This window comes from Ylistrum balloti, unplaced genomic scaffold (assembly GCF_031769215.1).
Source record: "Ylistrum balloti isolate Yb309-2 unplaced genomic scaffold, AGI_CSIRO_Ybal_v1 Utg369876, whole genome shotgun sequence".
NCBI lineage: Eukaryota > Metazoa > Mollusca > Bivalvia > Pectinida > Pectinidae > Ylistrum > Ylistrum balloti.
The window spans coordinates 1,220,495-1,281,442 of NW_026782016.1; the positions used below are offsets into that span (position 1 = coordinate 1,220,495).

The window sequence follows — 60,948 nt, forward strand, 5'->3', positions numbered from 1 at the left end:
GATGTCTGAACTGTTTACTCATAAAAGCACATTTGTTCTCTACAATCGGCATTTCGATAGTGGTCAGAAACGACATAATACAAAGACAAGCATGGGATATAAATGGTAACTTTGTACCCATAGTACTTTGCGGCAATATTAACTGTCCGAAGGTGTCGTATGGGACTCACCAAAACTGTAAGTTATTATATTCCAGAATTGCTTAAAAACTAGAATACCAGATGTTTTTAAATGATTAAAAATTGTGAAATATTGCAGAAATATCTGTGAAATAACGCATGACTAATCATAGTATTCAATGTCTGTATATTGTTGTATGTAGGTATTTTTAGATGTACTTCAGTTGTGGGTCGCACAACGTTACATGGTGTGCGCACGAGGTCTGCACGATGTGTGCACGACGTACTCGCGATGTCCGCACGACATGAAAAATAAGCTATCGCACATTTGTACGCACATTGTGCGGTTCTATCGCACAGATGTGCTATTATATATCGTGGTTGGTATAAATTTAGAAATGACTGATAGATAAATGTGGAATAGGGTATATTTATTTTCTAAATACATAAATGTACAACTAAGTACATTTCCTAATTACGCTATAAATATATACGTTGGACACGTGTGTAGATCTATCATATACAGACTAAAAAATCTCGTAATTCAAGGCGTTTTGTTTACAAAATGCAACACGTTTTATATACCTTAGATATGTAAAAATTAAATGGGCGTCTCTTTTTGTCTCGGCACTGAAACATTTAAAATTTCATACCATCAGAAAGTATAATGTATTTCAAATCAAATTTCCTTTCTGCCGGTATATAGTCATCACTTCCGTGTTACTCTCATTTTCTATCGTTTTATCAGAGACATGTATAACATGTATATACGTCTCTGGTTTCATAAACAAAAATATATACTCAGTTGCATCTTCAGTACTGTGTTTGTTACACGGGCGACCTAGCTGAGTACGGATCCTGTCACTTATATACCCGTATACAGGTAATGTTTTAGGCTAGGCCTGCTCCGACTTCAATGATATACCAGAGACGTATATAACATATATGTATATGTGTTATATACGTCCCTGGATATGCAAAATATGTTAGTATGATGCAATGGTATTCTTTTAAAAAGAGCGCCTGAAGGTGTGTCTCGATCAACCAATGCAATAACGTTTCCGGGAAGACAACTCTTGCCCAAGGTCATTGAATCTAATGAAAACACAACGTGTTTATTTCACATAGAGTTCTTCTTTCCAATCAGCCGGCTGTATACTGTGACAAGGTAGGTATTTCAGCAACAGATAGTACATGAGTGTATTGACATACGAGGCTGGTACTTTTGTTATTGCTACATTCACTCCATACCTCGTCTATGTAGTTAATTATTTCTTTTTGAAGTACTACATGTTTCAAAATATTGATGTAATTATCGGACATTTAGTACAAATATCTTATCTATTACATACATATATATAGGTCTGTCGATACACGTATATGCGGTACGTACATGGTTGTTTTGACCTACGAGGCTAGCTCCTTAATGAATGACATCCTATGACTATTGTTTTAATATATATTTTTCTGATGAAATACTGATCCCTGTCGACCACTACAAAATTGACTAGAATTGAAATACAAATATTTTGGTTTTTAAATGACATTTTAACTGGTTATCGAATTTCCTGAAATTTTCACAAAATGTTCTTGACATAAAGAGCCAAATAATATATTTTTTGTGCACTCCAACTGAAGGTACATGCTTCAGTTCTTTGAAAAATTGTCATAGCTGAAAAAATGTTTTTAAAAAATCTTATTTTTTTTTCTTTTTGAAAAATTTCGATACATTTTTAATGAGACATATATAACACGTGTTATATACGTCTCTGATTTTAACCAACATATTGTCAAACTGATCCTTGATAATCAAACAGAATATCATTTTTGTAATGTATGCTGTGGTTTTAATACCTTAAATTTTCAAATGAAAAACTGACTCCTTTCATACTGCTATTGTTACAACACTGAATAGGTCATAGCACATGCCCTATGGACCTTCTGGATTTTTTAAATCCTATTTCAAGGGTAGTCACCCAAGGTGCTTAAAATATCACACCTATTTAATTTGGTGCATATTCAGAATTCTATTGTTCCTGAAAGAGATCCTTTAATTAAATAAGATTAATTTGATTTGATTTGATTAAGTTTAATATGATTTGTGGCATTTTGTCATGCATATCTGCTATGCATACATAGTACAATAATTTGCTGTACATGTGTAAAATGAGTAGGTCGGTGTAGCTTTACATATTGTTAAATACGATCTCTATCACTCAGCTGATTGAGCATGCTTCTTTGGCTAAGTTGGTAAATACTGGAGATCTACTATCACTCATGTGTGATTTCCTGTCCTTTCACATTGGTGTCAAACATACACCAGCCAACCATTGTAATATGATGTTATGCAGTAATTTATAACATGCAGTTGGAATTTTTATGATACGTGTATGTTTATAGGAAATGGAGCATCAACACCAGGGATCCCTGGAATCTGTTAATTTTATTTGTTGACATGTTGTGTTATGCTGGGGAGGTCACGTGGTTAAGGTGGGTGACCAGCTTAATCACTAGCTCTCCACCTTTGTGTTCCAGGTTCGAGACCTATGTGTGGCAGTCGCTAGTTACTGAAACCTGGCATGTCCCTGGCTGTTTATAGGATATGAAGTAAAAATAATAATTTGATAGGCTAAGCCTACTGTCATCAGAATAATTTTACAATGGCATATGTAGAGCTTAGATGCGAAATATGGTTCACAATACAATGACATCATGATAACAGATATAGAGAATACATGGTCAGTGTCTTGAAATCTAAGTCGTATTTTGGTGAGGGTGAAGAAAGACAAAAGTTGTGAGCCACTTTTGTCTTTTTGTCCCGAGTCAAAATGCAGCTTATATTTTAAGGTACTGACTATGTGTTTATTTATATGACAACAGTTATTGAAAATTCAGGCTATCAAAACTTCAACAGTTTCTGAAGCCTAATCAATCTTTGTTTCCTTGACATGGACGTTACCCTGAATTCTGCTTAAAATAATTGCTCTAAGTGGATAAAGAGTTTCACACTCCAATGGATGTTAAAAGCAATTTCATGAATTTTTTTGTGAATGAATTTAGTTATTAATATTTTTAAATGAAATATTTAAGTAAGCCATAATGTAATTCTATTGAATCAATGCACATGTTAAAATACAGCTTTTTTCTGGCATTCACGAATACAGCAAAAATATGTGTAGAAAGTGTATTTTGACATTGCCAACACCATTTGCAGGATGAAATTTAGTAAATCATCAAATGACGCTTGTATCAATATTGTCAAGAAATGTTTTCTTATAATGTTGCTCTATCATTGAGATGTCAACTAATAATCTCCACTAATTCACAGATCCTGGTGTTGATGTTTATCTCCTATGTAACTTTTTTAATCTATTGTCTACGGAGTATACTCAGGTATCCATCTACAATTCCACAGAGACACAAACCAAGGTTTGACTCCTCTACCTCTTTGTGTTATTTTTCAATTGTTGTACATATCTAAGATGTTTGGTCATAAATATTTCTCTGTATGTGATGGTCATGTTCAGATGGAACCCCGAAATCAGTTCTCAAATGTGGTTTACCCCTTTGATAAACATATCACATCATACAAATTATATATACATGTGTACATTTGTATCTATTTTTTTTCTGGTAGAGAACCATTGCTGGAAGGACAAAATGCCTACTGATGAAATGGGTGCCATAGATGGACAAGTAGGAGTTGTCTCCCCTCTACGACAGACAGTAGATGCCAGTATTGATTTTATAGGAGGTGTCAATGGTAATATATGATATACATATCTGTGGACACATATGCCATAGGTCCGGGGTTTCATCCCCACTGGATGCATAATAATTAATTTCATTTGGTGTAGTGGACCACTTCAAGTAAAAGTTATAAGGAGTCTAAGAGGCTTCATGGAAGCTAGAAAACCTGGGTTGATGTGGTGTTCAAAGAAATATAGATGTCAGAAATAGTGCTTGTGTAAAAATATACATATTGAGATACTGCCATGTACTCCTTCATCCAAAGGGAGTTTATCTTGACTGGTAGGAGTTGTGGACTAGTAAAATGGAGTTGTGGGTTTGAGCCCTGGCAAAGTCACACATCTTACTTTCTGGTCACACTTTTTATATTCTCATTATTTGGGAATGGTTTGTAAATCTGAGTTTTCTTTAGGAAGGGATGGATGGGGGATGGGAGGAGACATAGATCAGGATTTTATATGACAATTTGAAGTTGTTTTAATTTTTATTTTTAATCATTTGAAAAAAATTGTAGAATGAAATGAGCCAAAATTTTAGTATTTAATCTCTGGATATCATCTTTCATGAGAACTTCTTGTACTGTAGAAAAAAAAGTGCTAGAATTCTGTGATATAGAACTAGTATTACACAACTTTTCAAGCCTCAAAATCAGAGCATATGCAAATGTAAGCTTCCTAGATATTGCTACTAGCTAACAATTGTTTTACTGTTAATGTATATAGATAAAGAAAAATGTTCTTACAGATATATAAATGTACTTACAAATACTAAAAATGTACTTATATGTTTATAAAATGTACTTACTGGTATATAAATTATATTTACAGGTGGAATAGCCAATGTCATAGTTGGACAGTCCCTGGACACAGTTAAGGTGAAGATGCAGACTTTTCCAGGAATATATAAAAATGCATTTGATTGTTTTATGAAAACTTACAGACAGGATGGTATAAGGGGACTATATGCTGGCACCATTCCAGCCATGACGGCCAATATTGCTGAGAACTCTGTCCTTTTCATGTTCTATGGTCTCTGTCAGAAGCTTGTCATGAACGTTTCTAAAAAGAAAAGTGTAGCAGACCTGAATCCAGTGGAGAATGCTTTATCAGGGAGTGGAGCGGCTTTCTTCTGCTCATTCACACTTTGTCCAACAGAGCTCATCAAATGTCGTCTACAGGCCATGAGAGAAATGGCAACACATGGAAAATTGGAAGGAGGCATGGAAAAAATGAAAATGTAAGTATGTATCGTTCAGTAAGTACTATAGACTCAAAGTAAAAGTACTATTAAACAAGTTATTTGAAGATTTGTCAAAGCAATGTGTCCCTTATGCAATATCTATTTCAGTCAATGGGAATAACAAAAGAGTTACAAACGGTTGAGAAACAGTATCTTCTATAAGCTACATGTCAAGCTGTGTGTAAAATTCACGATCAAGAACTAACAAGGATACTGTTGATTAGTTTAAACTATGAATATATAACTAAAGTTCTGCAATGAATATTGTGTATGAAATTGTAACATTGTTTTTTGGTTGTTAGTGGTCCCTGGGGACTGACAAAAGATATCCTGCGACAGGAAGGAATTGGGGGCATGTTTAAAGGCCTCACCAGTACCATGGCTAGGGAGATGCCTGGCTACTTCTTCTTCTTCGGAGGCTATGAAATCTCACGTCACTACCTCACACCTCCAGGCAAAACAAAAGATGAAATTGGTGTGTACAATTATACCAAGTGATTTCCAAATTGAAATACAAAAAGCTATTTGTAGATACTTTTGAATATTGTGATAGAAAACAGTAACAATTTGATGTTTGATATGTGCATGTGTGAAAATTTTCATTCCTAATCTTGTAAGCTTACAGATATTTTAAAAGCTGCACAGGAACTTATATTGATAACAGACATCTGATATCATGTTAGGGAGCATAAGTGAAATGAAAGATAGCATGTGAAAAAATAAGTAGTAGATATCAGAACCTGTTAAAAGCCATCACCAGTGACATGTGGTCTTTCACTTAATTACATTTTGACATGGCCTGTCACCAACAGACTTCATAGAGCTGCATCTCATTAAGGTCATACAATATCTTTATTCTGGGTTGGAAGACTGAAGTGTCATTGTCAAGTGAAATCTGATCTTCAGGTGACATCACGAGTGAAAAACACTTGACATCATGAGTAGGAGACATTAAAATCTTGACATGGGGATGTCAGGCATTAGCGTTACACGACATCAACATCTCGGTTGGGAGATGACAGACATTATGGTTAGCAGACTTTTACATTCTGGACAGAAGACTTGTAGGTCAAGGTTTAGAAGACATCATCATCTTGACCAAGAGACCTTTGAAACTAGGGTTAAGACATCTTGGCCAAGAGACATTTGTAACTAGGGTTAACAGATATCAACATTTTGGCCTAGAGACATTTGAAACTAGGGTTAACAGACATCAACGTCTTGGCCAAGAGACATTTGAAACTAGGGTTAACAGACATCAACGTCTTGGCGAAGAGACATCTGAAACTAGGGTTAACAGACATCAACGTCTTGGCGAAGAGACATCTGAAACTAGGGTTAACAGACATCAATATTTTGGTTAGACATTATCTGTCATCAAAGCTAGAAAATCCTATACATGTATCTTTATCATATGAACTTTTCAATCAATGAGATTTCTGATTAAATTTGTTTGCCTCTGATTGTAGGTGTGTGGCGAACAGTAGTGTCGGGAGGTATAGGAGGTGTTTGTTTATGGACTGCCATCTTCCCTACTGATGTCGTCAAGTCCAGAATACAAGTCGAGAGTACAGTGGGCACCAAGGCTCCATCCTTTTACAAAACTCTCACACACATCGGGAAGACAGAAGGTACACTATATCCTTGGGCAAAAGAAACAATCTCCATTTGTTTTTCATTATAAATCACAATTTATGCTTTGCAATATGATAAAGAGTGAAGTTAATTTTTTGTCTATTTCAATATCTTTTACAACATTGTTGTGCCACCCGGGATTCGATTGTTGTAAAATAAATAAAGATTATTTTTTAACATTGTTGTGTGTTGCCTTTGGGCAAACATTGAACAGATTTTTCTTTGTTTTACAAAAATACAGTCTTTGACCTAATGTTTAAATTGTAACAGGTATCAGAGCACTATATAATGGACTAGGGCCAACCATCGTTAGGACCTTTCCTTCTACGGGTGCCTTGTTTCTCACCTATGAAACAACGAAGAAAGTGCTGACGGACTTCGCTGACAGAAATATGTGATACATGACCATGATGTAGATCTTCATTCGTATAGTTATGTCAGTTCAAAAAAAAGTTGGATATGTTTATGTGAGACATTGATTTGAAGTATGTATGATATTAATCTTTGTTTTGCCGTTGTTTTAGATAGCAATCCAATGTGTAGGGACTATTTTCACTGCAGTGCAATGCTCTGATCCTGATAAATTCATGAGGTGAACATTTGTGATCAAACAATACTCAGGAGCTAGCACTAGCTAGAAATACAGACTGGAAACTAATTTTACATTGTCATGGTTTCAGTAAACACTAATTTATAGCAGTGTTGCCAACTCACCTGATGTCATCTGGTCATTCTGGTTTTGGCCATATCATGACCTGCTCAGATCATGAAAAATGCTAAAAACACCTGGTATCTCTTTAATTTTGATCAGTATCTAAAATTTCAAAACAAATTTTGGGACGTGATATTGGTAAAACTAATGTTCAATCAAACCACAGAACCTTTTGACACATTGTGTGATCCTTGATTTGGAAGGTATGATAAGATGATAGTGGTTGGCAACACTGTCTAAAGCAAAGCTGTATACACAAAGCGGTAAATTTTTCTGTGAGATTTTTTCCAAAATGAGATTCCCTTAGTTAAAATGAAGCATTGTAAAACTGAGAGATATCATTATTTATTACACAAAAGTGTTGATACCAATTTATTTAGAAACTTTTTGATGATAGAATTATTAAAGATATTTGCTATTTTTGTAAAGGTTTCAATACGTTTTGAAGTGGTCACTGGTTTACTCAATACTTCTTTGCAATTAATTTTGAAACAATCTCCAACATAATGTTTGTGCCAAATATGTTAGATTAGATATAAAACATAATTTCAGCTTATATCATTTCACAGAAAATTAATGTGTAGGTATATGTATGTACATGAGTGTGTAGTAAGGTAGGGCTGCAGTGGATTACAATGTTATGGTATGAAAAAATGTTATGCAGAGACCAAATTACTGAATGTCGGCTTGATGCTAAGTACTTGAAAATACGAACATGTTTGAGTGAAGTGTCTGAATGTGGATATTTTCAATGTATGTTTGAAACTCTAAAAACAGACATGAATTTATCTTTATATTAAACGAAGTCTGAGAATGTCTCTGCCACAATGATGTGGATTTTCTGTGATATTAATAGTGACATCATTATGTTAATTTTTGTGGGTATTTTTCTTCCGAAAATCATAAAATAATTCTTCAGACCACATTGTTGTACAACTTTTACACATCCCAGAAACTTGGTCTGATTTTTAAGCATTGCATAGCTAGAAAAAATTTTGTGGATCAAATTTTTCCCAATTTTCTTTAAAACACTAAAATTAATATTTTAACGAACTAAAAATTAGCACTCTGGATGTGAAAAAGAATTTCTTATTCTCAAATGCACATTTCTAATTATTTCACAGACTAAATTGTCACATTCAATTTAATGTACTGGGGAAAAAAATATGATTCATTTGAAAATATACAGATATAGGGTATTTTGTTTCAATTGTATATGACTAGCACTTGATGTGAACACTACTACTTGTGTCTTTCATTGGTCCAGTCTAATCATGTAATGACAGTCCAGTTTACTCATTGGTCAATAATGACATTGATACATGTATTGTACCTTGTAACATATTAACTTAGTATTCAGTTGAAACAGCCAGACTCACAGACTTGATGTGATACAGATATTGCATGTGTCAGATACCATCCATGCAGCAGAAAGCCCATCACTTAGGAATGGCGAAACACATAATGCACTGTATTACATGTATCTTGACAATGGTGTAAACCTGTTTAAATTGTGTGTAGTGATTTACATTTACAATTTAGAATTGGTGTGTGGTCTGTCATGGAGGTGCTATCATTGACTTGGTAATTAAGGAGATAAGATCATACAGTTTATATTGGTCAGGTGTTCAGCTTTAATCTGAACACCATACTGTCAGTTATGATGTTTTTCCTATTTTTGTTGATTGTGAAATTGAGGTGATGTTTTGCTCTAAAGATATTCGTTTGAGATGATACAGTAAAAAAAGAATCATTGTTGGTCAGTTTACAAATAGTGGTTAAATTGTGATATCATATGATAAATGAAAAGAATGTTGTATATTTTATCAAATACCCATTTCTTCATTAAGATATGAATAGTTGTACCAAAAATGATTATCTTGTACAGTCTTTCAGTATAATTTTAGAGTCCATAGTAGAACATCTCTAAATATCTACATGCAGCAATATAAAGACACTGAATAATATGATTAAATATGTTAGATTTTAGGGATATTTCTGCAATATTTCACTATTTTAACTAATACATTTTTCTGATAGTGTTTATACAGAAATTCCTAAACAGTATTTCTAAGTTTTGATGAGTCACATATGGCATAATGAGAGTTACACAACAAAGTTCTAATACAAAACTCTGGGTTGAAAAATCCTTTATTGAAAACTATTTTTCTAGTACACATAGTGTATCAACAAACATACTTTGTACAAATTATCTTTAATAAATCTTAAACACTAGGTTAAGAATAACTGACATTGTTTTGTGCCTGTGATATGTAGATTTAAGGTATTAAGGTGTCTGGTGTTCTACTCGTGATGGGACCTGGCACCCTTCTTTTTGAGATTGCTTCATATTCAACTGCATATATCTACTATATAGGATGTCTACTCAGTGTTATAAATCAGAAAGTATGTTGCATTTTTTCAGATTGATTTGAGTCCACCTTCTAAAAAAACCAAACAAAATATATCCTTTGTTGAACGTTCCATCAGACAAGTGTGTTTATAGATACAATGGGTGTGAATTATGTCCCCATGACCACGTTCACATTTTGGAAATATTGTGAAAACTGAAGTCGTGAACAGTTTGCTCATGAACTGTGTGGCTGAAAAAATAACGGATAGTGATTTTCTAGGATATACATGGAATTTCAATATTTCTGTTAAGCATTCAACTTAACTATTTTTTTGAGACAATGTCTGGTGGATACCTGGCGATGGTGAAATGAAAACATTACCTCAGTATCATCACGGATACTAAGGGCACATGTCCTACTTTACAGTGTATTTCTACTCTGACAAATCAAGGGTGTATTAATATATTAAACTCGACTTTTTAAGTGTGATACTTTTTCTGATGTCCATAATTGGGTACAATGGGTGATTTTGTTTACATCTTACATGTACATCTTCGTGAAATGCTCGTTTACCTTGTGTTAGTTCCTGACGCTAAATCATCCTTTAATCTGTCAGTATGGCTCCTGGAAGATATACTACCGGGTAATGGAGGTGAGATAGGGGATCTCAACTCTAGGGGAAAGAAGTGTTTGCAAATTCATCTTTTTTTTTCCAGAGTGTTAAGATCCCTCATCTCACCAACAAGGAGCTGACTGGTTATATCTCTCTTACCCTGATGGTTTCATTGGGTGCTAGTATGTGTTTTGTTGTCCCAGTGCTTCACGTCATTGACGTGATTGAATTGTTGACATGACGTCATTGAATTGTTACTGTGACGTCATATCATTGTCCTAACTCTCAACTGAAGGGTGAGATGAGGAAATCTCGCTTCGGTAAAAAGTTTGGATATACCTGTCCAGGTTAAGAGAAAAGAAAAGCCGGGATATACCTTTCCAGGGTAAAAGAACATCTTCCTCCCTTATATCATGGACACGTTCTAACGGTCCAACTGGATCGTATGTTCTTGCTTGATGTACTACTCTGGTCGTTTAAAGTGATTCCATTTTAAGAGGCTAGGAGCCACGCAAATGCTTCTAATATACATTTACCAAATCATGTGGTGGTTAATACTTATAGTTGTTGTTTTGTTGTATTTTATAATATGTACAGTATATACGGACGTGTATTTTACCGATTTGTTTTTAATATCATATAATAATGTGTTTGTGGGTGGATGTTTTTACTCTTTTAAACATATAAATATGTATGTGCTATGCAGGCAAATTTTTATTTTGCACTTTTTTTCATTTGTTTTAAATATTTTCATTGAAAAAATAGTCTTCGCCATACGTACAGTACAATTATACTTAACTTACCTACCAGTGCAGTCCTTGTTAGTTCAATACAGTCGCGGAAATCAAACAAAAATATTTACAGATGATCTAGTCTACTTATTGTCTTTTGACGCCTAAAGAAAACGAAGTAATTTTTTATTAAAGTAAATCGCCAAGCCGTCTTTGTCGTCCTTACAAAAGCAAACCTTTTCATTGGCTCTAAGAATATTAAAAAATAACCAATACTTTGTTCCAACCTAGACATTTTATCGATTACAGGTAGTCGGGCTCTACGATTGACCTAGATGAGTAACCATTCCATTTTTGGTCATTTTAGATGGATAAGCAAACTTTGTTTGAATTAGTGAAACATTTTTTTTTGTATGGCATTTTCACATTGTAATTCTGATCTCTATAAGATCTCACCATTACTGCTGAAATGTTACTAGGTTTTTTTACAATCAGCTGATACAGGGTGAAGTAATTATTATGTTTTACTGTTTTTATATTCCGAGAATTATCATTGTTGTTAGCTAAAAGTAGTTTTGAGGACGAATAGAAAAGTGCCTGTGTTTACCTCAGAGTGAAAAAGTTATGGGGAAACGTAATGCAGAAAAAATGAGTGTTATGAAGAAATACCAAGATTAAATGTTTGAGAGAAACAACCAATCAAAGATGCTATGTCCTCTAGTTTTGACATTAAGTTTGAGAATTAATTTTAACGGCACATTCATCGATGACATTTTTAAATTCTTTAAGGTCATGTTTGTCATCTATGATATATGTTAAATGTATCTAAAGAATAAAACACCATTGTTATACCTGGGTTGATTTGGCCTACAGGTTCCATCCCACGGACATTCAAATGACATTGCTTTTAGTCTAAAGCGTCTTATTTGACCTTGTGTTAGACTCTGTTTCCTTTTTTATCAGGCATATTTATATCAGAGTTGACTTCATTAAAAAATGAAAAACTGTTATCTGATCTGAAACGTTGTGGTGATTAATGAATCTAGTTGATAATGTTACAGACCTGCTCACTACAAAGTTGTTGTGATTAATGAATCTAGTTTGTAATGTTATATACCTGCTCACTACTACTGCACATGGTTTGTTTTATCTGAAAGGTAATTAAGCCATATGTTTTGCTCATTTTATGTTCGGTCTTTGTATTCAGTCTGCGCTGTATTGTTTGTGTTTTATATTTCTTTCTTGGTTATTTTGGATTATAATAAAGAACGAGTACACCTCTTTTATAACAAATGTGAAAAAAAACTGAGGTTCTTTATTGATGACTTTTTTGTATGACTGAAATATTTTTATTCACCATTTCCTTCTACGAATTAAACTTTATTTATTTTCCAACTTATATTAATCACTCTTGTTGGCTCGGATGGAAGCATGCGAGGGGTCTTAGTGTGGGAGGAAACCGGAGTACCCGGGGAAAACCCACATGGTCGGGCAGTTGACCCCATACCTTTTCACGTCCATTCCGGGAATCGAACCTCGGACGTGTAGGTGAAAGGCGAGTGCGTTACCACTGCGCCACCCGACCACCACCTTCTACGAATTACTACAATGCTGGCACGTTTTTTATGTCAGTTTACCACTGAAAATGCCTAAATCTCGGGAACTTAAGTTAAGAGTAAAACTGCAACATAATAGTAATTGCTTGAAGTATATATCTATATGTTTACAAAATTTTATGAAAAATGTTGACATATAAATCACTGCACTTAATATAACATGATGATTTTACATATTTTATGCTATTCTGGGATTCTAAGTATAAACAGGGGACGTTGTATTACTTCCCCGTTTCTCTTTTGTGCTGATAATTGTTTCGGTAGCAGGGCTTTAATCTGCATAATCTGCAGGAAAACAGTATTCCGGAATTTTAATAGTAAGGCGCATTAAACGTATTGGAAAATATAGATGTTTACAAATACAGTATTCCTTACTTGTGGTCATGTTTTGTCCTAAAGTTGTCTGCTCCATTGTGGTGGATTCCGTTGTTCCTACTTGGTCCTCGTAAACTGCAATAATATTTCTCTATTTTATATTGTAAGTCTTATATATCATCCAGGGCAATACTTTATAAATTGGTTGATAAATTAAGGAATTTATTCAAAAAATATGGTATATCAGGTATATTTACAATGTCAACTACAACGTAAATAAAAAAATGATTCAACTGGTGGTATCACATCTCATTAAAAAAACCAGATCATAAATCAGTGGGCAAAGATAATGAAGACGGAAGTTAAAATAGTAAACTAATGGCAAGCCCATACATATTAGGTACATCGTATTAGGTAATGCATATTTAATGATAAGTGAATTCGAGATCGATGAAAAATGGTAAATGTTCGGTTTTTTGTTTTTGTTTTTTGGTTGGTTTTTTTTTTCAATTATTCGTTTACTTATCTGGTTATTATTATCACATATTAAATACTTATGTTTATACACTTTGTGTATATTAAAATATACTCTATCTAAGAAAGTTTTCTTTTTTCTTATTGCATTTATATTAGGTCATACCGTGGTTTCCTCGCCCTTAATATAATCCTGAGTTATTGTTCTAACTGACCAGAGTGAACTCCAAAGGAAGGTCATGCATTAGTCTGTAGTACCGTTAACATATTTTAGTGTTTATATTAAAAACAAGATGAAAACATGTGGAATGCCTCATACAAAGTCCAAGACAGCCTGGTAATGTCGTGTTCGTTATACTGGCTTCGTCGATCAGGAAATCCCACTCCCGTATCACCATTCCGCGGTACTCACGGATCTTAAAATCAAAGGTCATTCAGCATTCTGGATTGTATCATTGCGTTTTCATTTTAAAACAAATATATAATGATTTCACAAATTTACTTGATAAGCATTGATACATTACAGGAAATGAGACAACTGAAAAAAGACGAATCCACAATACTTACCTGCTCCAATTCCAAACGCAAATGAAAGTCGTTGGTTGCATGACGCGCCAAATCAACTATGTGTGATCACCCGGGGAAGACTGACATCTGTCAATGGATCTGAGCACTTCCCCAATCTGTGCCACAGTCCTAAAACCTAAATCAGAGTGGATAGCCAGCCAAACTATAAAACCACACCGACTTTTCAATTATTTTAGCTCAAAATCTCTGAGTTTCAAGATTATTTAGAAATAAAATTAGCAATATTTGTTTTATTTTGTCTACTGAATCTAAAACAGCAGAACACATGCTATGCGAAAAGCATTTTATCTAGTCAATCTGGTAAGTTCAATCGGACAAGGAGTTCCTTCGTTGATCATGTAATTCTATATTTTTAAAACATAGTGAATTATATTATTCAACAAGGAATATAAAAGAACTTAAATTTGTTCTTTGTTCCATTCTTAAGGAAAACCTTCCGATAATGTTTGCTTATTATTCTGATTAGTATAAGATTCAAATGTTCACGGTCATGTTAGAGCCCCGCGAAAATATTACTCCCAAGAAAATTACTCGCTGTACGGTATTTAACTGGTCTTAACTTTAACTCAATCTTCTATAAAACGCTCTAATACATGAAATATACATAAAGTTGTAATATTAACTTCCTGAAAAGAACAAGCAGAATACCAACATGAGCCAATGAGGAATAGCCATACCCAACATATAAATGATGATGATAAAAGATGATAAAAAGACCTGTGACATTTCGATCTCTTCCTTTCTCATACAGTCTACTCCTGCAAGATACAAAACATGTTCTTTTGTTTGTACAGGTGTGTCATAGTCTTATACACTTAGACAAGATTATATACCAGCATCACATCATCAAAAGGCCCATTGGAAAGAAAATAAAAGCGGCAACAAACGTTATATATGAAAGACATGCGTCAACATATCGGAAAAATTGATAAACAAAACAAAGCATTAGCAAGCAGAACGCGTTTATGTCCCTTACTGCTAAGATATGCATTTGCCCCATGTTTTAGCTTCAGTATTTCTCCACATCTAGACATTTCTACCGACCATTCCCTAGTGCTATATTTCAGATTTCTGTGAAATAGAAAGGACAATTAAATATATAGTAAAATGTAAAACTGTCGCAACACAGAGGTGGATATACATCTCTATATGTTTCTATAGATGGCATGTGTAAGTTGTATGATTTATTTAATCGACGTTATAACACGACTATCATAGAAGTAAACAATTATCATACATCAAAATATGATGGTTTGACTTGAAAGGTGTAGTTTACATGTAAAACGGGACATGTTATATTCATACAAATCATGGACTTGCCAAACGTACATTTAAAGTAATGAAGATGTGTTCTGGTGACTGTTGTTATACTGTACGTATGGTTGATTGCTGATGAGTCTGGTCACATGTGTCTTCTCACTGATACACAGGAAGTAACTTTCGAAATCGATACATTTTAGTCAAATTTTCATCAACAAGACAATGTCATTCCGGCTATAGCCATACAGAAAAGGACCAAAAGAGCTTTTCAATGTAGTATGTGTTTTAATCGTAAGTGCACCACTGAAAATGTTGAAAGCATTGATGGCTAGAACGAGATGTTCTCAACATTACAGACGGCCTGGCGCTTGGACCGTTGCAAAAAGAACATGTTTCATTATATATAGTCATAGACGCCAATGGTAATACGTGATACGTAAATTGAATTAAAAATTAAAACTGTGCATATTGATATCCGAAAGTTATTGATGTAAGTTTGGCTTCAAACTTTCAATGATGGTTGATTTTGAACCTGTCGAGTCTTTTATTCCAAACCGCTATGACCATAACTGAAATTACTCGACGAGTTTGCTTGAACATTTCATCTTGGTCTAAGTATGTGCTCTAGGGTTGTCAATCTCAGTTTACGGAGTCTTTTGAGAAAATGAAGCATCCGTTCTACTTTAGCTCATCAGATATACTCAATGGAATGTTGAGATAAATTGCCTTAATACTAGTATATGATATAATGACAGAAAGCATGGATAATGTTTTCTTTCCCGACAAACGATAATTGCATTTGTTTGTCCAAAGCCTCTGCCACCATGGTAATTAAATACAATTTACACCAGGACCTCGATTTTTTTTTCACTTAATGATGAAAACAACATAATTTCTTGAATCGAGTTCAACATTTTAATGTTTGAAGTTAAAAAATTGAATATGCCAATTTGTGTGTTTAATATAATACATCCATATTAATATTTTACTTTGAACAAGCTGTGATAATATCTTCTCATGTGGTGCCGGATGGCGGTTTAATGTTTGATTAAACAATGCTTTTACACAGATACATTATTATGATGTGTAAATGACACTCAGGTGACAGACGCAAATGTTCCTTTAAACAATTTTGCTAATTGTTCTATTCCAATAACCGTAATGTTTGTTTTCTAATTTCCCGAATGCTTGCTTTTATGTTGTACCGGCTTTTTAATGTAGTCGTTTGTTAAAAGATCATTATGACTGCTCTACACGTATTGATGGAGATTGTTGATTGTCTGGACGGAAACAACATAAACATGGATACATGATATAGATTTCTGCACCATCAATAAACAACTTTTCTGTCGTGTAATCTATCGTATGCAGAAGATTGATTTCATTAAAACGATCGAATAACCCATCCTTTATTTATATCGGTTTAATGTTGAAAGATAATCATTGTTATCGATGTATTATCTAACATGTCGTGTAAGCTGCAAATAAAATCATTTTTAAGCATTTAAATTCATTTCCAAGATATCAAATGTATTTGATTAATTATGTTTCAATCTATTCATCATTCTGACCTAAACAACGTTAGTAAAGGGTGTGTTAAAATTAGAATGTTAAGAAACCAAATTCATGTGTATCTTAACACAACAAAAGCAAAAATGAACAGTTTCTATTTTGTATTATTTGAACATTGATGACTGATGTAGATCGATCAAATTAAAGCCATTTTATCCAAAATTAGACAAAGACTGAGCTTATAAAGTCGCATCAGTTCCTATCTATCTACTGAAAGTAAATAGCTTTTTTTTAATTTATAGGGTGGTCGGGTGGCGCAGTGGTAACGCACTCGCCTTTCACATAGCCATCCCGGGTTCTATTCCTGGAATGGATGTGAAAAGGTACTCCGGTTTCCTCCCACAGGAAGACCCCTTGCGCGCTTCTATCTGTTCAACATTGTTGAGTGATTAATATAAGTTGGAAAAACTTGCTTCGCAATTGTTATAGAATAAATAAAGTACATGTATATTCTTTATTATTTGAACTTTTCCATTTTATATATTGCAGCACTGTGTGTTCAGGATGTATCTCTTATTGGATGGATTAACTACTTAAAGTTCAGAAACAAACAGCTTTCCTCAATACTGTATATCAATGTCTTAGTATTCTAGTGATGTTTCCCCTGTTACCTCTTCATCAACAAAGAAATATATCTAATAGCCTACGATAGATTATGCTATATTTGTGTATAATCATGTCACGTGTCATCCTTTGCTATAATAGCATGTATGTATATGAGGCTCGTGCCTTTTAAATGATGAAATACTTTTGTTGAAGAATTGTTGCATTCACTGATAATTTAATTTCAAGATAGCAGTGATTTAACTCTATTTTATATCAAAGTATGTGGAGTTGCTTAAACATGTGTTCAACTACCAAGAGGATCATGTGGAAGAGTTATCTAACTTACATATAAATAATCCAGTATGTAACTTGTTACATAAGGAGAACAGATACGTTTCTGATGTTTGAAATAGTGAATCTGTGAAACGCGCATATGACAATATGGCGGGGAAGACTTTGAGAAGACAACCTGGATAGGAGTTTGATAACGTATATTTTGGTAATAAAACTTCATACAACGTTGCTATGTGGCCAGATCATCGCATTCAGCCAGGATGTACTTGATATATAAATACGTTATCAATTATCATCATTCAAGATATTATCTTCCTATGTTGCTTTTACGTTAAATCATTCTATTTTATATCATATCGCACATCTAATGTGTCCTACTTATGTTTCGTGACGCTTATTTTTGTATAATTTAGTAAAATGAAGAATCGAGCTTGAGAGGGAACACAGTTCGTTGTTACTAACCCAGGCAGCTGTCTGAAATCTAAATGGGAATCGATGTCTTTCTTGCTTATTTGTTTTTAATCTTTGATAGGATTTGTTTTTTTAGTTTTATGCTGGTATAAAAGAATACCATTTTTGCTAACTGAATGACTTCGTTTTAGGTTGCAAAGAGTCTTTTTGCAATGGAAAGATTAGTGATATAATTGCACTACATCAACAATTTGATCTGAACGCACTTCATTTATCTATCGATGGGTGCAGAGAGGACATTGGTTCAAACTCTAAACCGATGTAACAAATCACTATAAATTTATAACATCATAGCTTAGCCGCCTAGGGTATGACCGGAAGCTACCTAAACATCTATATTTATTCAGCGATCACTACTACTATGAACATTACAATATAACAATTGCAAAATTAGGTGACCAATAAACGTTCTATATCGAAGAACATTTGTTTGCACTTTTTATGATTTGAAATAGAAATTCGATATGACGTTAAATACCCTTAAAGTAACATGTACGATTTTGGATAACCCTTTGGTATCGGGCGACTGGAAACAGGTAAACTATCTCTTCATACACATGCATGTTGTTTTCGTAATGCACTAGCAATTAATTGTTTTTGCTTTTTTTTTTCTTCCTGAATACAGTTTCAAAGGCTTAGTGTGGAAAGTGATTCGAAACGAATGTTAAGTAACATCCTTTCTCGGCTTTATAGCTTAATTACTATGATTCTGAATTATTTATGGCTGTTGTTCTGCAAAGATTATCAAGTAACCGTAAAAACACCTTTATTTGCTGTAATACGACTTGATGAGTAAAATGGTAATTGCAGAGAACTCATGTCTTTTTGGTTACACAATTCTTGTATCAACACTAAACTTAAATATTTTCTTGTGATTATGTGTTATTTACAGAGCGAATATGAATTTACTGCACTCGGATGTTTTTCTTCGTCTTCTACTTTTGGCGTTTACAAGTAAGTTATTGCCTTAAATTGTCGGTATGCTACATTGTTAAGATTTATTGCTGTGTCGTTTTAAAGGTAGTTAGGCAATAACAATAGATGCTATTTTTTAGGTTGGTGAAGCCGATTCATGAATATATAGTAATATTTTTATGATACATTGTCACTTTCTGTTTCACCCATATAGTCTACAGTTCAAGATATACTTAAACTTGTACATCTTTGGCGGTATAAATTAACGCACATTTTTTTCGAAATATCTATTTACAGAAATGTTTGCGATAGGGAATGGGCAGGTGTCCAATTCAACGCTTGGTGTAGTAGGTACGCGATATTAGAGGCAATTTAATTAACGTTAGTACAAGAATGGAACTGTATACTTTAGTTTTTATATATGTCCAAACATACTAAAGAACATCACGATTCTAGAAGTGACATATTTATCTAATAAACCATAGCATGTTTTACAGTAAAAATTATTTGATGTAAATTGCTTTTTATCTACATTTGCTGCAATATATAGATATAGTTTTATATACAAACTATTAACATATTAATATTCACTAAGTGAAAGTTATATGTTTAAAATTCATATCCTTATGTAATGCCGAGTTTACCTTGATTTGTTAACGCTATACAGTCGCATACAGTATCAGTAAGAAATAATCAGAAAGATAGACAAATTTGTGAATAAATTTTAGATAGTGTATATTATATACTCAGTCAATGAGGAATGTCATTCAATTTCCATTCATGTTTTCCCCAGGTTACTTTGGAGGAGCGAAATTGGCTTCCTTGGCAGTGGTCAATTCGAATGCCTCGTGGTTTGACGCGTTTAAGGAGTGTAAATCTCTTGGCTATTCCATTGCTATAGCAACATCAACTGGATATTTGTTTCTTCATATCCGGAATTACCTTTTCCAGAATCATCCTGAGTAAGTATGACATTAAAAGGAGTTGTTCGTTAGTATTTTGTCACAACTAAAGAAAATTTTGTATAGAGTTAGCCTTCCACTGTTAATACAGATGGAATAGAGCGATTATAAATGGTATTAGCACATTCAACGTATCAGGAGATGTTTAAATACTGATAATCATGGTGCATTTATATTTTCAAGGCAGATGTTTTTCGCAATTACCTTCGATCATCTTGGTTTTTTTATATAACACCTGTATTTACATTGAAAATGTAAAACCTAAGCATAATTTTCTACTTTAGATTACTCGTCAATGTAACCCCCGCTTTATTGTTTTTACAACACAGACCAGGTATGGAGTTGAAAATGAGTGGAAAATTGTTTATTCATATTTTTTCATGAAATGTTATCTATCATTCTCACAAAGACATTAATATACTGCTATTTCTTGTATGACTTCTATTTTAAAATATATATATAACTTTTTAACATTTCAAAACACAAAAACTTCAATTTTTCATCGTGATGTTAATTTCTATATAACATGTGTATTTATTGTATGAACAGATTCCTAGACGTCCCGCTGTGGACGGGACTATTGAAACCTAATTTAAACGACGTTTGGTATCTACGGGATGACTGTCACAGAACAATAAATGAGAATATGAAAAAATCATTTGTAAACAACACTGCTGGTGAACGTCAATGCCTGCTACTCAACATGTCAGTGAATGCCGCAAATATGGCTAACAGCTGGTATGCAACGTCCTGTTACGAGCGACATCCGTTCATTTGTGAACAGGTCATAGGTAAGTTGAAAAAATATTATGTACCTTTGTTTTAAAATACAATAACAAACAAATCAAAGCGATGATAATTCGGCTTATATAAGATTTTGATGCTTTGATCTTTCATTAATCCAACCACGGACAGTCGGTATTTCCATCACTGGATCATTTCTACAAGTAGTTTGTGTTCAGTGGTGTCCAAATTAACAATTCAAATGATTTACCATTTAGAACGAAGCTTTGAGACTTGTTCTGTAAATTGTCAGATCTAGAACCTATATCCTGTACTCTATATCCCTACAAGCGTCTATTTATGATGTTTAAACAGTTAATCAGCAAGTTATACACTGGGTCTGGTCATGAATTAATAACAATGTCGCACACTAGTTTGGTTCTCATTTAAGATCATCAAATTCTAATGGTACAGTACAAAAGCTTCTTTTCTCTAAGGGCCTCGACCTGTGGTACGATATGATGGCATGCAGCCACAAAATGTCCTCAGCGGCGATACATCTAAGAAAACTTATTTCAACACGACTTCTGAAAACTGCAAGAGGCAAGTGAGAGCGAATAAGGTGTTTACTACGAAATACGACTCTCCATCACGAACCTGTACCTTGTATAGTAGGTCTGCATTGAATCTACCGTTCAAATTTTATCTTATCAGCGAAGATAACACTACTATTACCTTCGTGAAGAGCAAGGAAAACATTGGTATGTATTGAGTTCCCCAGCTGCTGTATCAGCGATGAGCAAAAATTATTTATAATGATTCAAATTGATATGTACATGTTTTATCCAGAAAATCTTTATAGAATCGTTATATTGATGTGACCATGGTGTTAAAAGTTGTGACAGACTAAAAGAGCCATTGGAACTCAAAGTTTCATATCATAACAAACGTTTAAGTTAGTCAAGCTCAGTATTGAAAACAGTAAAAATATGTTTTCCATGCCGTTTGAATTGATAAAGAATTATCGATACATATTCGGAGGTAATTTGATCGCGTGTAACAACCAGACTGGTATTTGCCCTGCGTTCACATGTGAAATACTTTGATCGATTGCAATTGTACGATAGCATTAGGAAATACATTAAAAGGCTAGTGTTAATTTGATGCTGATTTGACATGCTACATTATGTGAAATGTTGCTGCTTCTACATGTAATCCTACTTTAGTTTCAGTGACACAGCTATCAAGCGCTGTTTATAACGAAAGTTATCAAGTTACAGATTTACCATGTAAGTCATCAAGTTCTTTGATTCCGTGTTCACACACAGACAAGGGTGAAATGATAAGATAGTTTGTCTATTAAAAGGGTCAGCTCTTCATTACTGGTTGTAGGTGTCAATAAATTATCGCACCTAAGCTCTCGTACATACATTTGTATTTGAGGTGATGGTTGTCTAAGTATGTATAACTGAGCAGATAAGGGTGAAGAACAGATACTACCCTCAGACCGACCCAGTTTTCACGTCCATATTTTTAAGGAAAAATATCTCTTGTATATTTTTTATCAAAAATCATTTGTTCAATCTTTTTTCTGGTACTTCTCTCTCTCCCTCTCTCTCTCTCTCTCTCTCTCTCTCTCTCTCTCTCTCTCTCTCTCTCTCTCTCTCTCTCTCTCTCTCTCTCTCTCTCTCTCTCTCTCTCTCTCTCTCTCTCTCCGTTGCTGTTTTGTATATCAATTAATAATTTGTGCTTGAGCAGGTTACATTAGCGATATAACGGAAACCACCATTGCTCCGACTCCAACTGCAAGTAAGTATGGCGGCATAAAATTTGTTTTCCTGTCAGACATGCTAACAATATGATTATCATTAAACAGTTCTGTCCCTACCAAGTCCATCGGTTATTACCGGTCAATTAATATTCCCTTTAGTCTTCATTTTGTATATCTCCGCAATGATTCTTCAGTTTGATTTCCCTCTTTCAGTGTATTTGCTTAGATAATTTACCGTGATTATGGATTATGGAAAATATCTTTGAATCGCTCCAGGAATGCTAACCTTAATAGCGCGGTTTGGTTGGTTATAATTCTTCCTGGTTGGATAACACTCGGAAGTGAAATTATTTGTGTTATATAAAGTGTTAGAGTTAATTCATGTCTAGGACATTTTTCTCAATCTAGTGAAAATACTGATTGCTACGGATTTCTTGGGGAAACGTGACTAGTCGACAATAAGTGAAAGACCTGATTGACACGGGAAACTGTATTGATCGAGTTTATGGGAAACTGATGTACTGTTTGCTGAATCATGTGACTTCGAGGCTACCGTGGAAGTCATTAGACAGTTATTACATACAATAAAATATTCAGATGCACTTTTGACCTTCAACACTAAATTCTCACAGCTCTGGACGCTTGAAGGGCCAGCTGAGTGGAGTGAGTACAAGATGATCATGTGTCCGTTAGAGTTTGCATATACCTTTCACGTGTCCATTTTTCTCTAAGAAAATTTAATGACAATTAATTTTTACTTTTTGATTTTATGATGGAATCATCGTGGTCTACAATATCCTGAAATTATATCGTTGGTTATCAAGACAGCTTACTTGTGTGTTAATCATCAGACATATAAAAACATTTTAATTTTTTGCATTTTTCATTTTGTTCACTTTTCATTTGTATCATTTGATGTAAGCAGAAGACGCTTACTCTTCCGCAACACCTGATCTTTTTTACCATATACTTTTTCAGGAGTCTGCTTATAAATCTTTCTTTTGTTCATAGTTTGCCCTCGGTTTATTGAATATATGTTTGGGTTATGAATATATTGACATGTTGGTATTTGCTTGATGTTTTTAAGACAATTATTTGTACTTGAACAGGTTATGGTCATGGTCAAACAACAGAAACACTTGCTCCGACTGCATCAACCGGTAAATACAATTATAGGAAAGCATTCATTCTTATTTTTAATATTTTCTTTAATTCATTTTTTTTTTTTTTTTTTTATTTAATTTTCATATCATTTTGTATTCCGACAACTGAAACTGCAATAAAAATATTAAAACTTATTTTCCTGGACAGATTATAGCACTGATGATAAAACTGAACCTTTACTAATTGCGACCCCAGTTGTATGTAAGTATAAAGTAGTAGATATGGTAATATCTGAAAAGAGACAACATCTATTAAATCAGTAGCATTCCAAAATTAACCACAATAATGTATTCTTTTTTTCTGATCAGCAATTTATATACAGCAATATATTATGTCAGAAAAGCACTGTTGAAATTGACCTTTAGTTATTATTATTGTATTTTTACAATGCTTTCCGAGAATCAAGTTCTTTCTAGACTGTCTTGGAAGTCATCGTATCTTTATTTTCCATCTTATGTACTGTTGCACAATAGACTCTTAACACTTCGTCCTAAAAACTTAACCAAACGCCTGATGTATCATAGTCATTTTAGACTGTGTATACATTTTCTCTACAACAGTGTGCGATGTGTAAACGTCTACTTAATTTGCACTAGATGTTCAATGTAAAATATAACATTAAAACATTGCAGTCTACACTTGATCCCTCAAGATAATTAATTCTTCGCATTTAATAACATGATATCTCAATGAATCTTCTAAATCTTTTAAAAGTTTTGTGTTTTTGTTGGTGTATATTTCATAATGCTTTGATGGCCTATTATTAGATTTGGCCAAGGTCTGTCGTAGATGTAAATCCAGTTTTAAAATAATCATATTTCCTTTCAGCTGTCCTCTTTGTAACGGCCACTACCATGGCGAGGGAGGACTCTAGTTTACTTGATCAATGGATAGCTTTAGCAAAAGAGGAAAACGTCGTCGACGAAAAGACTCTGTCATCGTATCGAAATAAACGTATGAGTGCGCCTGACAACCGACCCTCCTCTAGGGCTATGGGATTCCTGGGCGCTGTATTTATGGCTTCTGTTCTGATTCTCATCATCATGTCTGATATACCTCATATTATTCGAGACCTCCGTCATGATGTACATCAATGGAACATTATCGACAGTCGTAAAGCATTGCAAGCAGATGTTTCATTTTTCAAAAATACATCTACTCGTCGTAATTCTGTGTAATAAATTTACATCGTTGCGAAAATGACATTTCCTATTCAAATTGATCTATATATATATATGACACCAAAATGATTTTAACAATTAACATTCGTATATGATGAAAATTATCGTTGAACTTTGGATAATCCATGATTTTAACAAATGAATTTGCTGCATTACACATGTAGTTGTTGCGTTACTTTATTTCACTCTGTCGAGATATCGATACATGTAAGTAAACTCAGAGATAGTAAACAAAAAGAACATATCGACATGTCAGCAGAATTTTAATTCTATAAATCTTCCTCCGCAATCAAAACCCAGTGTTGCGAGTTAATTTCTGAGATGACATCTTGCATGAAAATTGTCATATTGGAAACATATAACCATAAAAATTTCGAATCAACTGAGAGCGTGAAGATCATAGGTTGTGGATGCAGTGGTTTTGTTATCCAGAAACGGAAAAATCACAATAAGGGAAATAAATTCATCCCGCATGTCATACAGCTTGTCTGAAAGCTATACCTGTTGGTTCCTGGTTGGAAAGGGTCGAGGTAAGGTAAGCCGCTGATCCAGCCGAATTTGTGATGTTCTTGATTTCCAATTCTAGTGCGTATAGTCGACGGACATGGTCACTAAATTTCTTATTATTTGAAGACGTTACCTCATCGCTCCCTTTGGAAAAGAGACTGAAGTGCTTAGCATGGTTGTGTGACCTGCTTCGACGAAGTCTTCATTATATTAAAGCAAAAAGGGAAGATGACGCTGCTCACTCAATAAATTTCTTTTTTGTGGACGTGTTTTCATGAAATATGTTTCAGAATAGTTCACAAATGTACCGCCAATCACATTTATTTCAAACGAAACTCTTGTAACAAGAGAACGAATGCGTTCATTGGATGAGATATGGTAGTGTACAAAGTGGATAAAATAAATGTTCTTATAGGAGAGTTTTAGAGTAGCGGGTTTGGGACCTTTCAAATTCATGAAAAATCAATTCCATTAATGTCCGTATCCTTATCAATAACAGGAAATATGAATAATAGCTATACTGAAGCATGATTAGCTAGCATTTCTTCTTTGAACGTATTAGATAAAGTACACGTAATGCTTCCTTTGTTATCGAACATGGCTACTTCCCTTTATATACCGGAAATATAATAATGGCTGCAGACAATGGTCAACGAACCATCCATGAAATTGCGTGTCGATCGTGTGTTGAATCATCATCAGAAATGTTACCTTTTGTTTTCTTTTTTAGATTTCAAAACGCTAGTTATTTGAAAAATGACAGGCCGCACAGATTTGATGCATTCTGAAAGATAATCGAACGCAGCGTGCTTTCGTTTCATCCACTCTCTAAATCTATAATTATGTTGAATATCACATTCCAATCAATGGAAGGGGGTTCGGAATATCTCGTGTTCTTCATACAAACTCTCGTAGCTTAACATTTGGATAAATCGCCAGTTAATATGCGCCTACGTGGACCATAGGTTCAGGGCAAAACGTCCTCGAAATAATAGAATTTGGGTCATCTACATTTTGCTGTTGCAGCGTTCCTTTGTGGTTAAAAGGTTTGAACACAACTGGCCTGCCTAGGAAACCACAGATGTATTTACATACTTAACTTCCTGTAGTTTTCCACCTTCCCTAACTGAAGATAATCTTGAGCGAAATGTTCTCTCAAGGAGATATCATTGGTAATGTAACCAAGGTAGCCATTCTTTATCGTATAGACCGAGGTTCTCGCAAAAGGTGTCTTTTCTTCTCAAATTGTAAACCCTTGATCAGGTAAGGCAATCAAGAATAGGATTTCGTCTTCGATGAGTGTTCTCGGGGATTTGGTGTTTTTTTCATTTGGTAAATCAGGTATTGGAAGGAGATATATATATATATATATATTATGAGAGAGTTATTAGCATAATACATAACTGGCAATTCATTACGTTACGCACCCTGATCTATTCTTAAACTGATGTTACATTTGAAATATTTTCATTTTATCACATAAGCATGATCTCTGCTAAGGGGATGAATGTAAAATATACATTTTAAACTGGATTTAACATTCTTACATCAGACAGTGTACTTTGAGGATGGGTGTCAAAAGGACGCCAAGAGTGGATGATAAAGCACAGAGAAAGCCGAAAGGGAGGAATCGAAAGGAGCAATATCCCAAATGTTAAAATGGCGACAGCAAATCTGTTTTGATTCCATTTATGTAGCCCTTAAGTACAGCTATTGCTCTCTGTGTACATTTGTCAAGGTATCGTATCCTTGTGTCATCGATTTTGACTTTAAATCAATATTTGTTTACATGTTGGCATTGTTGCTTGTTATTTGTTTTACAATGAGTGGTGTGTCAATGTTCGTCAACAGTTTAAGTCATTTGAAGACTAAAGTGAAGGGCACAGAACAGACAAAGGACCTTTGTCGAATTGAAGGGTAAGTAAACAGCACACAATGCAGGCATTACGCGCCTCAATAATTCCCCATTAACAGCTTACTGATCTTCCCGTTTTACATTATTCTTGAACAAAAGATATATCTATTCCGTTGTTATTACTGTTTAAATTGTAACAATAAATATCATGAAGTGGTGGAGCAAAATAAAAGTGTTTTCACAAGTATTCGTTACCATGGATAGAGGCATTACCATAAATGTATCGGATGCAAAGTCTTCAGATATTAACTTCACAGATAAAGAGTACATCATATTAAAAAATATTGTATCCATTTCTTTCAAGTTGATTCAGCTAATACTGATCATGCCGACCGTTGAAACCTTTTTGCTAAACAGTAACATATCTATATTTTACACAAAGAATTCAAAAAAGAATTCCAAAGATATCTTAACATTTCTTCTTTCAAGTCGTTTTATTTCATATAACTCATTCCAAACGCATATTTCCAGTATCTCGATTTCGTGTAAGATGTCGGCGGACAATAAAAAAAACACGTTTTCGAGAAAAGCAGGTTAAAGAAAATTATGGTGAAGTTTAACGTTCGTTATAGTGGACACATTGTGAACTATTCTATTTCCTAATGCGATATGAAGCAAATATTACTTGAATTGCTGTTGCTTCTGTTCATTTGGAAGGTGACATTACTTGGGTTAAACAAGAGTAACATGGCAGGTATCACCATGAAAACACTAAATGCTCACTCGTGCTTCTTTCTTTTGTTCACATTTTTCCTTTGCTTCATCGAATTTGAATTTGAGGCTATTTGAGGGATAATATAACTGTGTTATTCGCAAATCGTATTTTGCTCTTCATTTTCAAGGACACTGAGGTTTGGTTCCGTTGTTGTATACTTTGATCTCGTTTTGAGAGCGTGGTATTGCTTACTTGGATTAACCATAATTGGATGTCGTCGATGAAGCAGAAGACGTTTACCCTTTTAGAACACCCATCTGGTTTAATATACTTTTTCATGAGCCACAGTGTTGATCTTTGTTTTGTTCATATTTGTCCTAGTTTTATTTAATGTGAGTTTGGATTATGATCTTCAATCATTGATTTATCCTAGAAGCAATGCCGATTATTTTAATCTTTTTTTAATCTTTATCATATACATGCAGTTTATTTTTTGTTATATAATATCTTATCATTATCCTTGTGATAAAAACAACAATGTGAAAATATCGTCATGGCAACTTGGGCAAGATATCAACAGAAGAAAGTTACATGAAAATACATGAAAAGAACAACCGCAATAAGTCTTGGGGTTCCGAAACGGCAGGCGCCTTCTGCTTCATCGACTCCTCGCGCCATGTAAATCAAGGCCAATCCATGCTTGTAATGCTACGAAATGGAACATGAATAAACAACAGCACCAACAGGAATACAGATGATACCTAAACACGTTTAATTACATATTCCACAAAGAACTATATTCCCAGTAAAGTCATTATAACAACCGTAAAACAATTCTCCCCTGCTTTATTATTATGAGAGAATAACAGTCTTTCATTACTTTCACAAACCTGTGGTATTGACATGTGTGGTGGTCATTAGTGGACGCCGTTAACATAAGAATGCACACATACAATAAGCTTTGTATTCTTCTTTCGATATCCATTGATCGTTATCTCTTCCAACAATACGTGTCATTCGTACACAGTCTTTCTCATGGATTTAACTGGTGTTGATGGAAAACCTTTTCAAATTATCATAGAGTTATACTTCCTGTATAATAATATATGCGCTAGGCAATTAAGCTTATGACGATACTTCAACAAAAAACCGAGAATCCGATAATAGCTTTTAGCTGAGGCGAGACCAATTATGGACCGATCGTTTAACTGGGAAATAGTCGTATAGGAAAAATATATATCTATGTCTTACAACGATACCGACTGATGGATGTGTATAGCAATGTAAATTACTTCATCATTCATTAAAACGATATAATTGCAATTCAGTGAAGACTACTGTAAATTTTGGGTGAGTTGGAAATGGTTGTGACTCTATGGCGCCAGTACATACTTTGTATGTCAATCATGGCAGGTAAGTGTCACATTTTATTAAATGAAGTACCAATTTTGCATTACGCCATTACATCAGCTTTTGTACAAATATTAAAAATCTCTTTTCAAAGGCAAGATAACCGGTTTTTGACATTGATACACCTTGGATTTCACACTCCACAATAATTCATAAAATCACATATATGTCGTCCAAAACTAAGCTTCCTATTACCAACCGTAGTTCTTTCAAATCATTAATATTGTCCAATTGTGATAAGTATGCGCCTGATGTTGATTTTGTTTAACGAAGAAGAGAGTTTTTGTTACTGAAGTTCTGGCATTCAAGTTCAAACTGGCAATGTCCTTCTGAACAATTTGTTATTTTGGTTTGCACATTCGGTCATGAATAGTCATATGAAAACCACAATAATCTCCTTCCTATCATAAAAGTGTTTACCTCATTTTAACGTGATTGTACGATTCAAAGCATGATGTCCAAAACCACTAAAAATGTATTTTCTATAACATAAACTATTATTGAGGTAAAAATTTAGGATTTGTGTTGTAGAAGAAACTGAGGATGAAACGGTGAAGCTTGATGATATGATGATATGAAAACAACCTTTTCACATAAATTTATATATGTGTATATATGTTGTTATTTCAGGTCAGCATGTAGGTGCGAATCCGGTACCAATCAATACAACTATTAACGTCACAGGTAGTATGTCAGTGATGATCTTTTGTCTGCCTCAAGGCTCTTTTTCTATCTCCATTATAAGCTATATACCCACCAAACATTTCGATTTAGAGATGAGTTCCGCTTAATATTGGACAGGGAAAAAAATATATAGAGATTTGCCTAAAAAAAATTCGAGTTAGGTGTAGTTAATAAAGACTCGATTATATATTTCAACAAGAAAGTACGTAAAAGGGAAACTGGAATGTCATTTTTCTCGTCTGAAAGTTGAAGTCAATAGATATTATTATTCTCTTTGAATAGTTGTTACAGGGTTTTGTTTTAAAATTTTTATACAAAAAGTGTGTGCTTTTCACAAGAGTGATAAAATCAACATTTTCAAGATCATCTATGTATCTATACATCATGACTCTAATTTTCGCGATTTAATTCGATCGACGAAATAAATGAAGAAATGAATCTTCTAAAATAACAGTATTTACAGTAGTTCACATCACAGCCTCGAAAACAAAATCCAGGAATATATTAATTACAGTAGTCTATAACACGGACGCGAACATAACAGTCTTTACAGTAGTCTACAACACAGCTTTGACAATGACAGTAGAACTTTCAGTAGTCCACATCATACCCTCGAAAATGGCAGTGCCTTGAAAATGAAAGTAAATCATACATTGGTCAACATCATAGTCTCGAAAATGACGGTAGCACTTACAGAAGTCCACGTCACAGCCTCAAAATGACAGTAGTGCTTACAGTAGTCCACAGTCTAGGCTCGAAAATGACAGTAGTGCTTACAGTAGTCCAGAGTATAACCTAGAAAATGACAGTAGAATTTACAGCAGTCCACAGTATAGCCTCGAAAATGACAGTAGTGCTTACAGTAGTCAATATCATGGCATACATTCGATAGTTTGTGAGTACGTAGATCACATCCGATAAAACTTGTCATTTCATCATAACATTTAGATCTATTAGTAAAGCAATAGATTTTTTTATTTTATATAATCAACAGATAAGAATAGTAAGAAGGAAACTGAGGAAATGTAAACAACTTATAATATCATTTTCTGTTGATAATATCATATCAAATGTAAGCGAATTCGAAGCGATTTTCTTTAATACAGATCTTATTCCAAATAACTTAAGATACGTTCATATCTGAAGGTTGCTGTACATTATCAGCAGTTTAAGCATTTTAAGAAAGGTCGCTTCATTCTTATTTGAATATGGAGTGCTTTGATCTCGTATGATTACTTCTTTGTGGAGTTGTGAATGCGTTGTATCTACGATAAAAGCCATTCTGTGATTTACTAACGTTTAGAAATTCTTTATCAAAATATTGCGTAATACTGATTTTTCTGACCAATTCATTACTGGTGTTAAGTTTTACTCATGCCAGACGTCTCTTTCAGCATACCCTGCCTGGGGAGAGAATTTGGATGAAACTCTTCTTGTGGTCTCAAATGCTTCTTGGTTTGATGCATTAGAAGAATGCTCAACTCTGAAGAGTTATATTGCTCATTCCGGATCAAAAGGAGTGCCTTTTATTTATATCAGACAAGAAATGATTCTTCGTTTTCCAGAGTAAGTACAGTTGGGTATAGCTATCTGTGTGTATGATTTCTCTTGTATGTAATAGAACCAATAACAATACCACTGTTGTCCCATTCCCCTGGGGGTCCCAAATGATCAGTTCTGGGTTCAAACTTCTTTCTTCAAATTTTTGTTCTTTGCGGACGACAACAGTTATCTTCCTCAAATATATTATAAAAATAATTGATTGCCCCTCTGAACACAATTGATTTGAAATAAACTGATGTTCAGAAGGCACTTGCATAAATAGATGTAAAATAAAAGCTTGAGGCTACGACAGCATTCCTTGAGTAGTATTTAAAAAGTGTGCTGATGTGTTATATGTACCACTGTGCAACATTTTCAACATTCATTGAACGATTATATATTTCCATGTATTTTCAAAATGGCTAATGCTATTTTTATCTAAAATCAGGTAAATGTAATCAAGTCTCTAATCAGTATCTCTACTTCCTCTTTTATTTTATTTTATTTTATTTATTTCTTGTATATATCACCAATCTCATCTCCACGTATTGAAGAATTAGATGCGGTATATACTGACTTTTCAAAGGCTTTTGACAAAGTTAATCACAGATTATTATTACACAAGTTTAAATCGTATGTTGTGGAAGGTATCTTGTAATATCGGTTTACTACTTACTCCAGCGTGTAACTGTCCATGGTGCAACATCCGGTTGGTGTGAGGTACCTTCCGGTGTACCAAAAGTTCGATAATTGAGCCGAAACATTTCCTTATTTTTATCCATGAACAGTCCACTGTAGTAAAATTTTCTAAAAACCGACGACAGTCATTTTTATAAGTGCGTAAATGCGCTGTCAGGGTGCGAGAAGCTGCAGAATATGCTATTGGTGTTCTGTGTGGAATATGAAAGCAAAAAAACAGTATGAACGGCGATAACCTGAAGAATTAAACGTGTGTGAGAGATATGGCTTCTTTTTAGTACTTTAAGTACCCGCATTAGTTTCTAAAGCAATGCGCTTGTTCGGTTGGCTTATTTTTTTGCGAAATGTGTCGGCACCCCTTATTTTACAGATCACAATTCATTTTCTTGAAAAACAATGTCAATTAGTTTCTAAAGCAATGCGCTTGTTCGGTTTTATAAAACCTACATGTTCAAGTTACACACAAATATCTGTTTTAAGGTCATTATTGATAAGTCTCTTAGGAGTTAGAATATTATGATCAGGTATTATCTCCTTACCAAACTTTAATTTATTATATTGATATTTTACAGCGCAATTTTGTCAAAAAATTGTTTATATTTCAAAGAACAAGTCGATTGCAATTGCATGTCTTACGCTGACATTGTTGACATTTTAGTCTTTTCAAATGCGTAAAAAGTTTTTTTGACTGTCCATGTTAAATCAATCTAATACGTTTTGAAATCCCTAATCGTAATCTACGGTCAATTCGTTTTAATCAGTTTTATATCCAGAAAAGCCGAATAAACGTCAGAAAGTGTTTTAAACGGGCCTTAATGCACTTGTATCTCTCTTGCTTTTGCATCAGACAGTGATATGTTTTGTTTATCTCTGGCAAAGTTCGTTTAAAGAATATTGTATCACTAGTTCCTTTTGTATTATCCAAATGTATATTTTAGTCTGAGTTACATGCATAACGGACTGTGATATTTTAAATTTGTATTGAATTGTTGTTATCCATTCTCTGAGTGGACCATTAGGTCTGTAGAATTAGAAATAGATAAATAGATGCCCAACACCAGTTAATATAACATTATGTCAGCCAAGAAATTCTATAAGTAACTTAAACTCTAATTTACTTTATTCCCTCATAATAAATAGACCTGTCTGTACCTGTGGTCATCAGGTTGAAATTTGTTTTCATTTCTCTCTTCATTGTCCTTTCTTTTCTAACCAGACATAGCATTTTTACTTCTCTGTCTGACCTGAGCGATCGTACTCCTTTAAACATTCAAACATTTCTAAATAATTTCTATTTGCTAAATGAAGTTATGAATAATTTCATTCTGATACCAGACATCTTTGTAAGTAAATATTCACGCTGACTTTCGAACTGATTCTTGACTGATATTATGACCAATAAAACTGTTACTATTTTGTATTTATCACTGTATTCAGTCGTTATTTGTTTGATGTTTGTATCTGTTTATAATAGCGAAGAGAGGGCTGTCATGGGCTATGTCTGTTGCCAAATTACTTTTGCCAGTCAAATCATGACAATAAGACATCATGTGGTCATGTGATGTCATTACATTCACGCTTATATTTCCGTGCAATAACCTGTATGCTGTGTGGAGGGGCCGTTTGAGCTTCCTCCGTATGTCAAAGATCATGTCGAATCATTTTTTTCAGTCAAAAACTAATCCTGTTCTGTACATATGTTTGGTATGTGTGATCCGAGTTATTTCCATAGCAACCAATGGAAATAATACACCTATGGAATTTAAAGACTAGGAACTCAACTGTGTAAGATTTACAGTTATTTTATAAACTGGGATATATGGTTGGTTGAAACAGCTGACTATAGTTTATTGAAAATCACAATATCTACTGTTTTATTGCCTTCAGGTTGGTTGGACAACCGCTATGGATAGGCTTTCATAAACCAAACCTGGATGGTAAATGGTATTTAGGTACCAAATGCCATAATCCCTTGACATATGAAACCACCTTTGCCAATGACAACGTTGCCGAGCGACAGTGTGCTTTACTTAACACAACAACCAATCCTCGTCCAATAGATTACACTTGGTACGCAGCATCGTGTTTCGAACGTCATTCATTCATTTGCAGCAAAACTATAGGTAAGTCCCCTTAATTCTAATAAAAATATACTTTTTAAATTTTGGAACTATGATTCTTTTTCATTTTGCAATATTTTGATACATATTTACCATCATATTCTCAAACTGATCCCTGATTATCAAATGGTGTATCATTTGGTAATGTCCGCTGTGGTCTTAATACTTTTTCAGATAAAAAAAGTAAACCCTGTCATACTCCTATGGTTACGACACTAAATGGGTTGCAGCACAGGCCCTATGGACCTTTCGAAATTTATAATCCTATTTCATGTGTAGTCACTCAAGGTGCTGCAACTACCACCTACTTTTAATTAACTTGGTGCATTGGCAGAATTCCATTGCTCCTGAAAGAGATTCTTTTAAATACAACATTAAAGGTAACAGCTAATATCTCCGGTATTAACAGTATTATACTATAAATACAACTTTTTTTAATTCATGTACAATAATCATCTATAACTATAACTACATGAGCGGTATAACGTTTTAACAAGAGTAAAAACCTTAATTGTTTTGAAAGGGACTCTTTAACATGTAATCGTACCGTCCTACAAAGTATGTTTGTCGTGGTGAATGTTTATTTCTGCCGCTTGTAACACAATGAAAACGTTGTATCATTTAAGTCTACTTTGTCTTTTATTACGATAGGCACTGGATACTTGAAGGAGTATATAGGTATGGCGAAACTTTCCAAGGATGAATTGACGTATATCGTAGTCAAAGATAATTCGACACTGGAAGACTGTAAATCCTATTGCTATTCCCATCATCGGTTCTATTGCGAGCACAACTCTACCGCTTCTACTTGCGCCATATCGGAACGTGATATATCTCTTTATCCCATCGAATTCACTCTTACCTACGTTGGCAATGATACCATTTCATACGTGAAAACCCAAAATGAGCAAAGTTAGTATATTTACAGAAATTTAGGCCTATAATGAGGAAATCGTTAAGATACCAGACATTGATAAAAACATAATGATATAGTTTTTGAAATTTATTGTAGAATCTATCATGTGTTTGTTAAATACAAAAAAAAACTATCACAGTTTAAGTTTCAATATAAAGAAATGTTTCTTTTTTACAGTTGATGTCACGACGAGTCCCGTCCAAAATATTACTTATAATTTTACAGATTTACCATGTAAGTACAATATATTTTGTTGATTGTGATAATCGTGTGTTAGTTTGCCACTTGAAAATTCTCTGATCTGTAATCATAGATTGATAATGACCGTACTTCGTTGGGGCATTTGATTTTAATATATAAGATCTATTTGAAAGCTTTGATTATTTCATTTAACTAATTTTAACGTTGAAATATGGAACCGATACTGAGATAATATTTTAAAATTTAGTTTTAAACAATCAATATATCCTCGTACTTAGGTTACCAGGAACCTGCTCCGCCAACAACGACTATCATCTCAACACAGTCTGCTGAGGGTAATGTTCAAGATAGTTTACATATTTGATTATACTGAATACTCATTTCATATGAAAAGCAAGTAAACGATTGTTTTATTCTAGCAACTAAAGCAAACAAAACAGGTTTCGAAATTCAAATCGTTATTAAGTGTAAACCATCTGAAGATTTCTTCGTCATTTTAATCAAATGATTTTTAAATTCTGAATAAAAGACTGTTTCTGTGTCGTTCTTTCAGCTACTAGAATACATTTTCCCAAGAGTGACGTCATCGTATACCAAGTTATCTGCTGATGTGTGAAGTTGTTTGTTTATCATAATTATGATATAAAATAACTGTTTCACTTTGTAACGTTTTATTTCTAACAAGTACTCGTCATTAGAATCGCTGATAAAACAAATATTTTGTGCATTGAGACAACCTACATTTGTAATACTTGTGAGGTGTGTCTTTTGCCATCATTCACAGATTTGTCTCCAATTTTACCTTTTCACGATTTCTCTGTCTCTTCCTCCGGTATGATGAATTGCACGTGCTGTGACGTTACTCATAATCGAGTAGCGTCATCATTTTACGTAGCCTAACCATCTCACAAATCAGGGGAATAGGTTTCCTATGAAGATGACGTGATAAATAAGTTTCAAAACAACTTAAAATTTCTGACTTTTTAGTATTGAAGAAAATTATTCAAATGACGTGGGTTTTTTTTCCGCGGACAGGGTTATCTCGACGTGTAATAATTTGATAAACCTCGTGATAACCAACAAAACTCGTACGTTCCGGTTGGGATACCCTTGTCCAAGAAACAGACCCATGTAAGATTCTGTTGGTATGTGAAATGTATTTACGGGATCTTTATTGATATTATTGTATTTATTCTTCCATTACAGGAGACGTGACGTCATCTGTCTCTAACGACGTTAACACTGCTGTATATATCAGCCCTGAATACATTGAACAACTAGTTGTCGAGATAAAAGAGGAGAATACGGTTGATGTTAAAACCCTGACGTCATACCGGAATAAATTTATCAGCGCCAACGATAATCGACCTTCATCAAAAACAATTGGCAGTATCGGATTAATATTCATCGCTCTACTGTTGGGTCTGATTTTGGTGTCCGACGTGCCTAAATTCATACAAGACGTCAAAACACTTCATGGAAAGCCAGCCAAGCACACTGAAACATGTGATAACACATTTATCTTTACAAAATCAAAATTCAGTATGAAACGAAGGGTGTCCTTCCGTCGTAATTCCATGTAGTTGTGTCGTCAAAAAAGTATAAATGTCTATGCGTACTTTTATTTCCACTGAATGATGTTTATGTATGAAAACGATTCAACATGTGTACAGCAATACATTCTATAATAATTATTGAATCATATTGTCTGTCCTGTCCATACATTGCCGTTAAATATGTTTGAATATTGTTATATTGTTATATACAGTTATAAGATTCGTGCTTTGCTGCGTTTTGTTAGTGAAATGATTCATTTTCTATTGGTTACGTAATTCTGCATCGTGTTTGGTTTTCGAAGTAAGATCAAGAACAAGACCAATAAATGTACAATATATGATGAAAATGTCGACATTGTAATAAAAAGCGTTCCTTGGTCTCGTCCTTTTGATTACAAAGAGAACAGTGGATTGTTAAAAGTTTTCTACGATATAGATAAAACCTTAGTGAACTGCGCTTCATCCTCAGTCTTGCATGGTGAATCTGACCTCGTCTTCTACGGCTATGGAAATAAGATGGTACTTTTTGCATTTAAATGATTTGCAATTTGGTTATTAAAGAATTCCAGATACTTAAGAATGACAGAAAAAATTCATGCAAGGACTTGTTCGACAAGCAAGAGGACGAAAGTGTTTACCAACACGAATATTGTAATCATGGTTGTTACGCTGAGGAAGAATTGTTCGAGATACTGAAGGAGAAGACCAGATGTCATTTTACGGAAATGCGTAATTTTAGTATGTTGCGTATTTGCTCTAAAGGAAGTCCGCCTGTCTCAAAAACAAGTTTCACTCTACCAGTCAGCAAAGTTCCGCCAATAAAATACACACATCCTCTATTCTAAAATGCCAAATTGCGTATTTATAAAGAAATCCCCTATCATATCACCGTAGATGAATAAAGATAAAATAGATAAAATAAAATACAAAATTCAACGAGGAATGCAATACACACTGAACTTAATTTTGCATGGAAATTTTTTTGGCTTTTGTGAAATCTTCGATTTAATAAAGTTAATATTACCAAGCCAAGTAAAGTATTGTTAATGGTTACGGGAGGATGAATTTTAAGAAATATTAGTTTTCTTAGATATCAATTAGGTTTTAGATTTGGTAGGTTTAAAATTTACTAAACATTCATCAATTTTACTGAGATCGTAAATTTTCCGTTGATAACAACTCCTTTTTATTTTAGCGATAATAGAGATAGTTTTGGACCATTTTAGGCTTGAGCTCCGAATTTCAAAGCAAGAAAACTTGGAAAGCACTTATGCTAAACGCGATCAAATGCTTTACCAATTGAATATGAAATCTTACTTCCTGAGTGAGAGCAAGAAGTAGATTAATGGGTGAATCGCCATGTCTAAATCCTAATTGTTGATAAGATACAATACAGTAAGCAAGGAACCTGGAAAATATTTTGACATATACACTGATATACAAAGATGCATCTATCCAGCAGTTTTCACACAATAAATTGTACACTAGCAGTTTTTGTGGAAAAAGACAAGATGTAAGAAATTTGTTTGAAAAGAGTGCTCGGGGGATTCATGAAATTTGACAGATCGATTCTCTATGTATTCGAGGATTCTCAAGATCTTGACCATTTGGTTTTGAACCAGTTTTTAAGAAATTTGACATTTGCGATCTTTTGAAGCAATATTGTGTATTCAATTTCTTTATTTTTCCTAAAACTTTAAAATGTGTATACAGACTACATCTCTGTTTTCACGAAGTTATCCTGTTCTTAAACTTTTCTGAACATTTTTTACTTAAAATGGCCCTAAAACCAAAAATCCAAGATCACAGCCAGCCGGTTTTCTTCTACTTATCAAGTTGTAATGGAATAGAAGTTCTTATACCATAACCAGTAGAAGATAATAGTATGACGTTTCGATGACTACAAGGTCACCTTCATCAGACAAATGACCAATGAGTAGCGTACTAGCACTTACATACGTAGTGTAGGAAATGGTCAAGAATCTTTTTCTGTTGATTTACAATCCTATATACACCAAGGTTGTTACAATATAATAACAATGTACATGGTCTTGGTCATAGATGTGCGAAAGTCCGTGCCTCTACCCAAGAAACCCAATTACATGTAAAACGTTTTGAAGACGTGATGTAAACACGTTTTTTGTATTCTATATATACAACAGGACAAATCTTAATTGCGGTGTTTCAAAACCATTCATTTCAAAATACACTAACTTAACAATATCAATGAAATCTGACGGTGAACTAATGTCGGGCATTGCATTTTATAAATTGTGGTATTAAATTTCGGCTTCGACCTTCGTTCAACTAATTTTATTTAATTATTTTTACATTGTATCAATATGTATCACGGGATAGGTACCGTATATTGAACGGTATGTGAAACAGATCCGCTACGCCAGAACCCAATATCTTCAAAATCTCACCATATTTTAGCCTTTCCGTGAAAATATTGCTACGTAGTTGATTATTATAACATGAATACCTCTTCACAGGCTGGTTTTATTCGTTGTATTGAATTTTAAGTGAAACAGCACCATGCATGCAAATGACTCTACATCCACATAGACAACTCACGACACACATATAAGAAATACACCAAAGGGGGATGTTGGGCGTGTCTTTGCTTTTAAAAAGTGAGCCTTTAAACGTCACTATGTCCAAATTTAATAACATATTTAAATGATTTTTTTTAAATATGCAAATTGGATTTTCCAGATATTTTCAATTTACGCTTGATCAAGAACTACAAGAATTAACATGGACTACATAAATCAGTTTTAAAACGATCAGGTGACTGAAACATCTACAAATGCAAATTTACTTATTTCCTTTTCACATTTTTTAAAGGTTTTATCATAGCAACCTGTAAAATGTTACAGAGAACTTGTTTATTTTTCATAATTTTTATTGGGGTCAAAATTGTCTGAGATGAAGTTTTCACTTCGGGTAGGACATTTGGCGAATCAGTACTGTTTAGCCGTTTGTATTGCTATACAATGCATTCAATATAGATACATCTTTCGCTAGCGTCCCACAAAAAAATAAATATCTTACTTCCAATGGAGGCAGATATGTGCTTATTTATTTATTTATGTATTTTATTTTATTCGTTTATTTATCTAACATGTAGAATGCCAAATCATATTTTCCCAAAACTATTTCCATGAGATTTTTCCTGTTATAAAAACTTATATTAACGATTTATAAAGATAAAGCCAGCTGGATTTAGTTTGAGGTCAGTGCTATTTTTAATATGACCTAGGTACCTAGTAATATAACATTTACTTACTTACTGAATCAATTTAGATACTAATATGTTTGTATATTATTCATGTGGCGTATATTTTATAAAAATGATTTCTTATTTCGTTGGACAAAACTTTTATTATTATTATTAATTATTTACGAATAAAACTGATGAATATTGTGTTTCAGCGTTGTACATTGTAGATATATGCGTAATAGTGGTGTGTAACCTTAAATATTGCGTACAAGAGTTAGGTCCCCTGAAAGACACCCTTCGTTTTTTTCCGTCGTAAATTCATTGTATATCATTCGTGTTTATCGTTAGAAATTAAAATTCATATCATATTTGCTTCTAATTTATCATATTATTACAAAAATATATCATATTTAGTGAAATAATTGTCAAATTATTTATAATCATAGCTTTATGATCCCCCCGCCAAAAGAGCCGGTGTTTCGAAAGACATCGGGACAAAGACAGTAAACGGGGGCCAAAACAGTGGAAAATCGAAAAACAAAACCATCAAGATGTCGGAGTCAGAATCAGACAGCAACGACGAGGCTATGGACCAAAGTGACTCATTCATGGTAATCAAAATAAACGTAGAATTCACAAAATATCGGAACGTTTAGAAGAATTTTAGAAAATGAAACCATTGACGATACTAAATTTACTTTCATGCATTAATCCTACCAATACGTTGCTGCGTTGAACGGAAATATAGTAGACCTTTCAATATTTATCATTCCTATCGTCATAACAAAATAAAAGGTAAATTCCAAATATAGGTAAACTCTAATTAATCCATTTGGCGAAGTCGGAGACATATATAACTATATACGTCTCTGGCAAAGTCACTCTACTGGTGATTTTCAGAATCGAGAGGTCTTCTAACAAATTATGTCAATAATTACGATCAGTCGGTAGTAAAATTTAAGACTTTTGTCATTTTTATCGGCGACTTTCACTTTCACGAACAGTTAACTGCAGTGCCTTCATTGAATCATATTGTAATAGGAAGGAGTAATGAAAAACGCCGTATGGCCTGCCCCTGGTGGAGTTCGGTCTCTAGTTGGACACTCTACTGCTCGACTAATGGGAAATTCCCGCTAGCCGAAGCTAGTAAGGCGACCTGTACTATCAATGACTACACTACACCCTCCTTCACGTCTTCAACCATGAAGACAAGGACGACCAAGGTTCAATATCTCCAATGAAGCATGTCAGTCTCCCATAGCTTCTACCTTTTGGAGTGGCCAACATCACCAAATTGGTAATAGGAAGGAGCAATGAATAACATCCTGCTTCTGCTGGGATTCAAACTAATACCCATTCAGTCTTTACACACTTCTATGTTGGGAAAGATAGAAGAACGTCAGGGAGATAATATTCAATTTTGGAAAATGACATTTATTTTGCAAGGTAAACAGTCAGTTTCCATGACTAGATATGGCCCCTTTTTCAGTTGACTTACTGCTTATACTATACTCAACTCAAAGTCTGTTTGATGTGATGTCACTTGTGTCATCAGTAGTTACCCAAAGTGGGATACCTGCAGAAAACAAAATGACACTTCAGTACCTGGTTTGGGCACCTATCACACAAGTCCCAGCATGGATTCTGCTATGCATTGAATTCATGAGAATATAAATTTGCCTTAAGGGATGGTTGTTCATCCTTGTATTAATGCTGGGTGTGGTTAGTTGGGGGACGGAGGGGGCGGGGGGGGGGGGGGTGATGTTTCCTTACATGCCTGTCCAATTCATCCCACACATGCTCAATGGGAGACATATCTAGGCTATATGGGGGCCATTGCAGAAGCTGAACATTGTTTGCCATGTAAAAATCACAACAGACTGGGGAAGATACGATCGAGCATTGTCTTGCTGAAAAATTAAGTTATGGCATCGGAGAAGTGAAAGGACTGGTCGGTGAGCTTCACACGCCTTCACCAACAAATCCCAAACTTATTCCCGACATGTCTGCATATCCAGGCGAGAAGCACTTGCCATCTCCGTTGTGTCAGAGGTGGTCTGACATAGGTTGACGCACATTAATTCTCTGGGCATGCAAGCAGTTCCTGGCAGTTTGAACACAAATGGGTCTGTCACGAGTACCTAAGGTATGTGACGCAATCTCTACAACAGTGTTGATTTTGTTGCACAAGTACAACAGTCAAATCGTCCTGTCTTACCATGCGGTCATTACAAACGGACGACTGCTCTTGGAACAATGAAACACTTACCCAGTAGCATATAAACTTATAGACATAGTTAATTGTAGTGCGACAGCTGTTTGGCTATGACCATCCATCAATATCACAATTGCTATATCCCTCTGAATTTGCGTTCAGCATGGCTTCTTGGTCAATGGCGAAATCAAAATGCCAATGTGCAAAAATTAATGTGGCTGAAATTAGAGTACTGTTGAAATTATTTGTTTGAAAAAATCTGGCTTGGCTTGATCACACCGCATCATTTGGACTAAAAAACCTCCCAAAGTTAGACAATGACATTGTCACGCTAATTTTAGGGTAGATTGTCAAGAAGGGAGATCATTCTTGATGTAATACCTGACCAAATATTCCATTATTTCCTTACAACAGGGGGAACTTTGTGCATTTCTTTTCTTTTTTTTTGTGAATTATATATGCTTGTGTTTGTTTCCAGCCCCCAGGGAAGGCACCAGTAGTGATTCTGAAGTCACCCCCAAAACCCCAAGGGGAAGAAGAGGAATTTGATGCAAAGATTGTAAGTCTCCATGCCCCAGATTGATTGAATCTATGGCAGACAGTTGGTGTGAAAGTTATAAGTGCATTGTAAAGGAGTTGTATTTTGCACAAGCATTCCCTATTTTGTATGAACACAAGCCTGTATTAAAGCAATGATTATCATCTGGAAAGGTTTGATTAATATCAAAGCTCAGCTGTGAAACTGAAAATTGTTATATTGTGATTTTCATTTCACTTGCCTGAAAGTGATTCTATGCTCTGCATAGGTGTATAATGTTCTCTGTAGTAAGGTGAATACTATGTGAATTACACAGGCCCAATATACCTCTTTTTTTCTCAACTGATGCATTTTGTAAAGACTTGTGAACAGGTATACATTTTTCATTGCCGATTGTTATAATTTTTTTTGACAGGAAGCAGACCGGGGAAACAGATTTGAGTTTTTGCTCAAACAGACAGAATTGTTTTCACATTTCATGCAAACTGGAGCAGGTCCACAAGGTGGTAAAACACCAACAAGTCCCTTGAAAATGAAACCAGGTCGTCCAAAGACAAAAAAAGATGAAAAACAGAAACTTGCAACATCTGGAGAGTATGTGATATAGAGAGATTAATCATTTGTTGTTGGACTTTGTTTTTGAATGTCGTAGCTAGATGAATTAGAAAATAATGTTTTAAGAAATAAAGTTGGTCTGAAACTAACAAAATGATTCAAATGATCTTTGATAAGTCTACATTAAAATATCGCATTTAATTAACAATTAAATGGGCAATAGAAGGTGGGCATAAAACTGATATAGACTCAGGGCAATGTGATGTTGTAAAAGATGAACAAGGTTTGGAAATACATTTCAGTGACTTTGGATAGTAATAAGTGTCACACTGAAATATCTGCCTCTGTTTTTTTTGTTTAACTGTAATGAGTAGAAGGGAGGCCAGGATGTTATATATCTGATAGGTGTTAGCATCTAGATCCTTGTTAAATGTTGTCATGTTAACTCTTAATTTCTCAGAAAATACAGGTCCAGCAATTAGATTACAAAATTCTCAGCATGAGAGGAGAGAGAAAATTAAAAAAAGGATTACTAATGAAATTTTAGACCAAAAGAAAATGATGGGTTTGAAAAATTGTCAAGAACTCAAGATCTTTGAATCCTTGAAAAGTTTCAATTTTAATAAACAAGTAACCTGAATGTGAATCATGATTTTGCAACCAAAAAAAATGTTTTTTTTCTTTTTTTTTGTATTTTAAGACTGCTATTTTTAATACAACAGCAGCGATGAAATTTATTATACAGTCTGATCATGTGGCTTATGTATACATCTTGAGATACATTCCAATATGGAGATGGATTCAATAGAACGTTTTACTGAAACTTTCAATAAGAAGTGAGAATGAGCTTTGATACAAAAGTTGCAATAATGATCTGTATGTGATTGTAACTGAATCAATTTCAGAAGACCATTTAAAATTATAGCTTGGCCTTATCAATATTAAATTTTATGGGTGCTTTTAAAATTTACAGTCATAGACATCGAAGAACTGAACAGGAGGAAGATGAGGAGCTGCTCACAGAAAGCAAAAAAGTTCAGAACAGTGTATACCGCTTTGATTCCTCTCCATCATGTAAGTTATTTTTATTCATTAGTTAGTAGAAATACTAGGTTCTGATAAGATTCGGAATTGATCCACCTCTAAGTAAGTGTTGGGAATCCCCTATCTAGCCCACCATATGATGAATGATTTGCAGTGCTTGACATTTTTGATGTAATATGGTTATGAAAGGCGAATGTCACCTAGTACTTGTCCAGGATAAGAGAAAACAATGAATCCTTAATGGGTTACCATAAATCAAACCATGTAAATGGTTCAGATAGAATTATACAGTGCTTGGATGTACGTAAACCTTTGAGATGCTCCATCCTGAATTTAAAGTTAACCAGGATGGTGAGCAAATAGAGGAAAGATTGTTTTATGCTACTTCTGTAAACTGTAAAGACTGCAACTTAAGACAATGACTCTTATGATCAAGAGCAAAAGAGTTCCTGTCAAAGCTTTTCTGTTTAAGTATCATTAACCATTGTATCTCAAGGACATGTTTCTTTGACAAAGGGCATTTCTTGAAAAATATCAAGTTACAAACTTTGACAACTATGAGGGTTTAGAAACACCAAGCTCATATACACCCATGGTAAAATTTTATTGAACAAAAATAAACAACTTCTCCATTAAAAGTAAATAACCCTGATGTACAGAATACCTATTTGATTTTTTTAGACGTCAAATCAGGAGAAATGAGGGACTACCAAGTACGTGGATTGAACTGGATGATTTCTCTGTATGAAAATGGTATCAATGGTATTCTAGCTGATGAAATGGTAAGTACTTTTAGATATGGTAGATTTGAGTCTTTGTACTACTCTTATCAGTGTCCTAGAGAGGTAGATAAATTCAAACATGGTCACATAATTTCTATGTAATTATTTAAGTATTTTATTGTGTTTGTCCTTAAACAATTATTGTTATTGCTATTTCTTGAGAAATTTCGCCAATGAGAATTCATCTGTATTTTCTGACAATTACTGGATGGCTCTTTCTCAAATTTTGTGTGTACATTCTCTGTTCCCTGGTTGCACCTTTTTGATTTTGTAACTGGTCAGAAAACCAAAATGGCTGAGAAGTGTCTATCTTGGAATTACCCATTAAAGATAATCATCGCTATTTCTTAGATGAGTTTTCAAATTTCTTGTAATAAAAAAGCAAGAACATGGGAATGAATAGAAAAGAGTGTATTAAACTTTTAAGGAATAAATAAGACAAAACAATGGTGGGCACCAAGATCCCTCCAAGACCTTTTGTCTGTTTGTCAGTGACACTTTGAATTTTGCTTCTTAGAAATCTTGAGAAAGTTTTAAAGAATTTCAGCAAAGCACATGCATTTATTTAGATTAGGCCTGAAAACATTAGGGAAATACAATGTTTGCCATGTTGAATTCATTTTCAATTATAGATATGCTATAATCAGACTTTCAAGTTTCAGACTTCTGAGGGAAAATGTATTTTGATTTAGATGTTATATTAGTTATATTTCAGTAATTAGATTTATTTAGGTTAGGCCTGAAAATTTTAGCGAAATAAAATGTTTGTCTTGTTGAATTTATTTTTTAATTATACAAACTATAAACAGAACATCAAGCTTTAGACCAGTGAGGGAAAATGTTCATACAGCTTTAGATAATCAAAACAATTATATTATAGTAATTAGATTTAAGTATTACACATATGCATAAGCAAAAGTCTTACTGATATAGTTGCCAGTGGCTTTCTTCTGGTTTGTTTGGTCATATACATGAAAATTACACAGCTTAAGTGATTTCTGATTCTAATTAATTGAATAGCAGTAAGTTAAGGCAGTCTCCCCTAAGGCAGATAATACACTGAAAGTAATTAATTAAATATGTGTTGAAGAGGAGATGGACAATTATGTATGAAGCTTCCCTAAACCAAATAAATTCAGCTTTTTACAAGACTATCAATAAGATATTAACATCCAGAAGGAGTTCAGGTGGTCACCTTTATCATGTTAGCAGGAGCATTTCACTTCATGTCTGTTCTGCTCTAGATTTATCGCCTGTTGCTGTAACATGGTTTTTTTTGTACGTTTGTATCATGTTACCAAGATATACAGGATCTTCATTGTTTTGTTACTGTTACAGGGACTTGGTAAGACATTACAAACAATATCATTGCTGGGCTACATGAAACACTATCGGCATCTACCATCTCCTCATCTTGTCATCTGTCCCAAATCTACCCTTGCCAACTGGGTGTGTGAATTCAAAAGGTGGTGCCCAAGTCTTCGAGCAGTCTGCCTTATAGGAAGTGCTGAACAGAGGGTATGTCTGTTGGAGGATATTGAAAGTCAAAGCCATTGTCTCTAGGTTTATAGCATAAGTAAATTTATTTGTCAATTAATAACATCGTATGAATACCTACTGAAACTTTTACCCGATGCCAATGTAATGGAAAGATGTTGAATGAAGATTTTATCATTTTTCATACTTTTAACAATAGACTCCATTTTTCACCTTTTTTTCTGGTCATAACAGTGATGTACTTACCAATATCAAGATGCATTTAATATCAAGTTTGTTTTGTGAATTATAAAACACTGGTATATTTATATATATTAGGCTACCTTTATCCGTGACACCCTGATGCCAGGTGAGTGGGATGTCTGTATCACCTCATATGAAATGGTCATCAGGGAGAAATCTGTCTTCAAGAAGTTCAACTGGCGATATCTTGTTATTGATGAAGCTCACAGAATCAAGAATGAGAAATCAAAGGTAAGGGGTTGAATTATTTCAAAATCATTATTCAATATTAAGATTATAAGATCACTTTAAGATTGAAGCATAATAATGAGATAATGAAAAAGTTCTTGGAGAAAATGCCAGAAGTTGAAAGTTAACATGTTTTATTTTTACAGCTATCAGAAATTGTCAGAGAGTTCAAGTCTGCAAATCGACTATTGTTGACGGGAACACCATTACAAAACAACCTTCATGAACTGTGGTCTCTACTCAACTTTCTTCTACCTGATGTGTTCAATTCCTCAGATGTAAGTGATCAACCAGTGAAGAACAATGCACTCTTTTGATGAATGAGAACATTCATAATGAATAACGTTTACAGTTATCCAATCAATTTGTTTCATGCAAAAGGTTTGTCATGTATTGTTTCTCGATGATAGCAATTAGTATGGAACTGTTATTATTACTATCATTATTTCCTTTTCATATTTTATTGCAAAAAGGAACTGGTGAATATTTAGTGTTTTTCTGGATTTAATTTTTGAAGACAGAAATAGCTTTGCTCGGTAGTTATTCACTTAGCAAACATGTTTATATTAGAGTATACCTGGTGATATAACTTTCAACCATAATACATGATGGATGGAGTAATGATATGTGTCTTTATATTATCTGTATCTTAACTTGCTTGCTTATCAACTTATATAAAATATACTTCATCTTGGCCCTCATTAAAGGTCACAACAGTCAATTACATGTAGCAATACAGGTTCCAATGAATTACGGCATGACACTTAAGATTCAGTAAAGAGATGTTCAAAACTTATAATCTTGAAAGAATTTCAGCATCAAGACATTCAAAGTAAACTTTGTGATATTATCAGATGATTGCATTACAATCATTTAAAGAAAAAACCATGTCCAGATATTTCAACTTCTGTATGGAATATTAAATGTCACAGCATTATCAAAATAATAAATAATGATTCAGGAGGAGAAAATTGTTATAAATTGAAGAAGAATCTTAGAATTATTCTGTTTCAATTTATGCTACTCATCACTTGTTCACATCTAATTTGCAGTGCTTTGATTCATTGGGTCCTGTTCAATCATGTAATATAAGACAGGTAGATCTGTTAAATTTCATGCTGTAGTGCATTATAGATGTCCCTAAGAGTCAAGTTTTCTCGTTAATACAAAATGTCAAACAACATCGACAGATCATCATGAAAGTCATTGTTTACATGCTTTTGTAGGATTTTGATTCCTGGTTTAATACAAACAGTTGTCTTGGTGACAAAGAGCTTGTGGAAAGACTGCACATTGTAAGTATTTTTACAATCTAATCCATTGTTAATGAACCATATATTGATATTTCAAGTTTTAAGGAATTGGATCAGAAAATCTGGGAACATTTTAAACTGATATTCAAGCATTTTTAAGGCCATAGTTTTAGGGGAAGGGATGTAAGGGTATACTTTCTCATTTTTGTACAGAATTGTTTCCCCTGTCTACTACTTAAATCCATGTTATATAATCCCCTGAACCTCTTTGATATGTCTCATTTAGGACTGTAACAATACACCTATGTCATAATCCAGTACATCTCACAATGTTTACCTACAATATGGTACATTTTGATAGGATACAGAATGTCAATAACTCAAGTAGATATTAATAAGTTAGACCAAAAAACAATGCTTTTTTTGCTGTAACATTAATGACACAAGGCATAAAGGTTTTACTGACTCATTGTTTTGTTTTATACTTCATTGTTCTTCTAAGACTAATAATATGAGTTGTACATAGTCATGATATGTCTCAATTTCACAATTACAGGTCCTAAGACCCTTTTTATTGAGACGTATAAAGTCAGAAGTGGAAAAAAAATTGTTGCCGAAAAAGGAAGTGAAGATCTTTGTAGGGCTCAGTAAAATGCAGAGAGAATGGTAAGGGTTTTCCTTTGCTTCTAATTATTTTTGTCTTTGTGGAATAGAAAAGTAATATTTTCTTAAGTATTTATGTTTTTATTTCAATAACTCTTGTGTCCTTGGAAGATACCAAGATTTTTCCATATGCTCTTGTCTACTGGTTTGTACATCTCATCAGTTGTTTCACAAAAAATAATCATCTAAATTGCTTACAAATTCTGATTGATTCTTTCGGTCTAATGTGTCTGTATATTATTCTGAACACCTACATTACCAACCTTTCAACACAATTGAAGCTTATAACATGTTTATCTGATTTGGCAGGTATACGAAGATCCTGATGAAGGATATTGATGTTGTTAATGGTGCTGGTAAAAGTGACAAGATGAGATTGCTAAATATTCTCATGCAGTTGCGGAAATGTGCAAACCATCCATATCTATTTGACGGAGCAGAGCCTGGTATGTAGGAAAGCTAAACAGAGAGTATCCACATCAATCAGAAACAACTTGTCAACAAATTGATTTCTCTAAAACAAACTTAGGAGCATTTTCTTGTCTTCTACATATCAAGCATCATCCAGTTATCTGTTTTAGGAAGAACATGAAATCCTAGTCATGGAAGCACAATAGTGATTTAACCATATAAAACAACAATTTGCGTATTAAACAAATTATCATAGAACTGTTAAGCTTTGTATGAAGTAGTTTTCAACTTACTGCTTTCCATTTATCATGCAGCATTTTGTCTGTTGGATAAATGTTCAGTTCAATAATTGGTACTTGAAGCAACCTTTTTACACACCTCCACAACAGGAGTTCAAAAATGAAGAAACTGAATGTATTTCAGTGTTTTACTGGAATATTCTAACATATGGTCTTCTGGATGTTTTAGATGCTTAGTCATTAAAGTTTGTGGAAGACACCATGTAATATTTTAACTTTGTTTTGTAGGTCCGCCATACACCACAGATCAACACTTGGTGGATAACTGTGGTAAAATGGTGATCCTGGATAAACTCTTGCCCAAACTGAAAGCCCAAGGTAAGTAAACCCTGTCAGGGTAGTTATATATGTACAATACTATAAGAAAAACCCTAAAAAGTGCATCTTTAACTGTAATTTGAATTTTTAAAATTTCGTTATTTTTTTTAGCTTCATTAGTGAAGGAGAATTCTTATTCAGTGTTGTAGTTATTATTGTTTGTTATCCCCTCACAGCGACCATGGAGAGGATATAGTGTTCAATTTAGTATAGTAAACATTTGTACATATGTAATACATACATACATATGTTCACTTTTGTCATCTCTGTTGCAACTTCATTTCTTAACATATTTTTTTATCAAACTTCTCATATTATCTTTAACAAGTTCCTGTCTCAGTGTGCCAGGGTCAATGTTAAGGCCACGTTTACTATTTCAGGAAATTTTAGATGCAACACAACTTGATTAAAAATGGGAGCGAGGGGATTTGTATCGTATGCAATGCCTTGTTTACAATTCAAATGGAAAATATTAAAAGCAAGCTATATGCTATTTATGATTGAAGTGGTAAGGTAATGAGATGGATTTATTACTTTAGGCTCAAGAGTACTGATCTTCAGTCAAATGACCAGAGTACTTGACATCCTCGAGGATTATTGTTTCTGGAAAAACTACAACTATTGTCGATTGGATGGAAGCACACCCCATGAAGACAGAACAGTAAGCTATTAGCCTTATTAAAATACAAAATTTGTGATGATTGATATTGAAATTATGACCGAAACTTATTGTCTGAGTCTAAGTACGTTTAACATTGTCCTCCTTACATCATGTCAAATGGTCTTTAAAAGCACTACATTTAGCAACACATTCTGTAGTTTGTTGGTGGCCTAGAAGTGAATCTACTCCGTTCAGATATTTCAAAGCTAATATAATATCTTTACAAAATTTTAATGGGCATTATAGAATATCAGTTTTGTCCACCAACTTTAGCTTAGAAGTTTTTGGGAAACTTTTTCTAAACAATTATTTCCATTCCAAATGGGGAAACAGGTTTTTTCGGAGGCATCACTTGTGTTTGTATTAATTAATATCTTACAAAATACTATAATATAATAATTCAGTTACAGAATTTGTCAGTTTTTCAGCTTTTATAAAGCTACTTACTTTGAATGTTATGTATTAATATCTGTTTTCTGTGATTGATTTCCCTATTTACATGGATGGTATAAGCTAATTAAGTTTATCAATATCTTGTTTCATTAGGTGTCAATCAATGATTTCAACATGCCAGGCAGTACCAAATTCGTGTTCATGTTGAGTACAAGAGCTGGTGGACTGGGAATCAACTTGGCTACTGCAGACTGTGTCATCCTGTACGACTCTGACTGGAACCCACAAGTTGACCTTCAGGCTATGGTATGATACTGACCACACAGCACTATTGAGATAACATTATCAATTGTCCATCTGATTGTTAGCCATTTTCTGAAGACACTTAACCAAGTTTGAGTAGCTTGTGAACATAATTACCAATGAACATCGAAACAGATTAAGTTCTTATTTACACCAAGTTATGATAACAAAAAGTCCTTAACTTGATTAGATTTGGTTTGTTTTCTATTCATGATTAAAGGCTACCCTGACCTCATTTATGTCCATCACATCCTGTCCTGTTCTGAAAATAGGTTCATATTTACCCCATAGTGGTAGTTCTACACCTTACATTGAGATGTTATCAGTCAAGGTTAAAGTGTCATAGGTCGTATCGTGTAACATTTCAAATGATATTTATATGTATGGGGGTGTGGGCATTCATGTCTGATAGACATCTAATAAAATATAAACAGTTATCTGCTGACTTACAGTAAATATTTGAACCTCACTGTATTTTATATAGATGAATCAGTGAGCTGTATGCAGTAAATGTCACTATGGCTGATATAGGTGTATACAAAATCATTAAGAGTTAAATGTTCCTATCTCGGTGAGGTAAACCTGGATATATGATCTATTTGTGGTGTTAGAGTTTAATTAAGTAAACCTTGATTTGTAATATGATACTTCCTCTTCGTAGGACCGTGCCCATCGTATCGGACAGCAGAAGCAGGTGAGAGTGTTCCGTTTCATTACTGAGAACACTGTGGAGGAAAGAATTGTGGAAAGAGCAGAAATGAAACTCAAACTGGATAACATTGTTATACAACAAGGTATTCATCCTCTTAACAGTTGATAACATTTGACAACAAAGCTGCTCGAGTTTAAGACAGACGCTTCAAAAGCATTAAAAAAATTCAAGAATATTATACATTATATTTAACATTTGCTTCAGAAAATTTTGCCTTAAATTCTTAAATGAATGGAATGAAATCCATATAAAATTGTCTGATTTAATGACTTGTCACTTTTTCTCTTGAAATCAACTGATTCTCTTTATTCCTAAACTGTAGACACCTCAGTTAGAGAATTACTTTCAGTATGATACTGTCATTTACTTTAACCTCTATCTCTTCTAAGTAAGATGGACAGTTGACAGTAATTATTTAACATGATGGAAATGAGACAAATTCATTGTTGAATATTGAATTTTTCTGTTTGATGATTAAAGGACGCTTAGTCGACCAGAACACCAACCGATTAGGGAAGGAGGATGTATTAAATATGATCCGACATGGTGCCAGTCATGTATTTGCCTCAAAAGAATCAGAAATCACTGATGAGGATATTGATTTAATCTTGGAGAGAGGGGAGAAAAAGGTGAGGCAACCATGTTAACATGAACAGAGGATCAACAGCATCAAAATACTATCACTCAATTTCAAGTCAGCTAGAAAACTCGGTTCCATTCATAATTATATATATACACACATCCATAGACTGTCTTTTAATCCTTTCTTTCATTTTCGTGAATAACAGACAGAGGAAATGAAGGAAAAATTGGCAGGATTAGGGGAGAGTTCCTTGGCCACATTTACCTTAGACACACCAAGTGATAGTGTGTACCAGTTTGAGGGTCAAGATTACAGAGAAAAACACAAGGGAGGTATGGGTCTGTGGATTGAGCCACCGAAGAGAGAAAGGAAGGCCAACTATGCCGTTGATGCCTATTTCAGAGAGGCATTACGAGTCAGTGAACCAAAGGCACCTAAGGTAGGCTTCTACAAATAATGTTAAAGAAATGGTATAGTATGGTCAAGTAGATGTTTATCATAGATATATAACATGATAGTGAGTGTTGAACAGAGATGCATTTATCAATTTATGTCAACATTGGGAAAGAAAATGTTGAAAAAGTCTTAGAAAGTTATTGTGAATGTTTTTGACATTGGAAACAAAATGATTTGAAATGGTATATTTAATTTCTGCTTATCTTAGGACCAGGTAAATATATGCTAGATATGATCATCTAATGTCTTGATATCATTTAATATATCATTTTGAATCATTTTGAATATATTTGAGGCTTTTGACATAATCTCTAGTATATTATACATAGCTTAGATTTAATGATGAATTGTTTTATGATAATTTAATGTTTTAGAAGCAAGTATATTCAGGGATGTGATTGGACTTATATATATATATACTTATCTATATTCTGCCATTAAATTATTCTACAATGTCAACCTGGAATTTTCTCACAGGCGCCTAGACCACCCAAACAGCCCAATGTCCAGGACTTCCAATTCTTTCCTCCAAGGTTGTTTGAACTCCTAGACAAGGAGATCTATTTTTATCGGAAGTCCATTGGCTACCGTGTACCAAGGAACCCTGACCTAGGGTCTGACGCTGAACGCATCAGGAAAGAAGAACAACAAAGGATTGATGAGGCCGAGGTCTTAAATGAGGATGAATTGAAAGAGAAGGAGGAGCTTCTAAATGAGGTAACAGATTACAAAAATCTTACCAGATACATTGGTAGACAAGTCGTACATATGAGGTAACAGATTACAAACATCTTACCAGATACATGGGTAGACAAGTCGTACATATGAGGTAACAGATTACAACAACCATACATTGGTAGAAAAATGTGTTATTTCAAATATCAAGTTACATATTGTAAAGTGTAGATACATGGGTAGACAAGTCGTACAAGGTAACAGTTAACTCGTACATATGAGGTAACAGATTTGAACGTCTTACCAGATTGGGTAGACAAGTCGTACATATGAGGTAACAGATTACAAACATCTTACAGATTACAAACATCTTACCAGATACATGGGTAGACAAGTCGTACATATGAGGTAACAGATTACAAACGTCTTACCAGATACATGGGTAGACAAGTCGTACATATGAGGTAACAGATTACAAACATCTTACCAGATACATTGGTAGACAAGTCGTACATATGAGGTAACAGATTACAAACGTCTTACCAGATACATGGGTAGACAAGTCGTACATATGAGGTAACAGATTACAAACGTCTTACCAGATACATGGGTAGACAAGTCGTACATATGAGGTAACAGATTACAAACATCTTACAGATACATTGGTAGACAAGTCGTACATATGAGGTAACAGATTACAAACGTCTTACCAGATACATGGGTAGACAAGTCGTACATATGAAACTTATTTCAAAAATCATAGTTACAACAACAGTGGAAAAATATGTTATTTCAAATACCTTCTTTGTAAAGTGTAGCAAGCAGTTAACTTTTCATATTTGAATTACAGGGTTTCACCAATTGGAGTAAAAGAGACTTCAACCAATTTATCAAAGCCAATGAGAAGTATGGTCGAGATGACTTGGATAGCATTGCCAGGGATGTTGAGGGAAAGACTCCTGATGAGGTAACATTATGTTCTATACATCAGATATCCTACTCATAATCATAATTTGGATATGTCCTCAGTATTCTGACTTTATATTTCATAATATTGCTGTTTATGAACCATTCTGCTCTGTACTGCTCAGGACAATAGGCTTTGTAATTTACATTTCATATCAGGGAGCAGATAGATTACTAAATAGTTTATCCTTCTATCTTTCCTAATGTTGGGTTATGTTTTACAACAGGTGATGGAATACTCTGGTGTGTTCTGGGAGAGATGTAATGAGCTACAGGACATCGACAAAATCATGTCCCAAGTGGAACGTGGAGAAGCCAAGATACAGCGTAGGATCAGTATCAAGAAGGCACTGGATGCAAAGGTATCTACTGATGAAATTAACATTGGGAATAATTTTCAAAACATTTTCCATCAAAGTCTAAAAATTGATTGAAAATAAATCTCTTGGTCAAACCAATTTTCAAGTCTATGTGATCATAGGCAAATCCAGATTGTGTAAATATTGCTATATTTGTCTGGTAATAACCTCATGAATAATAGTTGAATCGCCAACCATTGCTGATACCTTGTCCTTTAATAACCCCACCTCCTGACAAATGTTATGGCACCCTGTAAATTGGTAATATGTCAGTTATAATTGGGAGTCTTTATGTACAGATGGCAAGGTACCGAGCACCATTCCATCAGCTGAGGATCCAGTATGGTACAAACAAGGGTAAGAACTACACTGAAGAAGAGGACCGCTTCCTCATCTGTATGCTTCACAAACTCGGCTTTGACAAGGAGAATGTTTATGATGAACTCCGCACAGCTGTCAGGCAGGCCCCACAGTTCAGGTTCGACTGGTTCATCAAGTCACGAACAGCAATGGTAGGTTTTGATTTGTTTGATGGTCATTCATTGTTCATAACATGCATCACCTACAAAAACAATTCCTTTTGTCAGAGAACTAAATTCCAATTTTTAATATTAACTTTTTATTTTAGTTATCTTAAATAACTGTAGAAAAATACTTAGAAACTTACTGATGGTGTTCTTTTTGCTTAACAGGAGCTTCAGAGACGTTGTAATACTCTGATAACATTGATAGAGAGAGAGAATATGGAGATGGAAGAAAAAGAGAAAGCTGAGAGGAAGAGAAAGGGACCAAAATCAGGAGCAAAGGTAATTGGCCACATGTTTTGTTTGTGCTGTAATTGTCTTGTTAAAATGTCTGTCCTGTCACGACTTGAAAAACACATTTTCAGATAAATAGTAATTGGTTGACTAAGTTCTCAAGATATTTCATCAGTCACTGTTACTGATGTTAGGAAGTTTATAAAGCTGGGACTTAATTTGTTTGCCATGAAATGCTCACATGTTAGTAAAGCTTAGACTAATTTCATTCTATCTTCATGACAGACATGTGTATGTTCATTTAAAGCTTACTGCAGGTAAATAAAAAAGTGGAAAAACTGCAAGCATTAGGCAATAAATTTTTTCAGCATGCAAAGCCATGTAAAGTCTTATCCATTGTACAACCAACCAAATTGAATACCTGTAAATAATACATGCTTGTTTAATGGTAAAATTCAGTGTGAGGTCTGAAGCACCTAGAAATTTTTGTTGTTTAACAGAAAAAATACAGACTTCTCTTTCTTTTTTCAATTTTGAATGAAATCTTTTTCAGGGAGGACAGAAGAGGAAAGCTGATGGCACACCAGACAACCGAGGACGACCAAAGAAAAAGAAGTGAACCTAAAAGCTTGTTGTGTAGATTTGCAGATAATGCATACAAGATAATACTGGTGTCAATTCCTTTCTGTAAAGGGCTGATCCATACTGATACACACAAATGACAGTTAATTTTTCACCAATCAAGGGCTTATGTCATAATGTCAGAACACAGTTGAGTGTGAGTAATGAAATTTGATATACAGACAGTGTGCTTGAAGTGAATTGTGCTTGGGTGATTTAACATACTGACAGTAAAAGGTGTATCAGAAGCTTTTTCTCCAAGATTGAGAAAAAGACACATTAATATCAGGGTAGAAACTGGAGGTATCTGAATTGGTTTCGACCTTAGCACTCAGAATTACGCTTTCAGGAAACACTGATAATGATGGACAAGGACCACATAAAGACATGATAACAATAATGTAGCCGAGTCTGGTTCAGCAGATTTTTACATACATCACTGTTACTAGTTGTAGTAGGACACTTGTGCTGTAGTGTTCTGTGTACTTTGTGTCATTCTTTTAACATTGAAAATTCTTTTTCATTTCATTTTTTTAATTTTACCATGTCAAATGATGGACTTCAAAATCTTGGTTCTCATTGTATATTTTGGCTCATTTCCAAATGTATCAATTATGATGAGGTAAAACAATTTTTTAACAAAAACTGGAAACAATTAGCATGAGGTCCTTTTTGAATGTTGAATTGTCTCCCTGTCATCATAGCACTTTGATTGTGTAATGTCCTGTACCTTTCCCAACTATCATTATTTATTCATTTGTGATAACAGATTATGTATATATAGTGTTAGTAGCAATTAAATTAGAATTCATACCTGGTAATTTTAAGATTTTGGAGAATCTAATTTGGCAATATTCATAAGCATTTGATAGTGTTGGAGTCCCAAAATAAGTAAACTTTTGTAAGCAAATCATTGTTTATGTGAAAGTTTAGCTAGAGTCATTTTACAGGTCACTGAAAAATTTTCCTGACTTAGATGTGATAAAACTGTGCATTACGTCGACATAAATATCAATGTTGTCAATAAATTCATCTGAAGACAATATGAGTTTCTTCTTTTGTAATCAGCAGGAACATGTTTGTCAGTGACAATAAGTCAATTGTGTCTAACTGTACAATGGATTCAGCATAGTAAATTATTTTGTCAAACTGAGCAATGGACTCGGCATAGTAAACCATACAAGGTTAAGGTAATTCTTAAATCCCTCCATTACAAAGAGAAAAAATTTCAATGGTCTTTTATAGAAATATTTCCCACAATGGAAGTGTACCTAGGTCATGGCGAAATATCCATTGTCTTTTCAGCTGTTTAAAAGTAGATTCTGGATGACTGTCCAGAGATGTTTTTGGATAAATGACTGTCCTGTCTGTTTAAACGAATCAATTACCATTTGCCTACTTTCATCATGATTGGTCATTTTTTCTTATTGAAAAAGAAGAAATTTGTCTGAATAGAGGACGTTCAAATTTGTTTAAATGGAATCTTGGGAATCCATTGTTTTAATGCTTATCCTGGTTCGTGATATTTCGCATGTATCAACATTCGATATGTTCTCGCATATACATTAATACCCCCGAATGCCTCGACAGATCATGGATATTAAACAGTTGAAGCAATTTCGATTAATTTACAACTATGTATATAATCTGTGGCTTGCTATGATGAACTCCGAGCTCCCAGTCAAGTTTGAATAATCAACTGCTAAATCGCATAGGATCATATATTTGAAACATTTCGTGGTAACATCTCACAAATTCAGTGGTAACATCTCAAAAATTCAGTGGTAACAAAACATTCTGTGATAACATCTCAAAAATTCATCGGTAACATAATGTGTGGTAACATTTAAAAAAAATTCAGTGGTAACATCTAAAATAAATCAATGGTAACATCTCGCAAGCATATTGTAAAGATTGATTACACGACTTTGATATAAAATAAATTACTGTGGTTCATTTTGAATATTGCATGATCAGAAGCATAGGTTTTAATTAGATAAATTGAACTACTAGTAAAATGTTGGTTGCTCTCTGTAAAGATTATTTCTAAAATGTTTTATCTGGAAGATTGCTTCCTTTATTCTTTGGGTTGTGAAGAAAAAAATAAACATGTAAGAGTAATCATTCAGGATAGCTGTGGTACATGATTTGCGTCCAGGTGTACTAAACACCTTTATCTGGCTACCTTAGAAGATGAATGATTATCAGCCGAGTAAGATGTTCTTTTGCTTTGTTAACAAAAACATAGATCTTGGAAATGTGTCAAGAGAATATAGTGGGGATCTGAAAGGTGAAGGTCAAATCTCAGACACCCAAAACTGTAAATGGGTACTGTGTCAAGATTAGGTTTGACTACTGTGTATATGAACGATTATCTAACATTTGTCGCCCTCTCTAGACAAGATTGAATGGTCCTATCTGGAGCAGATTTACCAGTATCGGGACGATCGCCTTAAACAGTTGTCGCCTTCTCGAGACTAGATATATCGGTGTCATGTGACCGGTCCTATCTAGAGCAGATTACCCATATCGGAACGATCTCCTAACAGAAGTGGGTCGTGTCTCTAGTTTTAAATTGAAATATCAGGACGATAACCCAACATGGGTTTATTAGACGATATTGACTAGTATCGATCGATTGCCTACCACAGCTCTGATCTCAAGAAAGTTTTAATAATATCTGGACAATCACATGGAATTCTCTGGACTGGCAAGTAACATAGGATTGGGTCTTCTCTAAGGGTTCATTGGCGAGTATCTGAAATGATCAGATGTTTTTATTTTACCCGGTCATTTGATAATCACATGATTTTTTCTAACTGGTTATGATATTGAAAAAAACAACAAAGAAAACTCAAATATCTCAGCAGAATCCAAACTCAAATTCAACAAAAACAGGTTAAAATATAAAGAAAAGAAAGGTTATCACGGAGACACCTGAGAAGTTCCGAAACGGTAAGCGTTTTCTGCTTCATCGACGGCTTCCACTATTTTAAATCTTGGCCAATCCAAGTAATTAATGTGACGTTCCCAAATAAGAACAAGGTATACAAAAAACAGAACAGACAAACTAACGAGCGTATAAAAATCCAGCTTCATATTGCACAGAGAAATAGAATATTTCTCAATGAGATCACTATGACGACCGTAAAACTTCACCGTGATTTTCATCAAACTGCATGTAACAGAACCCCGTGTTGTGATTTTGCCAATTGCCGACATCTTGCACGAAAATCGTGGTAATGGGAACAGGCCATTGATTATCGAATCGACTGTGACATGTGAACACCATAGGTTGGGGATGCAGGAATGTTGCTTTCCAGAAATTGAAAATACACGTTAGCGAAATGAGTATTTTTTCCGGACTAACTGACATAGCACCATGTTCGCTAGTCAAAGGTTACAATCCGCCGGTAAACAACACTGAGGTGCATTTAAGCAATATAGGAGTCACTTAGACTGAACAATTGACCAACCATTAGGTCACGTCAGTATATAAAATATTGATTTAAAGCTGACTACTCTCCGAGATTTCATCTAAGGCAGTTAACATATATTTCATTAAACAAAATGACAATTACGACGATGGCTGAAAGGTCGCTCTACTGTAAACCTTGAAGCGAACATGTATCAATTACATTATAGATTCTGAAGTTAATTTGTTTAGAACTGGATGCAGTTGAACAGGTGTTCTCATTTTTGTTCCTAAAAGGAGAAATCGTCTTGGTCATACACGTCATCATTAGTTTGAATACCTTACTTTGACTAAAGAAACTATTTGATGTCGTCTACATTTGATGAACCCTTTTGTGAACGATTTCAGTCAATACAATTTTATGATCAAAGGAATTTATTGGAGTGTTTTAATTAATCGACTCTTGTGACTGAATACGAATCAGCGTCGTTTCCTCTTTTTTCGTAAACTTTGTCGGTCTTCGTCCATTGAACCTATCGATTAAATCTCTCATTTCACGCCTTC

The 60,948-nt window shown here is 34.1% G+C and overlaps 4 protein-coding genes across 4 annotated transcripts; all 4 read left to right on the plus strand.

Annotated features, from left to right (window-relative positions):
• Window positions 1–3,779: 3,779 nt before the first annotated feature.
• On the plus strand, window positions 3,780–7,525 carry LOC132546165 (mitochondrial ornithine transporter 1-like). The gene is made up of 5 exons (XM_060209873.1): window positions 3,780–3,882; window positions 4,697–5,105; window positions 5,411–5,583; window positions 6,578–6,739; window positions 7,014–7,525. Exons 1-5 carry the CDS (start codon window positions 3,780–3,782, stop codon window positions 7,139–7,141), a joined length of 975 nt encoding a protein of 324 aa, XP_060065856.1. The 3' UTR covers window positions 7,142–7,525.
• An 11,663-nt stretch (window positions 7,526–19,188) lies between these two features.
• On the plus strand, window positions 19,189–25,002 carry LOC132546222 (uncharacterized). Its single transcript, XM_060209931.1, has 7 exons — window positions 19,189–19,243; window positions 19,998–20,166; window positions 20,716–20,957; window positions 21,387–21,650; window positions 22,116–22,178; window positions 23,770–23,820; window positions 24,653–25,002. Exons 1-7 carry the CDS (start codon window positions 19,189–19,191, stop codon window positions 25,000–25,002), a joined length of 1,194 nt encoding a protein of 397 aa, XP_060065914.1.
• Window positions 25,003–29,488: 4,486 nt separating this feature from the next.
• LOC132546223 (uncharacterized) lies at window positions 29,489–37,237 on the plus strand. Its single transcript, XM_060209932.1, has 6 exons — window positions 29,489–29,495; window positions 30,123–30,130; window positions 35,164–35,449; window positions 35,631–35,687; window positions 35,933–35,989; window positions 36,861–37,237. The coding sequence occupies exons 1-6, from the start codon at window positions 29,489–29,491 to the stop codon at window positions 37,235–37,237; spliced, it is 792 nt and encodes a 263-aa protein (XP_060065915.1).
• Window positions 37,238–40,928: 3,691 nt separating this feature from the next.
• Window positions 40,929–58,012, plus strand: LOC132546140 (SWI/SNF-related matrix-associated actin-dependent regulator of chromatin subfamily A member 5-like). Its single transcript, XM_060209838.1, has 23 exons — window positions 40,929–41,047; window positions 43,130–43,210; window positions 43,605–43,783; window positions 44,718–44,818; window positions 45,470–45,570; window positions 46,909–47,088; window positions 47,386–47,541; window positions 47,685–47,816; window positions 48,765–48,833; window positions 49,348–49,457; window positions 49,764–49,900; window positions 50,393–50,482; window positions 51,022–51,143; window positions 51,690–51,842; window positions 52,501–52,633; window positions 53,032–53,180; window positions 53,340–53,573; window positions 54,068–54,307; window positions 55,116–55,232; window positions 55,459–55,593; window positions 55,890–56,102; window positions 56,283–56,396; window positions 56,902–58,012. Exons 1-23 carry the CDS (start codon window positions 40,988–40,990, stop codon window positions 56,965–56,967), a joined length of 3,072 nt encoding a protein of 1,023 aa, XP_060065821.1. The 5' UTR covers window positions 40,929–40,987; the 3' UTR covers window positions 56,968–58,012.
• The last annotated feature ends 2,936 nt before the right edge of the window (window positions 58,013–60,948 follow it).

Bases quoted from the DNA above. Each gene is read 5' to 3' on its own strand.
- LOC132546165 (XM_060209873.1), top strand. From the start codon at position 3,780: ATGCCTACTGATGAAATGGGTGCCATAGATGGACAAGTAGGAGTTGTC. The intron at 5,106-5,410 runs GTAAGTATGTAT...TTTGGTTGTTAG, and splicing joins GGCATGGAAAAAATGAAAAT to TGGTCCCTGGGGACTGACAA. The intron at 6,740-7,013 runs GTACACTATATC...AAATTGTAACAG, and splicing joins ACACATCGGGAAGACAGAAG to GTATCAGAGCACTATATAAT.
- LOC132546222 (XM_060209931.1), top strand. From the start codon at position 19,189: ATGAATTTACTGCACTCGGATGTTTTTCTTCGTCTTCTACTTTTGGCG. The intron at 20,167-20,715 runs GTAAGTATGACA...TTGTATGAACAG, and splicing joins CTTTTCCAGAATCATCCTGA to ATTCCTAGACGTCCCGCTGT. The intron at 21,651-22,115 runs GTATGTATTGAG...ATCCTACTTTAG, and splicing joins GAAGAGCAAGGAAAACATTG to TTTCAGTGACACAGCTATCA.
- LOC132546223 (XM_060209932.1), top strand. The intron at 35,450-35,630 runs GTTAGTATATTT...TCTTTTTTACAG, and splicing joins GAAAACCCAAAATGAGCAAA to TTGATGTCACGACGAGTCCC. The intron at 35,990-36,860 runs GTAATGTTCAAG...CTTCCATTACAG, and splicing joins CTCAACACAGTCTGCTGAGG to GAGACGTGACGTCATCTGTC.
- LOC132546140 (XM_060209838.1), top strand. From the start codon at position 40,988: ATGTCGGAGTCAGAATCAGACAGCAACGACGAGGCTATGGACCAAAGT. The intron at 41,048-43,129 runs GTAATCAAAATA...GTTTGTTTCCAG, and splicing joins ACCAAAGTGACTCATTCATG to CCCCCAGGGAAGGCACCAGT. The intron at 51,843-52,500 runs GTATGATACTGA...TCCTCTTCGTAG, and splicing joins AAGTTGACCTTCAGGCTATG to GACCGTGCCCATCGTATCGG.